This window comes from Panicum hallii, chromosome 3 (genome assembly GCF_002211085.1).
Source record: "Panicum hallii strain FIL2 chromosome 3, PHallii_v3.1, whole genome shotgun sequence".
Classification (NCBI taxonomy): domain Eukaryota; kingdom Viridiplantae; phylum Streptophyta; class Magnoliopsida; order Poales; family Poaceae; genus Panicum; species Panicum hallii.
Genome location: NC_038044.1, coordinates 7811895 through 7882079, shown reverse-complemented (window position 1 = coordinate 7882079; position 70185 = coordinate 7811895). Strand labels below are relative to the sequence as shown.

Below are 70185 nucleotides of genomic sequence, written 5' to 3'. Positions count from 1 at the left end.
CGAGGTGGGGATGAGCGGGCGGCGGCCTTCATGCGGTGCTGCCGCGTATTACCGGGTGCGGGCACGGGCGGCGACGCTGCACGGCGGGGCAGAAGGTGGGGCCAGCAGGGGCGGCCAATATTTCAAGTGCCCGTCTGCACGTAAGGTGCATAGTATTACCGATTTTTTACCAATAGAGATGCTCTCCTCTCTGGTGACCACTAAAAAACCACCGGCCTGCGCCCGCTTCATATTAATTTTATAGTTTTGTGTGTGACGCTGACACCGATGGGCCGTACAAACACGTACGTATACACATGCTGTCCATCTTGACGCCGCCTCGCCGCCGTGGACGAAGCCAGCGGCATCCTGCGCGCCGGAGCAGGCCTGACCTGGTTACGGTGGCGAGGGCGGGGCCCACCCAGTGCTAAGTCGGTTGCCCGGTGAACTGTACGTCGCGGGCTCGCGGCTATAGCTGGCCTAACGGGCTCACGGCGCACTATGGGCCGGGATGTAGGCCCAGGAACGGCCTGTTGCATCGTATAGTACCGGTCCGGGCACTATAGCACTCGTGCTTCGGCCCGCTCGTTTGATGCGGCCCAGATGTACAACTATAGTTGCAGCCTCGCAGGGGACGCCATAAAGAGTACGTTTGTCGTAGAACACTAGAACTAACGGCTCCCTGAACAAGGTAGGTTTCGTGCTGATCAAAGCACAACTAAGATGATACATAATAATTTCATATAGTACGGGAACCTAACCTCGAGTCATAATATATCGAAGCAAAATTTGTATACACGTGACTTCTCTTTGAAAACAAATTTTGCCTTCTTCATCGACACCGGAAAATATATTCTATTTTTCCTTTGTTGGTATTCAACTATATTGTTTCGATACTAAACCTTTTTTGTGTTTGCTCTCCCACTAGGAGGAAAATAGACGAAAAATGGAAGCCGTGAGGCCATGAAGGGGGAGTATATAAAGAACACAGTAAGTTGGGCATTTAGGGGATGGCTGGATGAGAGGGGTCAAAATGACCTCAGGAGATTAAGAGATGCATTAAACAGCTTTGCTTTGTCGACAGGAGATGATCGCCCAAAATGGTTGTGGAACAAGAGTGGCACTTTCTCAGTTAAACCGGTGTACAGTTGTCGGAGGAATTCTCCAGCCGGGTGGCGGAAAGCACCTGCCTAATCCTAGTTAAGGATGGGTTTGGAGGGGGCTTAGGAGCGCTCGATCGGTGGACAGATGAACACAGGAGGGACACGGAGATTTTTGAGTGGTTCGGGCCGCCGGAGCGTAATACCCTACGTCCACTATGGTATTGTATTGACTGTGAGAGCCTTGGATAGAGCTCAGTCTGAACTTGTGCTTGTGAGATACCGGATGTTGGAACCCCTTCTAACGAGTACACCCTCCCTTTTATAGTCCAAGGGGGGTGCTTACACTGAGCCTGACCCCGACATGTGGGTACGGCCAGCCGAAGCTTGTTCTAAGAGAGATATGGAGATCTTCATCTCCAGCTCCTCTCCGTAGTCCTCTCAATCGGGAAGTTGATGTGCGTATCCATAACTTGGATACGGCCCTGTACAGCCTTGTCTTGCACAGTATCCGGCGTCAGCGTTGCATACAGTGAAGCCGTGCTGTCACTGTTAGGATGGGACCTCCTGTCAGGCGGTGAAGCAGCGCTGACCCGGTGCGTGTGCACTGTTACAGCGCACGCCTTGGCTTTGCCTATTACAGACCATCATCACGCGCGCAGCGCCGTGACGGGACTGTACACAGTCCACGCACTGTGCACGGTGATATGACGCGCCGCCTTCAGAACAGGCGGGCTTACCGTGGTGTCAGCTTACCTGCCCCGTGTGTTAGTGGCAGGCCGCACCTTTTTGACTTTGGCGCGCCCGACTCAGCTACCGCATTAAATGCTGGTAGGTGGAGAGGCGACCCGCCAGGGGCCTCCGGCCGCAGGCACGCGGCGGGGCCAGCCCCGCTCCTCCCGCTGGGCAACACATGGCGGCACCGAACCCCTTCCCGGGGGAAGGGGGGCCCGGGGCCCCCGAGATCGGTCGGAGCGGGCTGGCTTGTGATGGTCCGGTCATCACACGTGGCGGCCCCGGACCTCCCAGGGGAGGCCGGGTCCGCAGGGACTACCCGAGAGCTCTCCCGCCCACCTGGGTGTGCAGAGACCGCGGACCTCACGGAGCCCGGGGGAGGGTTCGGAGACCGCGGTCCCAGCTGTCAGGCCCGGAGGCCGTATGCCACGTGACCCAGAGGCGAGGGGGAGCATGGATTATGAGAAGCCAAAGGCCTGGCCACCCTAGCGGGAGGTACCCCTATCTGTATGTACCGACAGAGGCCTCCGGGTCCACCTTGGGAGAGGGATGAACCCGCAGGTGGGGCCAAATCCCAGCATCGCGCCGGGTGGACAGCTCATTCCCGCCGGGTAAGGGCATGGATGTCCTTTCGCCCGTAGCGGGATCCCCGAGGGGCCCGTCCTCCGCGCGCTCCGTGCGCATCAGACGGTTCAGAATCTTGTCTTATTCGAGCCCGTCGCGCGGCTCGGGCGGTTCGGATTCTGCCCTTCCCACGACCCTCCAGCACCCACGCCAATGACTGGTGGGCCCGAGCCCACTGGTCATAGAGTGTGAGGGAAGGGGAAGGCGGCGCTGGCGACCGCTCGACTTCTCCTCGGTCGCTGCAGGACGCTAAGGTGGAAGCAGCCTTTTGCATAAAAGGTATGCGCTGAAGGGAACAACTACCTTTTCGCTCTTGCCAACAACAGACGCCGTAGCGCCCCTTCGTCTCCGCATCCCTTCTCGCGATCGGCTTCCTTGCGCCCGGCTCCTCTCTCTTCCTTGCTCCTTCGCAATCCACCCCAATAACCACCATGGCTTCGCTTCCTTTCCCGCGCCGCTTCCAGAGCCAGGATCAGTTAGACGCGGTGCGACGCCTTCTGGGGTGGACCGCGCCGGCGAACGCCGGGAAGGTCAGGGCCGGCGAGATTCCCCTCCACGACCTTGCCGCAGGGGAGTTCGTGCTCTTCAACTCGTACATTATGTGCGGGTTGGTTCCTCCGATCTCCTCCTTCTTCCTCCTGCTCCTGGAGGAGTTTGGCCTCCAACTTCATCATCTCACCCCCCACTCCGTCCTCCTCGTGGCGGTCTTCGCCCACTTCATGGAGATGTTCGTGGGGGTGCACCCCTGCACCACCATCTTCAAACATTTCTACTCCCTGGTTGGGACCGGAAAGAAGCACGGCGAGATTGGCGCTTATTACTTCCAGCTCCGGCACGGGATGGCGGGCGCCTACATCGCTGCCTTCTCCAGCTCCAAGTGGGAGGACTGGCGTGAAGGTTGGGTCATCGTGGTAACCGACCCCCACGACCGCCTGGAGCTGCCGGCAGAGGGTCCCCAGAGCGATCGGAGCACGTGGAAGGCCAGGCCAACAATACCGGTGGAGCTCGACCCGGTACTGAGCCGGATCAAGAAGCTGGCTAGGAGCGGCCTGACTTCCATGATGGTGCTGGGCGACTTCCTGAAGCGGCGAATCGCCCCCCTGCAGCAGCGGTCCCGGATGGCCTACGTGTACACGGGGCTAAACGACTGCTGCAGGATCGCGCGTGGGCCCGGCGGCGACTTCACCAGGGTGGAGCTGGAGGCGGCGATCCGGGCGATGACCGGCGAGGCGTTCGTTCCAGAGTCCCTGGTCCTCCCGAGCGGGGTGAAGGCCCTGTGCGAGGACCAGGCACTACGGTCATCGGTCCTGGCGTCGATGCCGACCCTGGACGAGGGCGGCCTGGCGGTCCGGCAACTGGGGGGCGATCCCAACTGTGGGCTCCAGATCCTTGGTGCCACACCGGACCGCCAGCAATACGCCGACGAAGGTCCCGGGGAGCCAGGGCCCAGAGGTCCGGCCCCCAGCGGGAGAGGAAAGGAGAAGGCACCGGCGCCAGAGCACCGGCAGAAAGACCACCCGGAGGGGTCGAAATCCCAAAGGCTCCAGCGTGGCGACGGCTCTTTTGTCGGGGAGCCGGCGCCCAAACGCCAGAGGACGGCGGGGGCAGAGGAGCAGAGTGGAGCTCCACCACCTCCGCCACAACGCTGGCAGACGGAGAGGGGACCGGGGGAGGCGCGTCGGTCTCCCCCGAGGCAGCGGTCGCCACCGCCACCACCACCAGGACGGCGGCCGGCGACGCCACCACCACCACCCAAGGCCAAGCCGCAGTCCCCACCACCGCCATCTAAAGCTCCGACGGCCGGGGACTCCCACCAGAGGTCCGGGGGGTCCTCGGCAGGGAGGAAGGTCCCCCCGGCCGCCCGGGGCAGATGGGAGTGGTGTGACTACGCGTAAGCATCCTTCTTATAGTTTTTCATTATCTCTCCTGGCCTCTGGTCCTCAACCATTCAGGTGATACGACAGGCCGCAGTCTTCGGATGCTCCCACCGGGAGGTCCGGCCCCCAGCCAGCGTCGGGACCCTCAGCGCCGACCCCGGCAGGTCCCCTGCCAGAGTTAGCTCCAGAAGTCCCCGAACCCATGGATCCGGAGCCGGGGGCCGCCACACCGCCACGACCCGAAGCCGCCCCCCAGGAGGAGGACACCAGGTCCGCTGCAGCGACCGAGGCGCCGGCGACAGCGCCGGGTGTCGAGGTCGGGCCCTCTCCAGCTGAGCTAGCAGCAGAGGGGGCCGCTGCCACGGTGGAGGCTGCAGCGCCAGAGGCAGCGGAGGCGGTGGAGGTGGCTGTACCATAGGTGGCCGAGGCGGTGGCACCGGAGCCAGCAGAGAGAGCGGCACCGGAGGTCGCCGAAGTTGCCAGCGGCGCCGCCCCACCGGCAGAGGAGGAGGAACCGGAGGTGGTGCTGGGAAGGCGCCTCCTCCCGAGCACAGCGGAGGTCCCTCTCCCCTGGCTCATAGCCAAATGCCAGCAAGCTCAACAGGAGCTAGAGGCTGGCATGCGCCGGGAGTGGGAGAAGCTGGAGTCGGAGCGCCAGCGGCTCTCCGACTGGGAGGTCCGCCTGGGGGACCGCATCAACACCGTCACCGCCCGCTACGCCGAGGAGCGCGCCAAACTCGTGGCAGGGCGCGAGCTCCTGCGGGAGGAGCTGGAGCAGGCGCGCGACCGGGAGGCGGCAGCGCTCCAGTGGGAGATGGCGGCCACACGGCGGGAAGCAGAGGCTCTCCAGGGGCTGATCGCCGTGGAGAGGCTGAAGGAGGCGGCGGCGGACAGGGAGCGGGCCGCCCGGGAGCTGGCAAACGCGGCGAGGGAGGCGTTTGCAACGGCCGAGGCGCAACAGACCGCCCTCGCGGATCAGGCCGCGGCGGCAGCAAAGAAAGAAGAAGAGCTGGCCGCCCGAGAAGCAGAGGAGGTGGTCCGGCTGCAGGAGCTCCAGAAGCGGGAAGAGGCCATGGAGGAGGAGCTGGCAGCCGGGAACCGGAGGCTCCAGGAGCGCGAGGCAGCGCTCCAGGAGAGGGAGGCCATGGTGGAGGGGCTCTTGGCAGAGCAGCGCACCGGCAACAACCGATTAACAAGATGGGTTGGTGCGGTGAACCCTCTGCTAGAAGCGCTCGGGGCCAACCCCATCTGGGTACCGGAGGCTCCTTCACCATTCGGCGCCGCACTCCAGCTACTGGACTCCACCGCCAGGCGGCTACAGGATGCGGAGGCCGGCTTCCAGGACCTCCTGGAGGCAGAGGGTCGAGTAGTTGCCCGGGAGATGGCGGAGTACATCCTCACCAGCTTCCGGAGCCATGATCCCGCCGTCCAGCTGACTCCCGTCCTGGTCGGACCCCTCCGAGCAACGGCAGCCGCTGCGCGGGAAGGAGTCCAGGAGGCAGTGGACCTGGTCGCGACCCGCCTCCGGCGATGTCCCGAACCTGCAGAGAGTGGGAGTGCCTCCGGACCACCAGAGCAGTAGTGCTAGTATCTTTTTGTTATTTCTTTTGTAATATAACTTTTGTTATTGCAAGATAACTTTATATTGTTGTGCATATTTTCAGTAATGTGTTTAAGCATTCCATATGTCTACTTTTTGCGAAAAACTTAGCTATTTTCCTGGTTGTCGATCTGCAAAGTGCTTTTGGGCACACCGAGGTCCCGTGGCCCCCTGGGAGGTAGTCGTGATAGGTCGGGACTAGCTGCCATAGAACCGAGGTCCTGCACATGACTTAGGATCGACGCTTAGTAGACGTCCCCACAGGTTCCCGGTCTGGCCAGCGGAGTCCTCCTAAGCTGCGTAGCAAGTCAGAGCTCTAGGACCCATGTTCGAGGGCCAAAAGGGTCCCAGTCCCTTGGTACATGGTTGGAGGTACAACGGCGCGCACCCTAGGAGGGCAGGGCGTGTAGGCTTAGGGTACAGAACCAGGCTAAGCGGCTACACAACCCTAGACCCCAGCAAAGGGCGAGCGCGTCTCCGTGAAGCCAGTTCACAGGGGTCCGGTTCCTTTTTTCCTATGAAACAGAGGTCCCGGGCAGAGACGTAGCGTAGCAACTTTGGCAGGGCCTTCGAATGGCACAGACATGAAAAACCACGTGGGGGGTTAGGGCAACGGAAAACAGGGATAAGCAGAATTGCATAGATATCAAGGACACACTGAGAAACAAAATTTTTTCCTTAACGAATTGGCACAGAAAAGTTGTGCGATGTACGCCAGGGGCCGGGTTTACAAGGGCGGACCTCCACCGCCCTGGCCCGCATGTTGGGGCTACCAATTACAAAGGAAAAAATTCCTCTCAACTAGGTCCTAGGGGTAGAACTTACGGAGGTGCTCAATGTTCCATGGATTGGGTAGTTGCATTCTATCCTCCGCTGCCAGACGAACAGATCCGGGTCGGCATACCTTTGTCACCTTGAAGGGCCCCTCCCAGCTGGGGGAGAGCTTGTGCATACCCGCCCGGTTCAAGATTCGCCTTAGGACTAGGTCCCCGACCCGGAGCTCCCTACTTCGCACGAACCATTGGTGGTAGCGCTGGAGCGCTTGGTTGTACCGTGCGTTGCGGACTGCTGCTCGCCACTTACGCTCGTCGACGAGGTCCACGTCTTGGCGACGCTCCTGTTCCTGCATTTCCTCATCAAAAGACCGTCGCAGAGAGCCCATGGTGATCTCCGGGGGAAGGCACGCTTCGGCCCCGTAAACCAGGAAGAAAGGGGTTTCCCCTGTTGCGCGGCTGGGTGTGGTCCGATTCCCCCATAACACACTCGGAAGCTCTTCAATCCACCTTGCGCCATGCTTCTCAAGGTCACAGTAGGTTCGGATCTTGAGCCCTCTGAGGATTTCGGCATTGGCCCGCTCAACTTGGCCATTGCTCCTGAGATGTGCCACTGAGGCGAAACAGAGCTGGATGCCCATATCCTCACAGTACTCCTGGAAGTACTGGCTCGTGAACTGGGTCCCATTGTCGGTGATGACCCGGTTCGGGACCCCGAACCGGCACACAATTGACCTGAGGAAAGTAGTTGCCGACGCCTTGGTAATGTTGACCACTGGGGTTGCCTCTGGCCACTTGGTGAACTTGTCAATGGCGACATAGAGGTACCGGTACCCGCCGACGGCCCTAGGGAAAGGTCCCAAGATATTCAACCCCCATACCGCAAAGGGCCAAGAGGGAGGAATCATCTGCAGTGCCTGAGCTGGAGTGTATATCTGCTTTGCGTGGAATGGGCACGCTTTACAGGTCCTTACCAACTCAGCTGCATCCTGAAGTGCTGTCGGCCAGTAAAAACCATGCCGGAAAGCTTTACCAACCAGCGTGCGGGATGAAGAATGACTTCCGCACTCGCCTCCATGGATCTCCGCAAGCAAGTCGCGACCCTCTTCTTGGGTGATGCACCGCATGAGGACGCCGTTGGCGCCACGGCGATAGAGATCCCCTTCTACCACCACGTATCGCTTAGCCATCCGGACAATGCGCTCAGCAGATGCTTGATCTTCAGGAAGGTAATTATCCTTCAGGTAGTCCCGGACCTTAGAGATCCATGCATCGGGACCTTCCTGAGAAACTGGGCGTGGCTCCCTGAGGTCTTCGGGACCCTCAAGGGAGCACATGACCCTTGGCGGGCACCACGGATGGAGCGCCGCCGGGACCGCTAGCTTCGAGGTGCTAGTCCGACCCCCCTCGCCCAGATCGGCAGGCTGGGCGGAAGGCATCAGCAGACGCCTCTGGAAGACGCTCTCAGGCACGGGTGCCTGAGTCGATGCGCTCGCGGAGAGGGCATCAGCTGCTGAATTGCCTTCGCGTGGAATGTGTTGCAGTTCCAGCACATCGAAGTCGTTCACCAGCCTATTCACATGGATGAGGTAGGCTGCGAGCTGGGGGTTGTTGCAGCAACACTCCCCCCGGACTTGCCTGATGATGAGTTGGGAGTCCCCTTTGACCAGGAGCTCCCGGACCCCCAGGGATAGAGCCGCTGTGAGCCCAAAGATTAAGGCCTCATACTCCGCCATGTTGTTGGTGGCCTCAAAATCGAGGTGCACCATATACTTCAATTGTTCGCCTCGTGGGTCGATGAGTACCACGCCAGCCCCGGCCCTCTTGCTGCGGGCGGACCCGTCAAAGAAGAGGGTCCAGTGGGGTCCGGTGAACACCGGGGCCCTGGCTTCCGGACGTGGGGGTTCCGTCCCATGGTCCGGACCCCCAGAGGTGCTTGGCGCTGGTGTCCATTCCGCCACGAAGTCAGCTAGGACCTGACTCTTGACGGCGTGGCGCGGCTGGAAGTCGAGTTGGAATCCTGCGAGCTCAGCTGCCCACTTGGCGATATTGCCTGTGGCGTTGGAGTTGTGGAGGATGGCCCTCAAGGGGTAGGAGGTTACCACCACAATCTTGTGGGCCTGAAAATAATGGCAGAGTTTCCTAGACGCAACGAGTATGGCATAAAGAAGCTTATGCGTCTCGGGATACCTGGCCTTTGCCTTGTGAAGGACCTCGCTGACATAGTAGACCGACTTTTGGATGGTCCTGACTCTGCCAGGTGGATTAGACCCTTCGGCTTCAGCTGGGTACCCGTCGGCCCCCAGGCTGCTTAGCGCTTGTCCGGGTCGGGACCCGGCCGGACCCTCCAAAGTAGGGCCGGTTTCCGGAGTGGTGGAGGCCGGACCTCCTTCTCTTGCAGGGGGATCCGTGGGGGCCCCCTGCGAGAGAGGCTCGGACCTCTCGGTGACCAGCACCATGCTGATCACTTCGATCGTTGCTGCAAGATAAAGGAACAGTGTCTCACCCGGGTCCGGTGCGACCAGGACCGGCAAGGAGGTAAGGTACTGCTTCATCTCTTGGAAGGCACACTCTGCCTCTTCGGTCCATGTGAATGGGCCGGACCCCCTCATCAACTTGAAGAAGGGAAGTGCCCTCTCCGCCGGCCTTGAAATGAAACGGCTGAGAGCTGCCAGGGACCCCGTCAACTTTTGTACATCCTTGAGGCGTGCAGGGGGTCTCATTGCCTCGATTGCCCGGACCTTATCCGGGTTGGCTTCGATTCCCCGGTGGGAGACCAGGAATCCAAGGAGCTTCCCCGCCGATACGCCAAAGACGCACTTCTCGAGGTTAAGCTTGGTGGAGGTCGTCCGTAACTTGTCAAAGACTCGAGCTAAATTTTCTAATAGAGAACACGACTCTCTAGTCTTGACAACGATGTCATCGACATACACCTCTACAATATCTCTAACCAAATCACCTAGAGTGATATTCATTGCACGAGCAAAGCTGGGTAGAGCATTGAGCAATCCATAAGGCATCACTATATAACAATAAAGCCCATCCACTGTTACAAAAACTGTATGCTTCCTATCATTTCTAGCCATTTTGATTTGATGAAAACCAGAAGAGGCATCTATGAAGGACAGCAAATCACACCCGGAGGTGGAGTCTACAATCTGATCTATACGCGGGAGTGGATAAGGGTCTTTTGAACATGCCTTATTAAGATTGGTGTAGTCGATGCACATCCGAAGCTTCCCATTGGCCTTTGGGACCACTACCGGGTTGGCCAACCATACGGGATGGTAGACCTCCTCGATGAAGCTAGCCTGCAGCAGCTTGCGGACCTCTTCACGGATGAAGTTTTGCCGCTCGATGGACTGCTTGCGTGGCTTCTGCCGGACCGGCCTGGCGTCGGGGTGGATCTTCAGATGATGCTCAATCACCTCCCTGGGGATCCCGGGCATTTGTGATGGCTCCCAGGCGAATACATCAATATTTGCCCGGAGGAAGGCGATGAGCGCGCTTTCCTATTTCTCTCCCAGGTTGCCACCGATGCGGGTGGTCTGGGAGGTCTCCGCTCCGACCTGGACGGTCTTCACGGGAACCTTGGCACGCGAGGTTGAGGGGCCGGACCCCAGGGCGCCTGCTACGGGGGCAAGTCCTGTGGCCAGCGCATGGAGCTTTTCGACCGCCACAACAGCAGCGGCCCGATCGCTCTGGACGGTGAGGACGCCTGCCGGAGAAGGCATCTTCAGGACCAGATACTCGTAGTGGGCAACGGCCATGAACCAGTATAGGGCCGGTCTGCCGATGATGGCGTTGAAGGGGAGGTTAACTTCCGCAACCTCGAACTGCACGTTCTCGGTACGGAAGTTGTCCTCTGTCCCGAATGTAACCGGTAGGGTGATGGTCCCTACCGGGTATACGGGATCCGGGCCCACTCCTGAGAATGGGCGTGATGGAGCCAACTTGGACTCCGGGATCTGCAGGTGCTTGAACGCTGCATAGCTGATGACACTGAGGCCGGCACCTCCGTCGATCAGCACATGGTGAAGGCGAACATTGGCGATGGTGGGTGCCGTGATGAGCGGCAGCACTCCCACGCCCGCCATGTTCTCTGGGCAATCGGATGGCCCGAAGGAGACGGTGGTGCCCTTCCACCGCAGGTGGGGCGCCGCCCTCGGCACCCCTGGTTTCACCGAGAGAACCTCTCGGCGCAGGGCCTTGACGTCCTGTTGGGAGACGAGCTCCGAACTGCCGCCGTACATAACGTACAGCTTTTTGCGGCGCTCGTCCCCGCCGGACTCGGAATCGGACTGCTGGAAAAGTCCCTTGAGGTCTTTGTTGGGGGCTTGATACCCCAACTCCCTCTCCGTCGCAGCTGCGTCGGCTTCGGAGGCTTTCTCCTTACCAGACCGGCGCGGTGGGGAGGAGCCCTCCTTGGAGGCTTGATCTCGCCTCTTGCTGAGGCGCTCCGCGAGCTTCTGGATCTCGCGGCACTCGGTGGCGAGCCCCCGGATGAACAGGGCACGACCCGGGGTCGGTGTGCTGCTGTCGCGGGCGCTTGCCACGGGAGTTCTGGCCCCCGGTTGTCGCAGCTGCAACGGCCGGACCCCCAATCTGTGACTTGTCGAAGCCACGGGCCTTCTTGTTCTTCTTCTTGCCGCTGCCGGGGGCAGCGACGCTGGGTCCACTCGTCTGAGCGGGACCTGCCTGGGTTGCAGAGTGCCATGCACGGCCTTCTGCAGCCCGGGCGCATTTGTCCGCCAGAGTGAACAGGGTGGTGACGGCTTCCACTTGGTGGGTCGCCAGTTTCTCTAGCATCTTCTCGTCTCGGACCCCCTGTCGGAAGGCCGTGATAATAGACGGATCAGAGATACGTGGGATAGTTCCACGTACCTTGGTGAAGCGGGAGATGAAGGCCCGAAGGGTTTCTCCGGGTTGTTGCCTCACGGCGTGGAGGTGGGCCTCCATAACATGCTGCTGGTACGCACTGGCGAAGTTTGCCGTGAACTGTGCGCAGAGCTCACCCAGGACTGGATGGTTCCTGGGGTAAGATTCATGAGCCAGGTCCGAGCTGGCCCGGTTAAGGCTACATGAAAGTAACTTGCCATGACGGCTTTGTTACCTCCGGCCGCCGTGATGGCGGTGATGTAAACCTGCAGGAACTCTGACGGGTTGGTGGAGCCGTCATATTTTTTCGGCAGGTGGGGCCGAAACTTGGACGGCCAGGCGACTGCACGGAGGTGGTCTGCGAGCGCTGCGCAGCCCACGCCCGTCAGTGGCGCCTGGGGGAGTCCCTGCGGCCTGGCCGCAGCCGCATCGAGCTCGGGCGCGAGGTTCCGACCCTCAATATTGAGTCGTCGGTTGCGCGCCCGCTCGATGGAGACCCTGGCGTCCTCTCCTGCATGCCTGCGGTTGAGCTCCGCCCGGAGGTCTTCGGTCCGTGCACTCCTCACGGACGGTGAGTGCACGGAACCGGATGCACCGCCCTGGCGACGGCGCTGCCTGGAAACAGACCCCCCCCCCCGCAGAGTCTGGGGAAGCCTGTGCCAGGTTGAGGAGACGGTCGACGTCGTCACGCCATTGTCTGTGCGCGTCTGGCGATGCTGCCTCGCCAGGGGGGTTGCGGAGCAACTCCCTGGCTGCCATGAGGGGCCCGCTCGGTGGGAGCACCGATTGGGCCACAGAGGCCCGCTCCGCTGCACACGGTGGAGCAGCACGCGGGGCCACTCTGGAGGCGGGATGGCGCGAGGCGTGTGGCGCCGTTGACGCCACTTCTTCACCGATCTGGAGGTCATGGTGACCATTTTCCTGCGCCATTGAGGTCGCGAAGGTCGACCGAGCGCAAACCAAACCTAACCCCTACCTGGCGCGCCAAATGTCGGAGGAATTCTCCAGCCGGGTGGCGGAAAGCACCCGCCTAATCCTAGTTAAGGATGGGTTTGGAGGGGGCTTAGGAGCGCTCGATCGGTGGACAGATGAACACAGGAGGGACACGGAGATTTTTGAGTGGTTCGGGCCGCCGGAGCGTAATACCCTACGTCCACTATGGTATTGTATTGACTGTGAGAGCCTTGGATAGAGCTCAGTCTGAACTTGTGCTTGTGAGATACCGGATGTTGGAACCCCTTCTAACGAGTACACCCTCCCTTTTATAGTCCAAGGGGGGTGCTTACACTGAGCCTGACCCTGACATGTGGGTACGGCCAGCCGAAGCTTGTTCTAAGAGAGATATGGAGATCTTCATCTCCAGCTCCTCTCCGTAGTCCTCTCAATCGGGAAGTTGATGTGCGTATCCATAACTTGGATACGGCCCTGTACAGCCTTGTCTTGCACAGTATCCGGCGTCAGCGTTGCATACAGTGAAGCCGTGCTGTCACTGTTAGGATGGGACCTCCTGTCAGGCGGTGAAGCAGCGCTGACCCGGTGCGTGTGCACTGTTACAGCGCACGTCTTGGCTTTGCCTATTACAGACCATCATCACGCGCGCAGCGCCGTGACGGGACTGTACACAGTCCACGCACTGTGCACGGTGATATAACGCGCCGCCTTCAGAACAGGCGGGCTTACCGTGGTGTCAGCTTACCTGCCCCATGTGTCAGTGGCAGGCCGCACCTTTTTGACTTTGGCGCGCCCGACTCAGCTACCGCATTAAATGCTGGTAGGTGGAGAGGCGACCCGCCAGGGGCCTCCGGCCGCAGGCACGCGGCGGGGCCAGCCCCGCTCCTCCCGCTGGGCAACACATGGCGGCACCGGACCCCTTCCCGGGGGAAGGGGGGCCCGGGGCCCCCGAGATCGGTCGGAACGGGCTGGCTTGTGATGGTCCGGTCATCACACGTGGCGGCCCCGGACCTCCCAGGGGAGGCCGGGTCCGCAGGGACTACCCGAGAGCTCTCCCGCCCACCTGGGTGTGCAGAGACCCCGGACCTCACGGAGCCCGGGGGAGGGTCCGGAGACCGCGGTCCCAGCTGTCAGGCCTGGAGGCCGTATGCCACGTGACCCAGAGACGAGAGGGAGCATGGATTATGAGAAGCCAAAGGCCTGGCCACCCTAGCGGGAGGTACCCCTATCTGTATGTACCGACAACAGTCATCACATGTTTGACTCTGACACTAGCTTGCCTTTCAGAAAAATTTGGACTGCAAAAAGTCCGTTTGAAAATCAAAATTCTCATGCGGCTGGTGCACCAAAATGCGATATTGACAAAGGACAACCTGCTAATACGAGAATGGCAGCAGGGACCAGCGAAATGCTGCTACTGTGCTGCCGACGAAACGGTCGATCGATCACTTGTTTTTTGAGGGCTCTATGGCAAAATTCGTGTGGAGTCTTGTGGCTATGGTAGTAGGTGCCAACCGCAGGCCCTGCTCTTTTAGCCGGTTCTGGTTGTGGGTACATATGTTCATGAAAGATGCTGCGAAATACCATATGGTGGGGCTGGCAGCGACCTGCTGGGCCCCATGGAGGGCACGAAACAACATTTGTTTTCAAGAAAAGTTGGTGACGTCTCCTACTGAGATCATCTGTCTAGCTTCGTCTTTTATCTTCTGAGATACATCTTGGCTTAACTTGGCGCTGTGTGCGATCACGTTGTGAGTTTATCAATAAGCTATATATGGTGGGTGATGTGCATGCATGATTGGGATGTTGAGCGAGTCTGCAATAGTGAATTGTTTATTTCTCATGCATGGGAGATAGCTTGTTTGCATGCACACAGACTACGTGCTTTTGCATGCATATGTATAATCACAATGCCGAATTATTTATAAACCTTTCCGAGTAATCTTAAATAAGCCAAACAATACCATGGGTATGCCAAACCCTCATCGTACGGGCGTATTTATCTTGATTACTTTGCCTTCAAAAAAATAGAAGAGCGCAAAAAAAAAGTTGGCTACAGGGAATCTGCTCCTTCCATTCTAAATTATTAGTCGTTTTGTCTTTCTAAATATATAGTTTTTATTATGCATGGCCGAGGTGCTGGCGAAAGCTCGTACGGCGACCTTCGCAGATACCGCTACCTCGTTGGAGGCGTCCTTTTGCACCTCTTCGTCTCTCTGTGCCAGATGTTGCGGGTGAAAACCTAACCCATCTTGGGCTAGTGTCGGCGGCGCCTTCGGTGACGTTAATCTTCTTGAAGGCGATGCTAGGCTAATCCGAATGGCAGTGACGGCCATCGACAGTGTGTGCTACCTCTTCTCTTCCTTTCTTCCTCCTTTGAGGGAAAAAACGTTGCTTGTGTTGGTGCGGCTCACGTCAAAGATCCAATCTGATAGGGCAAAGTGAGTTGAGGCCTGGGTGAATGTCCCAATCCGACATGAGCAGCTGGGTTGACTCATGGTGGTGGCGTGGCGGGTGGTTTTGAGTGGAGTCGAGTTGAATTGCGCAACCGTATTGATGTACCAATCCAACCGGTTGTTATTAAGTCAAGTTGAGAGGAGTTGTGCAGTCGTGCTGGCCAATTGTGGTGTCGTTGTTGGTTGTTGTGGTGCCTAGTCTGGACATTGTTTCTTCTCCTACCAAGTTCATTAAAAAAAATTTATATCTAGAGCTAATAATTTGAGGCGGAGGGAGTACAAGTACTCCAAACAGGTCGATCATCACTGCGTTGGCGTATTCGAAATTTCCGCTTTCTTCAGCGGCTTCTCTTCTCGCCACGGCCCACGGCCCACGGCGCGGCGCAAGCGCAGGCCGGGACGCCGCGCGTGGGGTGGGGGCCCCCACATGGCCGATCTGTGCAGGGGAAGCTTCCCCTTGAAATGCCTCCCCGCCCGGCCGCCGTAACCGTCGCGTAACCAACTTCTTCGGCTCCCTCCTCCTCTTTCCCCTGCTGCCAGCAAGGCCAAGCAAGCCGCCGACCAGCACCGCCGCCGGAGGACCAGAACCCCACCGGGCCGCCGCCATGGACCTGCTCCGCGACGGAGCGCTCGTGCGGCTGCGGAGCCGCGCGCGCGGCACGTACCTCCACGCCGACGAGGACGGGGTCGGCGTCTCCCTGAGCCCGCGCCGCACCTCGCCGAGCGCGGCGTGGGAGGTGCGGCGGGTACAGCGCGACGGCGCCGCCCACTTGCTCCTACGCTGCGCCGCCTGCGGGCGGTATCTGTCGCTCTCGGCGCATCCCCGCGGGCGCCGCATCGTCCAGCGCGACGACGACCACACGCACGAGCACCCAGCGGCGATCTGGAAGGCCGTCGGAATCTGGGCGGGGCGCGGCGGCCGCTACGTCCTCCTGCGCCACGTGTTCGGCCTCGCACTCCGCGCGGACGGCTGGTTCCCCGGCGTGTCCGCCGCCGACGTCAAGCACCATTGCGACACGATGCATTGGGCGGTGGAGGCGCAGAACGCTCCCCTCACACCGGGGCCACCACGTCGTCGTCGAGCTCCAACGCCGGTGAGTTCCCCTTCCCGTCCCGGTCCTTCTTCTCTCTCCTTGCAACTTGGTTGATCAGGAATTGCTGCTGCTGCCTGCTGGAACCCTGAACATGAACTGCTGTTCCAGATTTGGGTTCCTGTGCTGCCCCGACACGGTGCTGCTGGGACGTTCTGGCTTCCGTTGGTGGACACCACAAGATACCTCATCGGCTACATTCCGGCGAACATCGGCGGCGGCGCGATCCTCCGCGATGGATTCGTCGAGCTCGGTGCGGCGGCCGCGCCCCTGTTGGTCTGGGCTTCCCGGGAGCACGCGGGCCAGGACCTGCACGTAGGCGGGATCCTCGCCGTCCTGCGCGGCGAGGCTGCAGGGGTCGTTCTTCTGCCCGTCCGGCTTGCGGGGGGACGAAGGGCCGAGGCCGCTGGTGCTGTTGGTGCGCCTCCCAACGCACCAGCCGCCGACGAACCCCACGGCGCCAACCCCCAAGCCGCCGGTGCGGTTGGTGCGCCCCGCGGCGCAGGAGCCGGCGACCCACACCAGCGCGCCAACGCCGAGGCCGTTGGTGTTGTTGGAGCGCCACGCGGCGACGCAGCAGCCGGTGACTAACCCCACGGCGCCAACGCGAGGTTGCGCCCCGCGGCGTAGCAGCCATCGACCCACACCCGCGGGGTCCTGGCGGTGCTGATCGGGGCGTCGTCGTCCACGGCGGCGCGGAGGAGGCCGACCAGGGCGCCGTAGATGCCGAGCTGGTCCTCGCCAGAAGGCCATCGAGAAGGCAGTGAACGAGTACCATCGCAAGAGCGGCGAGGCACCGGGATTGGTTGGTGAGGCACGGCGTCGCGCCGCCGTCCCCGCCTGCTTCAGCTCGAGAGCACCCTAACAGCCTGCTGCCGAGGCGCCGCGGCTGACGAATCAACATCTGGATGTCGGCGACTAGTGTACTGGAACTGGATTGCTTGCTTGTTGCTGTTGGTGCATGGAAACACGCTGTAGCTTTCTTCTGCTGTGCAACCATTGATCGATCGATCAATCGCATCAAACTTTTTTCTGCTCGTGAAAGTGATCAGCCCATTAATTCGTTCATTTCGTTGGTTTGGACGTGTGATCATCTCTGGTTACCTTGCTTATCCATGCCATACTTGTGCTTGTGATCATCTTTGTTACCTTTCTTATCCATGCCATACTTGTGCTTGATCATCACATAAAAAATAGTAGCAGTAATTCAGGAGATAAAACTCCCAAGTCTTCAGATCCCAATTCCAAAATAGCTGTTTGAAGCTTGTGCTTGTGAGCTGCCATTTCTGTTCTGTGATTTGGAACGCTTTCAGGTCTAAAACTTCCATTTATATATGACAAGATCTTCTATATTCTGTGTTGGCTAACCATGTTATTTTGATGTTTATATTTCTTTTTCTAAAACTAGCAGAGGTCCATATGCGGCACGCACATGTTTCAAAAAATTCAGAAAACAAGAATTTTACCTTTATAGTAATGGGTTGCATTTGACATGTGGCAATGATATATATTTTTTAAAAAAACTAGTAAGAAAAGATACTTTAATTAAGGAACCAACAAAATATAATAAATCGCAATAATATAATTAAAAAGGTAAACCAAAAAATTTTATTGGTCCCTGTAGCAAAAGAACCATAATATAATCAAAATCAGAAATTAACATGCATATTGCGATGGAGAATCACGCCGACAAACGATGTGTTGCCATGATGCCAGCATTAAGAGAGCGTGGTCGTCGATCCCGGCACTGCTAGTGGCAAACAAGACTGGAGAACCACGCTCAGCTTGGATCCCCAGTGGTTTCCTTGCTAGCATTTTTTTTAATTGGCAAGGAACACGTCCAGGAAGACAGGACAATGGAACTTTTGCAAGTGAGGAGGTAATTGGCAAGCGCTGATAAGGGAATCAATTACGGAAAATTAGGTTGCTAGGATTAGGCGGTCAGGATAGGACCCTGTAAGGAAAGAAAATTAAGTAAAAGGACCACGTCCGGGTTTTTGGAAAGTCTGGCTGTTGGAAAGTTTGAGACAATCAAGGCCTTCAATTCTGGAAAGAGAATATGGGGTCGGGGCGTGATAATTGGAATTTTCTTTGGGTACATGCGGCGGGTAAGCTGAACAAGCAGATGAAAAAAGTAGGGGCAAAAAAAAAGTAGGGGCAAAAAGGTAGAAACATTCTAGAAAACGCTATTTTTTTCAACATCCTAGAACTTTTGCATCTTCCAACCTGTCAAGCAGGCCCTTCTGCAAGGGGTAGCTAGGAATTTTTTAGTGGGGAAGATTTTCAATTATTTTAGATCCTTATAGTATAGATATAGTATAGATTTACGCTTCTGTTCCTGAAGTTTAGTTTATTGAAGCAACCAGACGCTATTATAGTTAGACATAAGATGAAACTGTAAACTTCTGCCTCTGAAATTGAACACCTTATAATCTGCCTGCAATATCTTTTGCTAATCTGTTGGCTTCTCTGCAAAATGAAGAATACTGTTGCTTGTAATGGTTTCTGCCTCACCAACAAGCCATGATGACATGGTTATGCCTGTGTTCATGAGATTTAGCATGTCGTGCCTCTGAAATATTCATTTGTAATTGGGAACTGTCAGAACAGTGAGCTTGCTTCCATTACTACTAGTGTCATGCAAGTAGGAAAAGGAGTTGAAGTACCGGAGACTGAGGGCCTGTTTGAATAAGGAACTAAATAGTTCTTGTCATATCGGATGTTTGGACACTAATTAGTAATATTGAATCTAGTCTAATTATAAAACTAATTGCATAAATGAAGGCTAATTCACGAGATGAATCCATTAAGCCTGATTAGTCCATGATTTGATTATGTTGTGCTACAGTAAATATGTGCTAATGATAGATTAATTAGATTTAATAGATTCGTCTTGTGAATTATCCTCCATTTATACAATTGGTTTTATAATTAGCTTTTATTTAATACTTCTAATTGATATCCAAACTTCCCAGTGGATCCAAACAGGCCCCGAGCAATTCAGGGCCTGTTTGGATCCAAGGGCAAATGGCAAAAGGGCAAATGGCAAAATTTTTGTTCCTGTCACATCAGATGTTTGGACGCTAATTAGAAGTATTAAATATAGTTTAATTAAAAAACTAATTACATAGATGAGGACTAAATGACGAGACGAATCTATTAAGCCTAATTAATCCATAATTAGCAAAATTACGGTAGCATTTGTCCTTTTGCACTTTGGGGTGTTTGGATCCAAAAGTGCAAAAAAAGTGCAAAAGAGCAAAAGTTTTGCACTTTCTCTTTCTCTTTCCATTGGATCCAAACAGACCCTCAGTCATCAGACATGCTTGTCTGATTCAGATACAGTCTCCCCAATTCGGATCCAGAACAGAGAACTATATCAGCATCTTGGCCAGTTCGTCTTCAGACTTCGCTGCACAATGACGCCTGATCGAATTCATATTGAGCTGAACTTAATGGTTTCAAGCACAAATCAGCTCTGACGAGTGACGAGTGACGAGCAGCTAAGCTGGCCTCAGCTCAGCATGTGTGTGTTGGTCTGACCACATGCCACCCTGCAGGTGCTCTACCTCGCGAAGGTCCAGAGAAGCAATTTCTATCTCGCCGGACCAGGCACAACCCAACGACCATGGCAGCGGCTACTCCGACGAGGGCTTCCTGAAACCGCTAGCTCCCATGTCAGCCGGTTCTCACCTGCCGCCGCAATTCACCGAGCAGCTTCAGGGCTTCTCGCCTCCAGGCGCCACCGGAGGCCGAGCGAGCGTGGCATGGCATCTCCACGAACACGTCTCGGGTCCGCCACCGCTGGAGCTCGCTCTGCCCGGCCGGAGCGCGCGCCGTCGCGCGGCGGATGGCACGCGCCCGATCGGATGTAGCCGCGGGAGAGTTTGAGTGGGCATCTTTCTGTACCGTTGACCACGGCGGCTGATCGGTGGGTTGGATGGGTGGGCCTTTGCGCTTCCGGTGGGGCGGAGGACGGCGGCGGCAAGCGGGGAGCCGGAAGGAGAAGACGATCGGAATCAGGGGGCTATATGAAAACTGTAGCAACTCAGTCTGTCTCCACCCATATCCTCCAAATCCCATCCTCTACATCCTTTATTTACAGAATTCTCTACAAGATTCTCTCCTCTATATCTCATTTCTCTCCAACAACGTTCTCTAAATCTCGTTCTCTATACATTAAACCCTATATTAGAAACGTATTTTGTTCCAAATTTTTGTACGTACGTATTTATCATACCTCAAACGCTATGGACATATTTTATTTTTATTTAATTTAGTGTTTGAAATGTAAAGAAAAAATAGAGAAGAGGAGAGAGAATCTCTATATATAGAGGAAACCTGTAGCGTTCTCTATTTTAGAGGACCATTTAGAGAACGCTGCTGGAGTAATAGAGAATGGAATCTTCCTCTATATATAGAGTACATGACGTTTTAGGGAACACCGCTGGAGACAGTCTCAGGGGATTATATGAGAAATGTAGGATGTAAATTGCAAATATTCGAATCGCGATTAATAATCCTTTAATCGCGATCTAAATTAGAGGTTATGTGTAAATAACCAGGGTGTATTTAGAAAATATGCGGATAGCGATTACTAATGGCGAACCAATCCAGAGTTGCTTTTGCGAACATACTGATCCCGATCTCCCGTCCTCTGCCGCGGCTCACCGGAGCGCCGCCTCACGCCGGGCGTCGCTTGGTGCCTCTTCTTCCTCTCTCCGGTCTCGCAGAAGCCCTAGACCGCGCCGAGAGTGAGAGAGACAGAGAGAGGTCGAGCACCTGGAGGACCCCGTGTGACCGCGCGCCCGCGGAGCATCACAGGTTGGCACGACCTCCTTTCAGGCGCTGCGCGGCGGAGGTCGAGCTCCGATGACGACGCCGGCGAGGACTGCGACATAGCATAGCAGATAGATTCCACGAGGCAACGCTCAGGGAGCAGCAGCGGGCGACTCGGCCGGCCGGCCATGTTACGTCCAACGACATGCCAGTCACGGGCTCAGCGAGGACGACGGCGTCGGGCGAAGAGACAACAGAAATGACGTAGCGTGCGACGCAGCTGTGTGTGGCGGCGACGACGGCGCGAGCGAAGCTTGGGCGGAAGCTAGTGGTGGCTGCACATCGACGCCTGATCGAATTCATATCGAGCTGAACTTAACGGTTTGATGAAGCACAAATCAGCGTTCCATACATATCAACCTCGCGAAGGTTCAGAGAAGCAAATCTCTATCTAGCTGAACTTAACAGTTAAATTAGATGGGTGGGCTTTTGCACTTCCAGCGGGGGCAGTGGACGGCGACGGCGGCTGCAGGCAGCGCTGGGCGGGCGGGGAGCCGGAAGGAGTTAACATCTGAACCAGGGGGCTATATGAAAACTGTAGGGGTTATTTCCACATCGGATCGTGATTATTAATCGTGATCTCGATCAGAGGGTATATAAAAAATATAGGGGTAAATTGCAAATATTTAGACCGTAATTAATAATCGCGATCCAATTTAGATGTTCTTTTGCAAAAATACCGATCCCGATCTCCCACCCAATGCCGCGGCTCGCCGGAGCGTCGCCTCACGCCGGGAGTCGCTTGGTGATGGATGCGTCTTCTTCCCCTCTCCAATCTTGGAGAAGCCCTAGATTGCGTCGAGCAAAGGATTTCTGGAGCCCCCAGGGACGGGTAGGCGTTCGGGCCGACAGGAAACGCCGCCTCTGGCTCGGACGTCGCGCGCGGGTCGCCGCCGCACTCCGGCCTTTCCTCGCTTTTCCAACCTGCTTGGAATCGCCGGCGGCGTGGTCCACCGCGCTCCAGTAGACGCGTCGGCTGCTAGCCACTCCTGCAGAGTTCGGTTTCGAGCAGGCACTTTCAGGGACCATCGATCACGAGTTGAGAACAAGATGCTGGTAAATGAAGACGAGCATCTGGTTGTTCAGACTTCAGAGCTCTCGAGCTAAAAAGAAAAATCTTTGCAGAATTCTAAGACACACTACCTACCTCTTGAGAACTATCTCTTAGCAGATAAAATTGTAGCGGTAATGCAGGCGATAAAATTCCTATGTCATGATCCAGTTTCAAAAGGAAAAAAAAATCAGTTTCACCCTCCAACTATCATAAAATCCGATTTTCAATCTTCAAAATTAGATAACCGGGACCATCCAACTATCAAAACTGATAAATTTGGCACTTTGGGTGGTTTCAAAGGTGGTTTTTCATTTTATGAAAAATTAAAATATTCAAGTCTAAACTAAAAAAATCATAAGTAATTAATTTTAAATCCAAAAATACAAAAAGGGTGAGAGCATTTTTTCTATCTATTGACACTCCACTTGTTAGTTATTCAGATTTATTTTTTTCATATTTCTAGAATTTATTTGTTTGTAGTTATGCTATTATTTTTGAATAAATAAAATCCAAACAGATCAACAACAGATAGGTTTAAAATGAATTAGTTTTAACTTTTTATATCTAACTAGAATATTTTATTTTTTAAAAAATGCAAAACTATCTTGATATTCGGTTTTATAATTGAAGGTTGAAAATCGAACTTTTGGATAGTTGGAGGGCGGACTTTTGCAATTTCAAAATAGCCATTTTGCTTGCCTCTGTTCTTCGACCGCTGCTGACTTTGCTCATTCACCTGCATTATCAACTTGTCATTTCGCTGGCTTTTGCCTTGTTGGTTGCATTGCCTGGGCTCTCACACGGTGGTGCTGGCCCACGACGGCGTCGATCAGGGGGAGGGCGGCGCGGTGGCAGTTGGCGTCCGTGAGCCCTCACCCGCGCCACGGCTGCGGTGAATGCTGTGGCGCCGCGTCCTGCAGGCTGGATTGAGATCATCTGACGTCGCCCGTAGCGACATATGCCTGCAGTCACTCACATCGGATCGTCCATTCGCATCCAGCGGCGAGATGCTCCGCACTTCCAAATAGCAGGCCATGTGGCTAGTCCAGCCTATCGAAGCCCACCAGTCCACCATCAAAGCACAAGCATTTTTTCTTAAAAAAACAGAGCACACACGCACCTTCCATGGGCGATTACTCCGCCAGAGACTCCTCCTTTTCCTCCGCCGCCGCCTTGGTCGTCGATCGACCCTGAGGTGCCAGTACCTACGAGGTCACGCATCTGCCTTTCTCGCCTCCTCCCCACCTCGACACTCAGGCGGCAGCGTGCCAGGTGCTGCAGGTGAGCTGGTCCCCAGGCAGGTGCTTTCGGGGGAGTTTCCTACCTTGCTCGTCGCCAGCGCGGTCGCCAGCCGTTCGCCTGCCGCCGACGTTGTGCTCAAGCCGCATTGCTTTTCCTATGCGCGCCTCAAGCGCCGTCGAGGTGGAGCCCCTGATTTGCAAGCTTCATCTGCACGTTGTAGCCCCATAGTCAGAGCAATTTTCAGGTTGCAATTAGAGCAACTTTCAGCAGGTTGCAGTCAGAGCAATTTTCAGCACAAGTGTTTGAATTGGGAACAACAAGATGCCATGCATGAGGTAGTCGTGCCTGGATTGTTGAAGACTTGTGTTTTGTAATTGTGTTTGCATTGTGTAGCAACTGTGCAGGACATTAGATAGGAAGCACAGGTCATAGCAATTTGTGCAAACTGTAATTGTGCTCGAATGTTATCATGATACTGGAATATAGAAAAGGCATTGCTGATTTTTGAAAGTTCGAAGGCTGCATAAAGATGTCCTTGTACTCTTGCTTCTAGTATCAAGTGCATATGACATAATTGCTGAAGTCTACACTTGACTTTCATAGATAAATATAAACATGCAGTCTCATATGACGCTGCACGAAATGTGAACTGGTTGAACTTTACAATTCACCCATAAAACCAAAAGCTATGCTCTAAAACAAGCCCTATTACTAGAAATCAAGCTAAGTTTTACAGATTCTGAAATATTATCACATGGTCTTGCTTATCCATGCTGCACATATCTAAAAGGCCATCAATCTGCAAAGCATCACCACCAGACCACAAGTTCCAAAAAACACCGCCATTTACTAGAAATCAGCATTAAGATCACCAGTGCTTGCTCTCTGCAGAATAAAACAACAAAGTATTAAACTCTTTACGCATTTCTGGACATGAAAATCATCACTTAGAAATATTACCATCAATAGTTGAGAGAAAGAATTGATAGTCAGGTATGGTTCAGTCATCCCTTCGTTGGGCCATGAAGTGCTAGGAGGAATATTGAAATGAACCGGATTCCCGTATCGAGGAATCCGACTCCCTGTATCGTCGTGATAGTCCCTGGATCAAGCGCTATCACATACAGAACTCACTTCAGGCATAATATCACAGTCATACTCATTAAGAGGTCAATCACGGGTTTAATTATTACATAAATCCAGAGGATCTGTAGTACGGAATTTATTACAAGCCTTTCGGCTAAATCGAACAAGCAGAAGGCGCATAGCGGTAGCTAGGTCTTCGGCCGTCCTCCATCTTCGGGATCCACCTCCACAGACGACTTGAGCGTAGCTCGCGCCTCAGTCGTACCATCCGTCGTCGTTGGGGTCGAATTCCGGGTCGGATCCTGCATCGTACCAGGCTATCCCCAAGGAATGGGATAGGTTCACGTCACCATCCGTATGCAAGCTTTAGGTGGTCTATACTACGGATATAACAGAGTTCAAGGGTAAAGCTGGGGGTTTCCCTATGCATGCAAAATAATATATATAAGAATACACATCTCCTTTCATTCCTGACTCGGGCCCTTCCGGCATTCCGGACTCCCGGTCACACACACCTTCCAACACCACCAAGTCGATGCGAGGACTCCCTCTCCTCGCATCTCAACTGCCCCCTGGCAGGATAAAATTCTAGAGGGAGGTAGAGATCATAAGTAATACTAACTAATAAGAGCAACAGAGGAGTAGGGATGTCCATAACCGAGGACGCGGCTATACGTATAGTTTTTACCCTGCAGGGGTTGCACACCTGGACCCACTCGAATCGACACTAGCCGGAGATCAGCCGACTAGCATACGAAACACCGGTCTACGAAACGGAAATAGGAGCCACGGCACCATCCGGCTTTCCCGGGTCTTGGGCGCATCCTCCCGCGAGAGGTCGCCCCGGGACTGTGAAGCCTCCCATGCGTCTCGGGGAACGTGAGGTCAGCACCTCCTTCCCCTGCACCGATACTCGATCCTCCTACCGGCTTGGTACCGCGCTTGCTAAGTCCGGACCGGGCCCACCCTCATAATGGGTAAGTGGTGTGCACGCTTACAAAGTCCCACAAGTCATGGTTACTCTCACCCGGTCCTTATCTGCCGGAGCGGGCATCTTCGTCACATGCGTATCCACCACGGTGGTCCGCAACTGCACCCGCAACGGGTGCCTCACACACCTCAGTCACATAGCCAAAACTGTACCCGCCACAGGTACGTCGTAGGGTGTGCCAAGATACACACCCCAAGCCCTCGATCCACGATCGAGTTGGGTCGCCCACTCCCGGCTAAGCTCTAATCACCAACTCCTGATGGGAACCTCTTCACACACGCCAAGACTATCCATCCATATCCCACACATACACTTTCAAGGATTTACAAGGCATATCATATAATAAACAATTCAAAATGGGTTGACAAGGAGTATGGATCGTAAAGAGGCCATGCAGGTTTATCTCGATATATATATATATACACATACAGCAATAGCATATCTACAAGCAAATGCCTAATAGGAGTTCAATTCGTAGATGGGCGTGAACCTGGCGTCTCCTCGAAGTCCTCCTGAGTCTCCGGGTAGTCCTGGTCGTCGGTCAGCTCCTCGCGGACGGGTCCTATTCGTAAATATGAGTAAGAGTAGGGTCCAAAATGCAAAAGTGCACAAAAGGTTGCAAATAAGATCCAAATCATCACAAAACCTACTCTATCAGGTGGCTCATGATTTTAGAAGAATTATGAAACTGGTTTCATAATTTTCGGAGGTCCGGATAATTTATTATGAATTTTCTAAGGAAAAACCTATTTCTGAAATTAATAAAAGGGTTTCAGAAAAGAAAAGCCTGAACAGGGACACGTGGCAGCACCAGGGCGTGCCACGTGGCATGCTGATGTCAGCATGATGTCAGCATGACGTCAGCAGAGGGGGTCCTGGATGATGACGTCAGCAGTGGGCCCTGCTGACGTCATCGTTGACCGGTCAACGTTGACCGGTCAACGGTCAACGGGTCAACGGTCGGTCAGCGGCGTCGGGCCCCACTGGTCAGCCTCAGCACGAGGCTGATAGGTGGGTCCCTCGGGTTAGGTTGTAAACAAAAGGAAAAGGGGTCATGATTCGGTTTGGGCCAAAAGAGGTGATGGGCCGGCTCGAGGCCCATCGGCTCGGCTTAGGCTCACAGGGGCAGCTCGGCCTGCGGCTCAGCAGGCCGGCTCGGGCGAACGGGCTGGCTGGGCACGCGGTCTGGCTCGGCTTGATTCCTCCGCGGGCCTGGTTCCTTCCCCTCCGTGGGCTGGCGGCCCACTCTTCTTCTTCTCCCCGCTGGGCTGGCCTTCTCCCTTCTCCTCCACGCTGGGCTGGCTGCGCCTGTTCCTCTCCCCCTCTCACTGTCTGCTTGGGCCCAGGCGTCAGCGTCCGCGGGATCCGGTGTGGCGGCCCGGATCCGGTGCAGCAGACGCGAGTGCGTGTGTGCGTGTGTGTGGCGCCCGAAGGCGCGTGCGGTGTGAGCGCCCAAGGGGTGCTCGGGGAAAGGCCCCAAAGACCCGGCCGCGACGCGAACGCGACGTCGCGGTCGTGTCGCGGGGTTGACGCGCACGGCGAGACCGTGGCGAGGCTGGGCGTGTTGCGGATGAGTGCGGCCGTGGCCTTGCGGTGTGGGTGCGCACGCACGCGCGCGGAGCCTGGCTGCCCAGGGCCGCGGCGTGGCCGTGCCGTGCGCGGGGCACCGGCATCCCGGGCCCGCGGCACGACGCGGCGGCGGTAGGGCGACGGCGGTAGCGGTGGGGATCGCGGCGCGATGGGCTCCTGCAGAAAACGGCACAGAGGCCGGATGGGTAGGGTACCTAGGGTTTCTACGGACGGCTCATCGGCAACGCCGGCAGCAGAGGGAAAGGGAGACGGTGGCGGCAGCGCTCACCGTCGGGGCTGAGGAAGAAAGCGGTCGGTGCGGCGGAGGGTCGGTGCCGGGACGAGGCGAGGCAGAGCCGTGCAGCACGGGGTCGGTGATGTAGTCGATCGGGGCGCCGGCTCGGTGAAGCTCCGGGGCGTCGGCCTTCTCCTCCTTGCGCTGCTCCGGCTCCTCCTCCTCCTCTTCTCTTCGTGTGGCGACGGCGGAAAGGCGGCTGGGGCTTCTAGGGTTTGGGGGCGAAGCGGCCTCGGGTTTATAGGGGGCGCTAGGGTTCGGGGGCGGCTGCGGCCGAGGGTCCTCAGCGGCCGGGCCGGGACGCGTGGCGCCATTGCGGTGGCTGCGGCGTGGGGGTAGGGTCTCGGGCTCGCGGCGCGGGCTGTCGGGAAAAAGGGCGTGCGGCGGTTGCGTTGCTCTGTCGTGGAGCGGAGACAAGAGCGCGCGGGGGTGACGCTGGCGAGCGCGGGCGCGGGGAAAAAGAGGGCGGCCGTTTCGCTATCCTGTCGCGAGGCGGGCGACGCGGCGGAGGCGAGCGGGAGCCGGGAGCGGGGTCGCGGGCGTCGGGAGGAAGGGGAAAGCTGACGGGTGGGTCCCGCCCGTCAGCTGCCCCGAGAGGAAGGGAGTGAGGCGTCGCGACGGTTCGCGGCGGTGGGCTGGGCCGGCTCACGTGGGCTGGTTCGCGCGCGGGGGAGAGAAAGAGAAGGGAAGGGGGCGGTTGGGCTGGTGGCCCACTAGGGGTTTTAGAAGTTAAAGATTGGATTTGAATTTGTTTGGCCTAATCAAATTCAAATCCCACATATTTGTAACAGCAAATGGAAAATTCCAATCAAGAAAAACCCAACAGCAATTCCAAAACATGTTTATCCGCAAAAGTTTTTGAAATTCACAAATTTGCTAATCAAACCCCCTAAGCTTAATATGAAATGTTACAGACTCCCCCCCTCACAAGAATCTCGTCCCCGAGATTAGAGGTTTACCTGGTCCACGAAAAGGTGTGGGTATTTCTCTTTCAGATCGGACTCCTTCTCCCAAGTGGCTTCCCGTTCGGTGTGATTACTCCAAAGTACCTTGCAGTAGGGGATGGAGGTCCTTCTAGTCTCTTTATCCGCCCGGGCTAGAATCTTCACGGGGTACTCTACATACTCGAGCGTTTCTTGCAAGTCCACTGCCTCCGGGGGTATTGTCTCATCCGGTACTCGTAAGCATTTGCGTAACTGAGATACGTGGAAAACTGGGTGTACCCCAGCAAGTTCTTCTGGTAGCTTTAGTTTGTACGCCAATCCTCCGATCCTTTGAATGATCGGATACGGTCCAACGAACCTCGGGGCTAGCTTCCCGTTGACATGGAATCTCTTGGTGCCTCTGAGTGGTGACACCTTCAAGTACACGTGGTCTCCGACCTCGAACGAGAGGTCTCTCCTCCTCTTGTCGGCGTAACTCTTCTGTCTGCTCTGCGCTATCTTCAGGTTCTCCCTGATCTTGGCGACATTCTCCTCAGCCTCTAATATAGAGTCCGGACCAAAATATGATCTCTCTCCGGTTTCTGACCACATCAGCGGTGTTCTGCATTTTCTGCCATAAAGTGCCTCGAAAGGTGACATTCGCAAACTGGCCTGATGGCTGTTGTTGTACGTGAACTCAGCATTGGACAAACTCTTCTCCCAATCACTCCCGTAGGCTAGCACACATGCTCTAAGCAAATCCTCGAGTATCTGGTTCACTCTCTCGGTCTGCCCATCGGTTTGGGGGTGAAAGGCGGTGCTGTAATCTAGCTGAGTCCCTAGGGATTTGTGCAAGTTCTGCCAGAATTTCGCGGTGAACTGAGGGCCTCGATCTGATACTATGCTTCGTGGTGCCCCGTGGAGTTTCAGAATATTCTCTATGTACAGCTCGGATAGTCGGCTCACGGGGTACGTGGTCTTGACCGGGAGGAAATGTGCCACTTTGGTTAGACGATCAACGATTACCCAAATGGAATCATTGCCCTTCAAGGTCCGGGGTAACCCTGTTATGAAGTCCATGCAAATGTCGTCCCACTTCCATACGGGAATATCAAGTGGTTTCAGCAGACCGGCAGGGCGCTGGTGTTCTGCCTTGATCCTTCTACAAATGTCACACTTAGCCACGAACTCGGCTATGTCCGTTCTCATGTCGTTCCACCAGAAACGGTCCTTCAGGTCTTGGTACATCTTCGTACATCCTGGGTGTATGGCGTACTTGGAGTTATGCGCTTCATCCAGAATCTCAGCACGGATCCCTTGATCCTGGGGTACACATATGCGATCTTTCAGCCATATGGTCCCTTGGTCGTCGACCCGGCAGTCGGTCGCTTTCCCGTCTCGCATTGCTCGCTTGAGCTTCTGAATTTCTGGGCATCGTCGCTGTGCTTGCCTGATTCGATCTTCCATATCGTACTTGACTGTCATTGTGTTCAGGTGCCCTTGTTCTACTATTTCTAACTTCAGTCTCTCGAGTTCATCGCACAGAGCAGGCTGTTCCTCTCGAACCAGCAGATTGCTGCAATAGTGCTTCCTACTCAAGGCGTCCGCTACGACGTTAGCCTTGCCGGGGTGATACTGAATGTTCAGGTCGTAGTCCTTGATCAGCTCTAACCATCTCCTCTGCCTCATATTCAGCTCTGCCTGAGTAAAGAAATACTTTAGGCTCTTGTGGTCGGTATAGATGTCGCACTTGTTGCCAATGAGGTAGTGCCTCCAAATCTTCAAGGCGTGCACAACAGCTGCCAGTTCGAGGTCGTGGGTAGGATAGTTTTCTTCATGTTTCCTCAGCTGCCGGGAGGCGTACGCAACAACTTTGCCATCTTGCATTAGCACGCAACCCAGGCCTTGACGAGAAGCGTCACAATAGACGACGAAGTCCTTTCGGATGTCCGGAAGGGTGAGGACTGGAGTGGTAGTAAGTCGGGACTTGAGCTCTTGAAAGCTGGCTTCGCACTTGGGTGACCATACGAACGGCACGTTGTTCTTGAGTAGCTCGGTCATAGGTTTGGCAATCTTGGAAAAGTTCTCGATGAATCGCCGGTAGTAACCTGCCAAACCCAGGAAGCTTCGGATGTCGGTAACGCTCTTCGGTTGTTGCCATTCGGACACTGCTTCGATCTTCTCGGATCTACGGCAACCCCTTCGGCAGTCAACACGTGGCCTAGGAAGGCAACCTTCTCTAGCCAAAACTCGCACTTGCTGAACTTAGCATACAGCTGGTTCTGTCTTAACCTCTCGAGTACTACCCTCAGGTGCTCAGCGTGTTCTTCGGCTGTCTCGGAGTAGACCAAGATGTCGTCGATGAAGACTACGACGAACTTGTCCAGTTCTTCCATGAACACCTTGTTCATCATGTTCATAAAGTAGGCGGGTGCGTTGGTCAGTCCGAAAGGTACTACGGTGAATTCGTACTGGCCATATCTGGTCACGAACGCTGTCTTCGGGATATCGCTTTCCCGGATCTTCATCTGATGGTATCCGGATCTCAGATCGATCTTGCTGAAGAATTTGGCCTTCCTCAACTGGTCAAGCAGATCATCGATTCTGGGCAACGGGTACTTGTTCTTGATGGTCACGGCGTTCAGCGATCGGTAGTCGATGCATAACCTCATGGTTCCGTCCTTCTTCCTCACGAACAACACGGGTGATCCCCATGGTGATGCACTGGGTCTGATGTACTGTTTATCTAGCAGGTCCTTCAGCTGATTCTTCAACTCGGTGAGTTCTTCTGCGGACATGTGGTAGGGTCGCTTCGCGATCGGTGCCGTCCCTGGCACAAGGTCAATCACGAACTCGACATCCCTGTCCGGTGGTAGGCCAGGCAGCTCCTCGGGAAACACATCAGGATACTCGCAAATCACTGGTACATCCCTGAGTGTCCTCTTCTCCAAGCTGTTCAAGTTGTACACCTGAGGTACATCTCGGGACTTCAACGGTTCCACCTCGATCTTCTTCCCGCTAGGGTGTTCCAGGGTCACCAACCTGGGCGAGCAAGATATGACACCCTTATGTGCTGTCAACCAATCCATCCCCAAAATAACATCTATCCCTTCTGACGGCAGCACTGTCAGATCAGCTATGAATGGTAGTCCCTGAATCATGATCCTCACTCCTTTACATGCTAATGTGCACCTATGATCCCCCAGTGGGGAGCTAGTGATGATAGGGTGGCTTCTCGGGGTCATCGGAAGGGATTTTTGTGCAACACACTTGGAAGAGATGTAGGAGCAAGTGGCTCCAGAGTCAAACAACACCAAGGCTTTAGAGCCGTTGATAAGATACTCACCTGTCACGACGTCGGGGGCATCCCGGGCTTCCTCCTCTGTCAGGTGGGTGAGGCGGCCACGGTCTGCGGAGCGCGGAGCTTGAGCGGGCCTGCCGGTGGAGCCAGGCGCGCGGGCTAGAGTCGAGGTCTTCTTCTCGGGGCACTCATAGGACTTGTGGCCCGGTTTGTTGCAGGTGAAGCAAACAAACGGCGTCGGGCCACTGTTGGTCCTCTGTGCCGGCTGCTGGCGGTGGTAGTTGCCTCCTCCTTGGTTCTGTCCTCCGTGAGTCCTGTTGCCGGAGTAGTGGTTGCCTCCTCCACCGAAGTTCCTGCTAGGCTGACTGGAGCCGGATCGGAAACCGCTCCTCGGTGGCAGAGGTGGCGCGTTCCTTGTCTTCTGGAAGGGCCGGTCTCGAACCTGGTGGTCGGTCTGGCGCTTCTTGTTGCGCTGACGGTCTTCCCATCCTAGTCTCTCCCTCTCCACAGCAATGGCACGGTTGACCAAGCTGCGGAGGGATGGGTACTCGCATCCCGTCACGATCTGACGGATGCCGTGGTGTAGTCCTTGCAGAAACCAGAACTGCTTCTTCTCCTCGGTGTTGGTGTCGTCTGCAGCGTACCTCATCATCTTGGTGAAGTGACGCTCGTACTCCTCCACCCTCATCGTACCCTGGGTCATGGTACGAAATTCCTGAGCCTTCTGGATCATCACTTGCCGGGGCACGTGCTGCTCACGGAATGCCCTGGCAAACTCCTCCCACGAGATGTGTGCTGGGTCATGGTGGGAGTCGCAGTAACTGTCCCACCACGACTTGGCGGTACCCTCAAGCTGGTGGACGGCGAGTGCGACGCACTCCTCGTCGGTGCAGTTGGTGAGGTCCAACTTGGTCTCGATCACCCTCAGCCAGTCATCGGCTTCCAAGGGGTCCTCGGCGTAGCTGAAGGTCGGGGCCTTTAGGCGGATGAACCTCTCGATCTTGCGCTGGAGGTCCTCTTCAGGCGGGCCATGGCGGTTGGCCCCATGGTTCCTCTGGTCGACTGACTCGGCCAGACGCTGAAGAAGCTGCGTCTGCCTGTCCATGATCTCTGCGAGTGTCGGCGGTGGTGGTGGCGGCTGCTGTGCGGGCTCAGCGTCGATCTCCTCATCAACCTCCTCCTCATCGGCTTCGTCTCCACGGCGTGCCTCCCAAAGGCGTGGGGTGCGGCACCCGCGGCAGGTCCTCTGCCTCTTCCACGCCCTGCTGCCGGGGCACGTGCTGGGGCAGCACGTCCGCGCCCACGGCCAAACGGGCGACCTCGTCCGCGTGCTTCGGCTGCGGCTTCCTCCTGGGCGGCTTGCTCGAAACGAGCCATCAGGCGGTCGGATCTCCGGATCGACATTTCCTGTGTAGGGTGAAGGGGGGAGTTCTCTCTTGTAAACGCCGGCACTCACCACCCAAAGTAAAAGAATACACACATGGGCAAACATGCCAATTATTCAAGAAAAAGGCAAGAATAAAGGCAATAATATTTTAAAATGAAAGCAATTGTCGAACAAAATAATGTGAGAATAAGGAGTCATAACATTCATCCGTTCAGACATCAATCAGGCAGTACAAGGAATCACCGGTGTTATCTCGAGGTCAACACAAAAGCCTTCAAGATAACACCCCCAACTCACACTCTAAGAATACATCGTGAATGTTTACAAAAGAGTGGTGACTCCTATCGTGTCTACCTAGACTCGTGACATCATAGGACGCTAGCCGGAAACATGTCATCGGCTCAAAACACGACTCATGAGAATCTCTCGCCGGAATGGACCATCGGCGGCTACCTACCCTACATCTACTCCTACCTAAGACACCAACTCACGCCCTAATAGAAGGTGACGCGTGGCTTCTTGTAGGTCAACACGCGCTTGTACGCCTCTGGGTAGTCCTCCGGGAAGATGGCGTCGATGGCGGCGACGGCCTCCACCACCTCCTCGGTCTCGATCGCGGGCGGCATCTCCTCGTGGGGGCACAGGTGTAGGCGAAGCTCCGTGGGGATGAGTTTGAAGTCCTCCTTCCTCACCAGGGGCTGACTCTCCTCATACAGCGCGAGGTCGTGGGTCACGCTCTCCATCGTAGTTGCCATCGCGGTTGCTACCCTGCGTAGGAACGCGAGAATTGAGTCAGCGTAGGTAAGAGAGTAACTCAAGAGTGGAGGAAAACTGAGTCAAGGTGTCGACGGAAAATAGTCCAAGGTGTTATAATAAGTGGATGGAATCGTACAGATTTCCCTAGGTCTACCGACCATGTCTAAGGCTCGTGCTACGGTCAAGCATGGCTCTGATACCAACTGAAATGAACCGGATTCCCGTATCGAGGAATCCGACTCCCTGTATCGTCGTGATAGTCCCTGGATCAAGCGCTATCACATACAGAACTCACTTCAGGCATAATATCACAGTCATACTCATTAAGAGGTCAATCACGGGTTTAATTATTACATAAATCCAGAGGATCTGTAGTACGGAATTTATTACAAGCCTTTCGGCTAAATCGAACAAGCAGAAGGCGCATAGCGGTAGCTAGGTCTTCGGCCGTCCTCCATCTTCGGGATCCACCTCCACAGGTGTGACATCCCAAAAATCCAACCCGGGGTTTACGCGCTAAATCTTCGTTTCGCCAAAACCCTAAAACCCCCCTGAAACCCTAATTTTTCCGAGACCCGAAACCGGCAACCGAATCCAACCGCAGTCACGCCATTTTTTTTTCCCTCGTTCCGCGCGCGAACGCCGCGCGCGCGTGGCCGACCAGCCGCGGTCACCACCGCGAGTTCCGCCGCGCGGTCGCCGCCGCGAATCCCGCCGGCGCGCGTCAATCCCTCCCTTTTTCATTATTTCCTTCCCCTTTTTCTTTTCTTTTTTTTCCTTTCTCCTTTTTCCTATTTTCCCTTTTTCCTTCTCCACCTTTTTCCCCTTTTCTTTTCTCTTCTTTTTCCCCTTTTCTCCCTTCTCCCTCCTTCTTTCTTCCTCCCTGTTCCCCGCTCCCGAGCCCTGCTCCCGCGCGCGTGCCTGGCCGCACCCGCCGCGCCGGCCACCGGCCCCCTCTCCTCGCGCGTGCGCGCGCGCCTGTGCCCGGCCCTGTACTCGCGCGTGCACCACGTGCCGCGCCGCCCGCCGTGCCGCCCGTCGCTGACGCACGCGCGCGGCCGCACGGCCGCCGTGGCGCACACGCCGCCGCCCTGCCCGCCCGCACTCGCCGCCCCCCGCCCGCTGTGCCGCCTCGCCGCCCGCGCCTCCCCTGTGCCGCACACCGCCGCCCGGCCCCCCACGTGCGCGGCCGCGCCCCGCCGCACGCCACGGGCGCCATTAATGGCCGCCCGTGGAGCCGCCGGCCGTCCCTCCTATTCCCCCACCGTCGGCCGCCTATAAATTGGCCACCGCGCAGCCCTCACCCCCCACAGCTGCCCCGCCGCCTCCTGCTCCTCCCCGCACTCCCACCGCCGCCGCCCGTGCCGCACCACCGGCCGCCGCCGCCCCCTCCGCCGCGCCGCCGCTACGCGCCGCCCCCGCCCAAGGAGAGGGTAGGAACGGGACCCCCTCGCTCCCCTCTCCCTTTTCCCCCATGTGCCCGAGCCGCCCGAGCCCCTAGGCCGCCGGATTTGGGGCCGGCCCGAGCTCCCCCTCCCTCCTCTGTTTCACGGGTGTGGGGAGGAAGAAGAAGGGGCAATTTTGCCCTTAGCCCCTCCCCTTTTTCCCATTTTGTTAAGAGCCCTCCCACCTTTGTAAAACTCGCAGAAAAGCCCCTGGTTACTATTTCTTTTCAAATCTAATCCCTCCACCCTATATTATTATTTCCAAATAGACCCCTCACACTTTTCACTGCCCCCTAATATTTCTAGGATTTACAAATAAGCCCTCCCTCTTTACAGAAACTTGCAAATGAGCCCCCGGTAACCCTGTTTAACCCATAGACCTTCCTTTACCTCGTCATTTTATGTGCGAAACGACCTCTGATTGACCTGAAACTTTACCACGCCCTTTCTAGTACAGTTCTAAGCACGCTATACAGAAATTACCCAAAAATATTGCCCCTACCTCCGTAACTAAATTATTTCCGATTCAAGCCTATCGGTAAAAGCTTTTAGTTCGTTCGCTTGATCGTGTGCCTGTTTGTTTACGTCTTAGGAGACGGAGTGAACGAGGAAGGTCCCGACTGCGATCAAGTGAATGAGGACCAGTTCTGCGACCCCGAACCCGAAGGACAGTGCTTCGATCAGGACTTCCCGCAAGGACTTGACGATGGCCAGTTCAACTCCACCCTTTGATGCATGTTTCTGTCCTAGTTTTCATAAACACAACCCAGAGGCCTGTTTTATAAAATCGCATGGTTTTGCGTGCCGAAAACATGGTAGGATAGCCACCTTACTTATTATAACCATACCTTGACCATTTGATTTTGCAAAGAAAGTGTGTGTGCGTGTGGGAAGGGATAAAGCGTGGTTTTTGAAAAGCGAGTTAGACGAGATGGATGGCATTTCTGTGTGAATTGCCGTTGGTGTGCTCGTACCTGTGTGATTGAGCGTGGATGGGAGATATCCATCTTGTCACCCCTAAGGACCGAGTTTATGTGTCATCTCACCTAGCTTCCTGTCGTGCAAACCACTTGACCGTTGTATGGGCAACGGCTTGGCCTAACCCCACTGGCTGGTCTGATAGCCATCAGGAGGGCTGGGAGCAACGGGTGATCAAGGAGACGGGATAAGCTCTGTGTGACTTATGCCCCGGTTAAACCTCGGTGACAGGTCGAATGACCCCTTGATGGAACCCGTGGTGGCTAGTCAGGTCTAGCTAAGGTGGGGAAGGGCTTCGATGGGATCTGCACCGGCACTAAGGTGTTCGTGCTGTGGTACCCCACCTGTGGGTAAAGTTGCACACCTCTGCAGAGTTAAAATCTATTCGAATAGCCGTGCCCACGGTACTGGGCAAGTTACGGTGTGGTCACATAACTAGTGTTTCTCTCTGGGAAATGGTTGAGCTGGTGTAAGTTGTTTGGAAAGTATCCGGCGATTGTGCCGTGTGCTACGGCGGACGGGGAGTCCGGTAGCGGTTTGGAACTTGGGTCCGTGTGGATTAACATCGCGTGCCCCTTGGTACTGGAAAACTGGTTTTGAAAAATGCTTTTAAAACAAACCCCTGCATACAATTGTGTTTCCGCAAAAGAACCGTAACTTTATCCTTGGATTATCCTGTGCATTTAATCCTGTTATGTCCCCCTCCGTGGGTGTGATTGGACTTGCTGAGTACGTTCGTACTCACCCCATTCTTACTTTTACAGTGGAAGATCCCGACTATATTCCCGAAGACGTCGAGTAGGGTTCCGTCCTGCACCCAGTCTTGCCTGTGGGTGAGGTCACCATTGGAGCTCCGCATGGCGCAAGACTCTGATGATCCCCTGTTTGTAGTTAGTGTAGTAGTATGGGCTTTTGTTGTAATCCTCGCGATAGTGGCGCTTCACTGCCCATTACCGTGAAGGGTTGTACGATAATGTACCATCTGATGTAATAAAAGTGTTATCAGCCTCCTGGGACTGATAAAGTAACACTTTTAGGTCTTCCCTGATGAGGGGGACGCTTCAACAGGCGACTTGAGCGTAGCTCGGGCCTCAGTCGTACCATCCGTCGTCGTTGGGGTCGAATTCCGGGTCGGATCCTGCATCGTACCAGGCTATCCCCAAGGAATGGGATAGGTTCACGTCACCATCCGTATGCAAGCTTTAGGTGGTCTATACTACGGATATAACAGAGTTCAAGGGTAAAGCTGGGGGTTTCCCTATGCATGCAAAATAATATATATAAGAATACACATCTTCTTTCATTCCTGACTCGGGCCCTTCCGGCATTCCGGACTCCCGGTCACACACACCTTCCAACACCACCAAGTCGATGCGAGGACTCCCTCTCCTCGCATCTCAACTGCCCCCTGGCAGGATAAAATTCTAGAGGGAGGTAGAGATCATAAGTAACACTAACTAATAAGAGCAACAGAGGAGTAGGGATGTCCATAACCGAGGACGCGGCTATACGTATAGTTTTCACCCTGCAGGGGTTGTACACCTGGACCCACTCGAATCGACACTAGCCGGAGATCAGCCGACTAGCATACGAAACACCGGTCTACGAAACGGAAATAGGAGCCACGGCACCATCCGGCTTTCCCGGGTCTTGGGCGCATCCTCCCGCGAGAGGTCGCCCCGGGACTGTGAAGCCTCCCATGCGTCTCGGGGAACGTGAGGTCAGCACCTCCTTCCCCTGCACCGATACTCGATCCTCCTACCGGCTTGGTACCGCGCTTGCTAAGTCCGGACCGGGCCCACCCTCATAATGGGTAAGGGGTGTGCACGCTTACAAAGTCCCACAAGTCATGGTTACTCTCACCCGGTCCTTATCTGCCGGAGCGGGCATCTTCGTCACATGCGTATCCACCACGGTGGTCCGCAACTGCACCCGCAACGGGTGCCTCACACACCTCAGTCACATAGCCAAAACTGTACCCGCCACAGGTACGCCGTAGGGTGTGCCAAGATACACACCCCAAGCCCTCGATCCACGATCGAGTTGGGTCGCCCACTCCCGGCTAAGCCCTAATCACCAACTCCTGATGGGAACCTCTTCACACACGCCAAGACTATCCATCCATATCCCACACATACACTTTCAAGGATTTACAAGGCATATCATATAATAAACAATTCAAAATGGGTTGACAAGGAGTATGGATCGTAAAGAGGCCATGCAGGTTTATCTCGATATATATATATATATATACACATACAGCAATAGCATATCTACAAGCAAATGCCTAATAGGAGTTCAATTCGTAGATGGGCGTGAACCTGGCGTCTCCTCGAAGTCCTCCTGAGTCTCCGGGTAGTCCTGGTCGTCGGTCAGCTCCTCGCGGACGGGTCCTATTCGTAAATATGAGTAAGAGTAGGGTCCAAAGTGCAAAAGTGCACAAAAGGTTGCAAATAAGATCCAAATCATCACAAAACCTACTGTATCAGGTGGCTCATGATTTTAGAAGAATTATGAAACTGGTTTCATAATTTTCGGAGGTCCGGATAATTTATTATGTATTTTCTAAGGAAAAACCTATTTCTGAAATTAATAAAAGGGTTTCAGAAAAGAAAAGCCTGAACAGGGACACGTGGCAGCACCAGGGCGTGCCACGTGGCATGCTGACGCCAGCATGACGTCAGCAGAGGGGGTCCTGGATGATGACGTCAGCAGTGGGCCCTGCTGACGTCATCGTTGACCGGTCAACGGGTCAACGGTCGGTCAGCGGCGTCGGGCCCCACTGGTCAGCCTCAGCACGAGGCTGATAGGTGGGTCCCTCGGGTTAGGTTGTAAACAAAAGGAAAAGGGGTCATGATTCGGTTTGGGCCAAAAGAGGTGATGGGCCGGCTCGAGGCCCATCGGCTCGGCTTAGGCTCACAGGGGCAGCTCGGCCTGCGGCTCAGCAGGCCGGCTCGGGCGAACGGGCTGGCTGGGCACGCGGTCTGGCTCGGCTTGATTCCTCCGCGGGCCTGGTTCCTTCCCCTCCGTGGGCTGGCGGCCCACTCTTCTTCTTCTCCCCGCTGGGCTGGCCTTCTCCCTTCTCCTCCACGCTGGGCTGGCTGCGCCTGTTCCTCTCCCCCTCTCACTGTCTGCTTGGGCCCAGGCGTCAGCGTCCGCGGGATCCGATGTGGCGGCCCGGATCCGGTGCAGCAGACGCGAGTGCGTGTGTGCGTGTGTGTGGCGCCCGAAGGCGCGTGCGGTGTGAGCGCCCAAGGGGTGCTCGGGGAAAGGCCCCAAAGACCCGGCCGCGACGCGAACGCGACGTCGCGGTCGTGTCGCGGGGTTGACGCGCACGGCGAGACCGTGGCGAGGCTGGGCGTGTTGCGGATGAGTGCGGCCGTGGCCTTGCGGTGTGGGTGCGCACGCACGCGCGCGGAGCCTGGCTGCCCAGGGCCGCGGCGTGGCCGTGCCGTGCGCGGGGCACCGGCATCCCGGGCCCGCGGCACGACGCGGCGGCGGTAGGGCGACGGCGGTAGCGGTGGGGATCGCGGCGCGACGGGCTCCTGCAGAAAACGGCACAGAGGCCGGATGGGTAGGGTACCTAGGGTTTCTACGGACGGCTCATCGGCAACGCCGGCAGCAGAGGGAAAGGGAGACAGTGGCGGCAGCGCTCACCGTCGGGGCTGAGGAAGAAAGCGGTCGGTGCGGCGGAGGGTCGGTGCCGGGACGAGGCGAGGCAGAGCCGTGCAGCACGGGGTCGGTGATGTAGTCGATCGGGGCGCCGGCTCGGTGAAGCTCCGGGGCGTCGGCCTTCTCCTCCTTGCGCTGCTCCGGCTCCTCCTCCTCCTCTTCTCTTCGTGTGGCGACGGCGGAAAGGCGGCTGGGGCTTCTAGGGTTTGGGGGCGAAGCGGCCTCGGGTTTATAGGGGGCGCTAGGGTTCGGGGGCGGCTGCGGCCGAGGGTCCTCGGCGGCCGGGCCGGGACGCGTGGCGCCATTGCGGTGGCTGCGGCGTGGGGGTAGGGTCTCGGGCTCGCGGCGCGGGCTGTCGGGAAAAAGGGCGCGCGGCGGTTGCGTTGCTCTGTCGTGGAGCGGAGACAGGAGCGCGCGGGGGTGACGCTGGCGAGCGCGGGCGCGGGGAAAAAGAGGGCGGCCGTTTCGCTATCCTGTCGCGAGGCGGGCGACGCGGCGGAGGCGAGCGGGAGCCGGGAGCGGGGTCGCGGGCGTCGGGAGGAAGGGGAAAGCTGACGGGTGGGTCCCGCCCGTCAGCTGCCCCGAGAGGAAGGGAGTGAGGCGTCGCGACGGTTCGCGGCGGTGGGCTGGGCCGGCTCACGTGGGCTGGTTCGCGCGCGGGGGAGAGAAAGAGAAGGGAAGGGGGCGGTTGGGCTGGTGGCCCACTAGGGGTTTTAGAAGTTAAAGATTGGATTTGAATTTGTTTGGCCTAATCAAATTCAAATCCCACATATTTGTAACAGCAAATGGAAAATTCCAATCAAGAAAAACCCAACAGCAATTCCAAAACATGTTTATCCGCAAAAGTTTTTGAAATTCACAAATTTGCTAATCAAACCCCCTAAGCTTAATATGGAATGTTACAAATATCCTGTACTGCTATTGTTTCTTGTGCCAATTCTGTATTTTCTCGTGCCTTCCGATAAAAGAGAATAAAAAATTACGTACAGATGAACTAGGGAGGGGGTGGCACTCCACGTTCTTTGGATAGGAGATCCCGATAGCTAGGCAGGCCAGGGTAGCAGTAGTCGTGGGAAATCGAAACTGTTGTGCGCCGCCGGGATCGGAGGAGATCGCGATGAACGGCGGCTGCGCAGCTGGCAGTAGCTCGGCGGCCGCGGAGGCGACGACGAAGAGACCGGAGCTAGACGTGACGGAGGAGGCGAGGAAGAAGTCGCACGTAGACGCGACGGGATCGTCGCGGAAGTGGCCGTACGAGTATAGCGAGCGCGAGATGGACGTGACGATGGAGAAGCTCTACAAGTGCAACTACTGGGAGGACCCAGCACACGCCGCCAGGGTGCGGTACTACGGCCTCAAGCTTGCTCGCGCGGCCGCGCTCGACAACTTCATCGAGCGCCTGCACAGGGAGTTTGAAGCATACATGGCCGGACAACCCTTCAAACCGTAGCCAGCAGCTACTCCCTCCTTTCCAAATTAAATTGTAGATCGTTTTAGCAAATCTTAGATGCATAACTTTGCTATGCATCTAGAGCAACACGATCTGTGTATCTAAATTTGCCAAAACAATCTACAATTTAGAATACAATTTAGAATGAAGGGAGTAGTCTTTATGTCTTCCCCTCTTTTTTTTATTTATATATGAAAGGTTGCCAGATCATTAGAACTTACGTACTACTTCCTCCATTTGTTATTGCAAAGCATATTTCATTAGGACAAGGCTTGTACACTGTTTTCATGCGCTAAAATTGCTTCAAATTGCACGTTACTAGCTCCCACCGACGAACTTGGCAAGTTCCTTTTCACAACTTGAGTTGGCTTTCGCAACTTTGTTTGTTGGGGACGAAGTACTGCTGCTTGAATCTGTAGGCGCCACAAGGGTACTATGGTGCAGCAACATCGCTAGCGGTTAGTACTAGTAGGCCGAGGTCCATGGCGGCAGGGGTCGCGGAAGAAGCAACGGTCGGCCACGCCCCAGTAGCACTTGTAGGCCCCGTTTGGGAGCGCTCCGCGCGAGGGCGGAGCTGGAGCTGGAGCATGCGAAGCTACAAAACCGTTTTGTGGCTCCATCCATGCGCCGTGCGAAAGGACTCCAGCTCCCTCAACCGGGGGGCATGGGGGAGCTGAAGCGCTCCACCGATATGGGCGTTTGGTGCAGCTCCGGCACCAAACGGGCTCGTAGTGTGACACCGATAATGGGCCGTTCAAATACGAACGTAGACACATGTTATCCATCGTATAGTACAACTGTACGGGGTTTAATTTGAAGGCACACGATTGCAGATGCATACACAATGTCCATATCATCTTACGACGCCATCACCGTCGCCGAGCTGTGCCATTGGAGAGCACGTGCACAGCCTGCGACGCATGCAGGGAGGCGGGGAAGAGCCGCCGTGCCACCGCGGTAGGTGTCGACGTCGAGGACGAGGAGCGGCTCTTGGGCGACGGGGTTGGTGGTGAGGCTGTCAATGCTGCAGCTGGTGAGCGCTCCCTGGCAAACCTTCCTGCAGAGGCGGAGCCGAATGCCCTCCTCGCCGCCATCGGTTGCTGCTGCTGGTGCTCCGGTGTGGTTGGCTCCGACGATACACCAAGCCTCCTCGGCGACGGCCTGCGCATGCTTCTGTCCGGTGTCTGCAACCCAAGCAGCCGAAAAAGACAGTCTGAATATCAGGACAGTCATTTGACACAATGCAATGTAATGTAGTATTTACTAGATGTTCATCTGCAGTTATAAAACCCTGTTCCAAAACACAGGATCTGGTGATTCTGGTAGAGATTTTCTGCAAAATTCCGCAGAATCAAACAGAGCAAAAGGGCAGGTTGACTGTCTGATTAGAATGTAGGAATTTTATTGAACCAGTTCAATTCCCTTGTTCTAAATGAGGTCAAGTGAATTAGTACTCGATAAAACAGGCCTAACCTCTAATTTTGGTGACAACCCTTTCAGGAGCGCCAGCTTCCTCTCGAATGAGTTACCTACCATCTGCATGTACAAGAACACAAACCAGACGAGTTAGTCAATGTCTCAATGAGTTCATGCACTGGTAAACTGGAGAGCTGTGCTCTATGATATTCCACAATGTTTGTGGCTATGTGCCCAGAACTTACAGATGATTGCTTTGAACTGTCCCACTTGAAGAAGTCGGTAAAAAATGCTGGCTCATCCCCTTCCGTGATAATATACACCGTTGTCTCAATCGATCTTCTGTCGTGAAGAATGCCATCCTGAAGGAACATCTGCAGAAATGTAGAAACAAACAGAAAACTGAGATTCCACAGGCAGGGTATTGTGCTTGAATGCAAAATAAATCAAATTCTGAACCGCTACTAACCTTGCCAATATTGAGTGCTTGCTCCTTGGATGTAACATCTGAGTGGAGTCCAACCCAAACGTAGATTTCACTGTTGCAGTCCAGTACCAATGTCTCTTCAGTTGCCAGGTCATCCTGACAGAAGCTGAATACCTCCTTGACCTTGAAGATACGAACAAAAAGAAATTACTTGACATTTTCTTTGGATTCTGCAAGCTACTAGTTAGCTGTATGTTTCAGCGACTCAAGTGTTTGTTTCAGGTAGCACTCACCTTGAGCAAACCTGCAGAGAGATCATACAGGCTTAGAGACGCAACTATACAAGTATAAAACAATACTGTCTAAAACATATTATATGATATGTGCAAACCTTGTTCAAATCTGCAAGAATACAGATGTGGATCTGCAGGCCAACCCTTGACACGTTTTTCTTTGGAGTATTCTGATCGTCCACATAACGCTTTCCAGAAGTCATCCGGTTCAGAGCCTTCTCTGACTAGCAGGGACTGTTTGAATGGCTGCAGAAATAATGCTAGTATAGTTCAAAAGAGGATATACTACATAATTTTCAATATTCATCACAATGAGAAGAACAGAAAGGATTTGCTCGTAGTATTCTCCTTACACACAACTTGTTCATCATCCTGTCAAGCATATTATGGTCGCTTGGCGAAGAGAGGCTTCCTAACCAGGTAAAGAAAGAACCGCCATCTTGCAAAATATAACAGTGCGAAGAATTAAGTGAACTCGCAACCTGCAGTTTAATCATGCAATCCATGCACAGGAAAAAGATTTAGAGCAGCACCAAAGCAATATATGTACGATTCAGGCTATGAAGCTAATGCTCCTTATTTTTGTCAAACTCACCAGATCAACTTGAATGGTTTGCACACAATCATGTCTGAGTGCTTGAACACGGAATAGGGCGACCTCATCCTTCTGAGGACATCCATTTCTATCACTTTTCTGTACGACATGATTCTTATATGCAGCACTCCTGCCCCCCTAGAATGGAAACGAGATAACAAACACAAATATTAATAGCCAAACTATGCATCCACTTCACTTCTTACATTATACTCAAGTACTTGGAATGCAGAACAAAAACTTATGCATGTCTGTGTGTACCATGGTACCTTGAATATGATCAGCGACTTGAAGATTGAGAAGAACAATTCTGGTTCTCTGCTGTCAAACACTTGTGCCTGCGATTACATTTTGCAAATGAAGTGACAATGCTGTGAAGGGAAGTGTGGTGACATGTGAAATTTTTCAGTGGTGTAGGGCTGAAGCAGCTGACCACAACTGGATGCCCTTTGACTGAATTGGCCAGGCTAGACATCAGTGATGCTGTGGCCACACTATCTTCCTGCAGGTAATGCACAGGCTAAGTTAAGAAACTTGCAAAACACTGAAAAATTGCACATGTATGTGCAAACAGAGCCAAGCAATAGCTCTAGACCATACAGCTACTAACAAGGTTGCTAACAGCCTTTCCTCTGATATATGAATAGGTTCCTTGCACAGAATTACAAAGAACGTACCTTTACACTGTTCTTACCATACCAAGCTAAGAACAAATGGTATTCTTTTCCATCTTCAACATAGCTGTACTGTACAATATAACAGTCTCCGGTGTACAGCTTCTCCTGCTCCTCAGTGCTAAGGAGGGTTGTACAACCACAGTCCACCAGCCAAACCTGCAATGCATTTTATTCGTTTTAAGATGCTGCAGACAGCTGTATATATATCAACACATAGGCAGAGAATTTTACTTTCAGAGTGCCATTACAACTGATGAGCTGCTGAGGTCTATCCTCTGGAATTTCTGTGACATCGTAGCCCTGATGCTTGAAAATAGCTGCACAATGATTCGGCATAAGACCTTGTCAAGGTTTCTACCAAGTTCTAGATGGAATCAGTTTATGGATAAAATCACCGTGGTCCTGGTCCTCACACCTGCCACTTTCTCTCGCCCAGCATCATATAACTTCATCTCAACAATTTTGGGCCAATGCTGAAAATGAAGCTTAAAGTCGACAGTTTCGTGACCTTCTGTCATTATAACTGCACGAACGTTCGATGATCTGCCTTGGGAATGCACATAATCCTAACCAAAATTAAATAGAAATTGGTTTCAGATCTACACAAGTATGTGTGCTGAATAACAGAAAGGAAAGTTATCATATTCCATATGGCTCACTTCTAAGGCAGTAACAGACGTTTTCCTCTCTGAAACCAGTGTTGTCATCCCCATCCATAGGAATATTTCAGTGCCGCAGTCCAGTATATAACTTCTGTCTGAGTTTAGTATTTCTCTATCCAACAAATGTGCCTCCATGGGAACAAGGATTCTCTTGTTAATCCTGCAGGCAGCAAAACGTGCCAAATGTATCACTACCTGCAACTGAAGACTAGTTATGTCTGAAATAAGCAAGGCTACTCACCAAAAAAGTTTCTCTGCTGGCATATTCATCGACTCCTCCCTGACTGCTTCTGGTAAGTCGCGAGGTATAGGCGCATAACCTCCAAATAGGTTCCAAAATTCGCCAGCATCAGAGTCACCAACAAGCTTCCCATCCTCTGCAATCATTGACAAGTAAAAAGAACAGGAGTTATCACCTTTCCACCCACTCTTATGCAAGAAGCAACTGTATATAGCTCTACCTATCGCTGCAATTTCACATCTGCCAGAGTGTCGGTTTTCCTTCAGATGTCTAACAACATCCAATGCTTTAGCCCTTGTCTGCACACTTGAGTTACAGCCACTAAAAATAAAGATCTTTGACGCCGTGTCCACTATAAACACCCCTTTGTGATCGAGAGAGGAGCGTGAAAATGCCACCTGAGACAGCATCAGAAACGCAGCAGGTTGTCTTACATAAGCATTCATCAGAAACTGAGAAATGGAGGGAAATCATGAGATAGCAGCCCTTCTTACTTCAGTGACACGAGCAACATGCTCTCCTTCACACCTAAACATCGTTGTCTGGCTGGATTTACTCCTGGATCCTTCCATGTGTGAAGGGGGGTGGGAGTGTACCGGGATAATGCACGGTCTGAAGTACGACAAGAACTTGTCAGATTCTTCACCCTGTGTTTCCCTGTACTGGACCGTGTTGGAGCCCAGTACCGCATCCAACTCAACAGCCTTGTCTGAGGCCAGGAGACAATCTTCCTAGGTGACCACAACCACAATATGCAGAGCAGAGGACACAAACGAAGCCATAAGCAAAAAAGCCACATCCAAGCAATAATCATGATTTGAGGGACCATTGTGGAATGTGGATGCAGCAGAGCAGAGATCACACCTCTTTCGCCTCCTCCCCAACCCAGTAATGGACGTCATGGCGGCGAACCCCGGTTTTCAGCTCAGTTGTCTGAGAAATTGCAGAACGCGTGAAATCAAGCAGAGTAAATTGAGTATGAGGTGCATAATTTCACATCACACCTGGTGAGGACAATTGGTGGGGAGATGCTTACATTCAGAATGATGTAGCAATTCCTGGCGTAGAACTTGCCGTGCTGGGATTTTGCAAGTGGGACCAGACTGCTCCCCACAATGCACCAAATGTCCAACCCTCTGGAATCAGAGATTCAGAGCAACAATTTTTGCAGCAATGTGGCAGAAATTGAATGGTCAGATACAAAGTAATATCAGCATAATCCCAGATTCATTTTACAACTATATAAGCAACCATACTTTTTTCCTCATCTCCATTGTCTTAAAAAAAAGCAACCATATTTCTTAACAAAAAGGGGAAACCATGCTGAGAAAAGCATAGTAAATTTGCAGTTGCATTATTGTTTGGGGCCCTTGTTGATTGCTAAGCAAAAGTCATCATCTCTTAAGGAAAAAGAGAATAAATAAAGGCAGTAATAGAATGTGTGAGGCATATTCAAGTGCAGCAGACCAAATCTGGATTTCTGTCCTAGAGAACAATACAACCGAACAGCGAACAGGACAGCGAAAAACCGAAAGGACAAGAAAGGAAGCTAGAGAGATGGGGGAGGGTGGAGAGAGCAGGAGGGGACGCACGGCTTGTCGCCGACGCCGAGGAACGCGTCGTCGACGCCCTTCATGGCCGCCACAGCGGGCGGCGGCGCTGGAACGGGTGCAGCTGCACTGTAGCAGGAGCTCGCCGGCAATGGGAGCTCACTCCACTCGCGGCTGCGGCGCTAGTGCTGCTCAGCTCAGCTTACCGAGTTTTCCTTTATTGCTGATAAAAACTGGCGAGCTACTACTAACTTTTATCCGAGAACTCTTTAGGGGGAGAAAATGGCGAGCTAACCGAGAAAGGGAAAGGCGAGCAGGCGGCTGGTAAATTGCTGGTAGAACAAGCTCTTCACTGCACTGGCCGACTGGCCCCCTTCAGAGTTCAGAGAGCAGAGGAGAGGAGGAAGGTGGAGGGGAAAGGCGAGGACCCGGGCCCCACCACCCAACGAGCTCACCTCTCTCATTGAGTACTAGAGGACAGAAAGGCCCTTGCTTTGCATTCAAGTCTTGAGCGTGCTGGCTTTTAATACTGTGTGTGTGGTGTGTGCCCTTTGACTCGTGTCGCCGACGAGCCAACCGATGTCCGTACGACACGCGCCGCCGCTCCATTGGCGGGGGGAAGGTCTCGTGTTGCCGTCGCCATGCACCACGCGGCTACCGAAACAAAACTTTTTTTTTAGCAGCTAGCGCGCCTACAAAAACTCGGGACAAAATTCGAACCGTGTTCGTCAGAATGCGAGTTCGGATCGTTCCGTTTCAGAAAAGATTGTCCGTTGGAAAGGATACCATAGCGAAGAATGAAGGGGCATAGGCGTACACACTTTGGTCGCTCGAAGCATCTCGTTCGAGCTAGGACACGTCAAACGATTTCGTTTGCATTTGCTTCTGCTAGCGGAGCTACTGTAGTACGACCACAATTTGGATTCTGAATTGTTGTACTCTAAAGGTGGTACTTGTGCGTATAGCAGTACTCCTTGCATCCTCGAGGCTGAAGTATTTTTGCTATAAAGCGTTAGTTAGCTCCAAATCACTGAAGAATCAGTATCAAGTAGAAAGAAAAATAAACAAGACTTTGCACCAAGATAACTGAATAGTCTAACAAAATTATAGAAGTTTCTCTAAAAAAATATGTATAAAGGTCTAACATGCTATTAACAAAGAAAAAGAAAAAGATGGAGAGAATGAACAAAAGGAGGTTATATTAGTCCTCCACATAATAACACCGCAAACCGCTAGATCAAACTCTATTTGCTCACAATGTACTCTGTTGTCACTAAAGTCTATATATCACCCACTCTCACTATCCCACTACCTACCCCTTCTAACCTTCTACATTCTGTCGCTCACCTCTTGCAACCCACCCTCCTTCCCTACTTTCTAGCGAGCATTATTTATTTACACGGTCGTCTAGTTCATTTACACATCATGTAAACGTTACACGGTGGCTAGCCGTATCTATTTAATCATCTGTTTAGTCTGTATTAGTGACTATTTAACCTATTTAAAAATGTCTTGATCCAAATAGTAAAGAGCTAAACAATAGTTGACCGAGTCTTTAACGTTTAGCGTTTATGATAGCATGCTAGCAAGTGGTCACCTGGTGCTCACTTTCGACCACTATATATCGTTTGAACTTTACATCGTCATAAAAAATTATCAGAGAACCAAAAATTACGAGTTCTCTTTTAATAACGGGAAAATGATATACTTTTTTGAGAGGGAAAATGTAAGGAAAAAATGATATACTTAGTGAAACTGGAAAATTTGAAACATTCCAAACATTGTATTGAAGCAATGAACAAATTTGAGGAAGTTTGTTTAACTGCCCTGTGAACTGTGATTCCATTGGCTCATGTAGTAAAAGAGAACTATCTATTTTATATTTGTAGGGAGTAAGAGAGAGCCTTTCTTTTTGCGAGTAACAAAAAAGAACTATTTAAAGAAACACTACCAGCAAGCAGTGACGACTAGAGCAAACCTAGCTAGAATTAAAGCCCAAATAAACTTTGACCCAGACAAAATTATTCACCGACACTTGGGCCAGTCTCAGTGTATAGTTTCAGGACACAGTTTACTGGGAACTAGATAACTGTGACAGATGAGTTTCATAGTGATGAAATCCCATAAAAAATCCCTCCTCTCTTCTTACCGTATTAGCAAAGTTGATAATGTGGCATAGAATTTAATGTTATAAAACTCTACATGAAACCCCAATTGAGACTCTGCATGTCTGCGAGACGATCGATCTGCTTGGTTACGATGAATTGATCGAGATAACAACATTGACGTGAACAGCAGCCTCGTCGTGTCCACGAACACTCTTAGGGACGAAGAACTGGAAGGAGGTGCTGGGATCCGGCAGCGCGTCCGAGGGATCCATGGATGGGACCTCGAACCGGGATACCAGGCAGTGCTCGCGTAGGATGCCCTTGTAGCGCCAGTAGTGGAGCTCGAGCTCGCATTTCGCGCCACTCGCCGCCGGCGCCGCCGCCGACGAGCTGCCCGTGGAGGCCACCTGAGGGAGGACCTGTACCGCGGAGATGGCGCGGCCGAACGGCGTGCTCCCGTTCAGCAGGAGCAGGTGCTGAGCGCCGCCGCGGACGGCGGTGAGGAGGTTGAAGCCGTCGCGGAGGTCGACGCCGAAGGAGCAGCCGGCGATGGCCTCGGCGGTGCACGGCCAACCGTGCGCGGCGGCGGCGTGCTCGGCGAGCGCCGGCGCGGGGCCGACGAAGCCGCAGTCGCGGCCGGGGCAACGGCAGGGCGCGTGCGCGCACTCACGGGCGTGGCGTCCCCGGTCGTGGTACGCGGACCTGTCGGCGCAGCCGTGCGCGGCGTGCGGGCACGCGACGCGGACGGAGTCCACCATCTGCTCCATGGCGTGGCACCGCCGCCAGCTTGTCGCGGCACGGCGAGCACACCACGTGCCCCACGTCGCACTGCATGCTTGCGTAGCAAATAATGTTTAGGTCAGATGGATGAATTAATCAAGAGTTCAAGATCCACCAAGGATCCAAGGTCCATGGCGAAGATCGATGGATCCGACGAGTTCAAGAACAGAATTAGGGGAAGAAAATCTAGTAATCTCGTTGATGCATGGATCAGATTTCAGAGACGTGCATGTACCTGGAAGATGGGAGGCTTCAACGGGAGGAAGCAGATGCCGCAGTCGAGCGCATGGGTGCGGTCCACCGTCATTTCCCCGACGACGACGACCGATGAGCTCTCCGAGCGCAACGACGGTGCGGGCGATGACGGCGGCGGCGGCGCCGCGAGGTCCCCAGCAACAGCGACGGCGTCGTCCACGCCATGTGCCTGCGGCGCCTCTTCTTCTTCTTGTTGTTCTTCTCCTACCTGCTGCTCGTCCTCCACGCCATTATCACCATCGGATTCATCACTTCGCTGCTGCTCCTCCTCGTGCGGCTGCGGCAGCTCTTCTTCGTCGTCTTCTTGAAGATCATGTGCCTGCTGTTCATCTTCCTCAGATCCATCCGAGAACTCCTGTTCTCTCTCGCTTTCACTCCGGTCCTCATCCTCCTGCTCATCTTTCTCTCCACCGTAACCATCAGATCCATCGGAGAACTCCTGTTCCCTCTCGCTTCCGTTTCGCTGCTACTGCTCCTCCTCGTCGTCGTGGTTCTCATCGTCCTGACCGTCCGAACCGGGCTCCTCTCCGATCACATCCTCGTCATATCGCGGCTCCGGCGAAGGGAGCGGCGACGTCGGGGAGTACGACGGGGAAGTCGGGGAGTACGACGGTGAAGTCGGAGAGTACGACGGGGAAGTCGGCGAGTACGACGGTGACGATTGGACTGGAGACAGCGACGAGTATTGTTGGGCCACACTCTTGGGCTCTTGGCCCACGTAGCCACCCATTAATGTACCCATTTGCAGTCCAAATATGAAATACTCCCAGGCATTTAAGCTGGTGCCATTAGAAAGGAGTATTCTACTTCAAATTTGAAAATGTTTTATGCGTAACTGCCCTGTTTCGGTCTAACTTTCTAGTATGGCACGTTTGATTTCGCAAAAAAAAAGAGAGAAAAGAATGGCACATTTGATCACGCCTTAGCACAGATCAGTCTCAACAAATGCAATCAGACTACTCCAGGGAAATGTTTTTTTATATGGAATCGTCAGGGTTCACTGAAGTGAAATTCAAATTTTAAGACGATTAATTGGTGCGAACTGAAATTGGACTTCAAACATCAACCTTATCATCACATGTTTTAGCTTTTAACCAAAACACCATGTGATCTGTTCCGCAATTAGAACTTAACCATACAAGTTTTAGCTTTAAATTGAGTCACATGATGGACATAATTCAGTTAAACACCCCCGCGGTGAACCCTAAATAAAACCAAAATGATCATAGTTCAACCATGAAGCCAGGAATCATGGCGGCAGCAAAAGTTAGAATGTATTGACTGTTACTTCCCTTTAAACTCTGCACTTCAGTATAATAACAAATAATCTAAAATATCAAATGAAACGCTTGCAACAACAAATCAGTTAGCATACCTTTTTATGTGCCAAAACTAGGTAGTTCCAAACATAATGATGATTATATATATTTGGGGAATTTATTAGTATGTATTCTAAAAGTTCTTCACAAGAGAACCAAGAGAGTGTAGTAAAAGAGTCTGTCAAGCTAGGTACCGACCGGTTTCAAAAATGCATTATAATTCATCCATAGATGGAGAGTACCATAGTCAAACTTAACTAAACTGAGAAATTAGCACATCGTAATAAATACTCCATATGACTAAATTGCGGATGGTCTACTGGACGGTTGTTCGAGTGATAACAACTTTGACCTTGATAAACTCTTCGTCATCTCTGCAGGCAGATCTCGGCACGATGAACAGGAAGCACTCACTGGGATTGGGCAGCCCATTCGAGAGATCTGTGCAGGCCACCTTGAATTCCGATGACTGGTGATGCGTGCTGCACATGCCAAAGCTCCTGTAGCACCCATAGGTAAGCCTGAGCACGGCGCCCGCTCCATGTTCAGCAGGAACAGGTGCTGTTTCGTGGTGACTTGGTTCGTAACAGCACGGACAGCGGTGATGAAATTGAAACCATCACGGAGTTCAATGCCGAAGCCAACACCAGCCTCAACCTCGGTTGTGCAGGGCCATCTGTGCACGGCGGCGAAATGGAGCCAACAAAGCCGCAGGCCTGGCCAGGGCAGCGGCACGGCATGTGGGGGCACACCCGGGCGGTGGCCTTCACGGTTGTGATACACCGGCCTATCGGTGCAGCCATGGCCAGCGTGCGGGCACGGAACACGGATGGAGTCCACCAGCTGCTCCATGGCATGGCACCTGTGGTAGCCACCGGGGGTCCGGGCACGGCACACATGGCAGCTGCTCGGCACCCCCAGCTTGTCATGGCATGAAGAGCACACCACATGGCCGACGTTGCACTACATATATGCATGTACATATTTAGCTCAATGAATTATTAACCTAACGCAGATCTGAGTTTAAGATGAAAAGAGAAAGATAAATATGACATGGATGGATCGAAGCATGAGCTGAGAGGTGGGGGTGTACCTGGAAGATGGGAGGCTTCAGCGGTAGGAAGCAGATGCCACAATCAAGGGCACTGGAGTTCACCGTCACATCCCTGACCACTGAGCTTTCTGAGCACGATGATGATGACAGCAGTGGAGGCACTGGAGCAGGTGCAGTGGAGTCTCGAGCGACAGTGCATGGAAAATTAATGGGCCTGTCGTCATCGTCGTTATTGTCAATCACCACCACCACCCGTGGTTGCGGCGGTTGATCTTCTTCTCCTCCTCCGCCTCCTTGCTGTGATTGCTGTTCATTGTGCTGATCCTCTGCAATATCGTCACCATCAGATCCATCCGAGGACTCATATTCGCCTTCGCTTTCGGAACACCCGTCGTCCCCATGGTCGAGATGATTAGGCGCGCGCGGAGTTCGAGCGGTCCATGTGCGTCGCCGACGTCCGCACCACCGTCGACGTGCTGTGGCAGGACGGCACGCGGCAGCGCGGCGTGCCCTCGGCGTCGCTGGAGCCATTCGCGGCGATCAAAGACCACGACTTCTTCCCGGGAGAGCGTGTCGTTGCCGATGCCGGCTCCCATGGCGACGAAGCAGACAACGTCGACGGCGGCGAGGCGTGCGTACGTCGTGAGGAGCCACGACTGCTGTGACCACACCGTGCGCGTGTCGTGGCTCAAGCCTTGGTCGTCTCCGGGGCCGGGCGAGGAGCCCGCCAGCTGCGAGATCGAGTGCGATGAAACCGTGAGCGCATACGATCTGAGGACGGATTGCGATATTTTCTACGGATGTGCTGTCGTACGCCTCCCGTCGCCGCCGGGGATCATCAGCCGGCGGCGGCAGTGGCGACGGTGGTGCACCGGCACAGGACGGCAAGGGAGTTGCTGCCCCCGCCACCGCCGCCATTGCCGATGATATTTCATGGGTTGGACATGTTAGTGATCTATGTGACGATGGACACGTCCAAGTCAGATGGTTCGATGGCAACACGTCCAAGGTATCACCATATCTCCCAATTAACCAAAAAAAAATTACTCTAGCAACAAAGGAAACTCTGTTTCAAATTGCTAAAATTATATACGTTCTTATATCAGATTTAAAGTTGTTATTCAATCCTTGGATGTTGAATCTGGGATGTTGTTACACTGTTCCATTATACAAAAACTAAAAACTGAAACGGCCTATTCTGGAGTCTGAACAAAATCCAAACTACGCTTAACTCACTCCAAAATTGCTTTCAAATTTGATATCTGTCAACTTCAGGTTCTGCCTCTCGAAAGAGAGGAATAAAACATTTTGCTTAACTGTCATCCGATGGCAAAGTGTCGACGAACTCTATGACGAACTGAATCAGCAACGGCTCAATTGGGAAAAGGCACAAGGGAAGGGGGATCAAGAACTTGCCGCCACCGATGGCGGCGCCACTACTACTGTTCTCATTGAGCGCCAAAGTGACGGGGAAGGAGACCACGATTCTGCTGATGGAATCGAAGGACAAGACGACGATGGAGGCGGTGGCGGTGACTCTGCTGAGGAGGTAAAGGTGGCTGTTGATGCTGCCGGTGCCGGTGCCGAGGACCTGCTTCGCTTCCTACAGTTCGACGTCGTGCAAAGCCCTTCGGATCACCATTACCTAAGTGATATGGAGCAGGTGCGTGGTTAATTTGATACTTTTTCTATGAAACATAATATAGAGCCTAGCGCTCACATATATACATGCACGCCCACCACTGTAAATAATGCACACGATACGCAGACCCTATCTTCATGAACATATGTTATTTGGCAAATTAACAGTGATGCAGTCATGTTCATTCATACTTTATGCAGGATGCTGATTTTTGAAAACTAGGTAGCTACTACTACATCTAGTTAGAATAGTGCCTTGGTTTAAAACTCATCAAAATGCAATCCGACAGTTACAATTTACTGCAATATGTTTGACACAAATTTATAAAAGTGGATGCAGATATCATGAAGAATATAATCTTCTCTGTGCATCTTATATGGATATCAAAACAAAAGGTTTAACTTCATAGCTATTTGGGGAGCATATATAACGGCTTGATTGATGTTTTCTTTGTTTTAAATCGATCAACTGCAGGGTGCTGCCGTCGGTAGAAAGTGGACAGGAGAGTGCAAAATGAGTGGAAAATTCTGCAGAACAACTTACCAGGTACAGTACAACATGATAGAAAAAATTTCTACCACGATTCCCACCTGCTTAGGTTTTTTTAGTACAAAAAAAAGTGGCCGGTGCATTAAGCTGGATACCTGCTACATATAGGAGAAGGTCCAAACTGAACTTTTCATGTGTATATTCAGAAACTATCTACGTTCGGGCATTCGAGGACCGCATGGACCTCCTCCGGGCGGCAATGGTGGGCGCCGCGGGGACGCCATACCAGGACGGCCTCTTCTTCTTCGACCTGCAGCTGCCGCCGTCGTACCCCGCGGCGCCACCCCAGGTGTGCTACCGCTCCTTCGGCCTCTGCGTGAACCCCAACTTGGACAAGTCCGGCACCGTGTGCCTGAGCCTGCTCGGCACCTTCGACGGCGAGGGCCCCGAGGTCCCTGGTCGCCGGCCAACTGCAGCGTCCTCCAGGTGGTCGTCTCCATCCAGGGCCTGGTGCTCACGGAGCAGCCCTACTTCAACGAGGCCGGCTACGAGGAGCTGCTCGGCACGCCCGCGGGCGCGCGCAACGCGCTCCCGCCCCCTACGCCGAGAACGCCTACCTCACGCTCCGGAGCATGCTGCAGCTGCTCCGGCGCCCACCGGCGGGGTTCGAGGCGCTCGTCGAGGGGCACTTCCGCCGCCGCGGGAGGCTCGTGCTCCGGGCCTGCGCGGCGTACATGCAGACAGGGTGCCCCGTCGGCTCGCTGGACGCCGAGGCGCGCGCCCCGCCGGAGCGGCGGTGCTCGAAGGTGTTCGGGCTCGCGCTCGCCAGCACCATGCCGCAGCTCGTCGAGGCGTTCGTCAACATCGGCGCCGAGGAGTGCGAGCAGTTCAGACAGCTTCGCCGTCCCGTCGCTGAGCACTTCCGGCCCTTGATCCGCAACCTTCTAGTAGCTCAGTAATTCGTACTAATTGGCTCTTGAATAACAGTAACATGGTTACAACTCACAAGTTTAATTAGGAATCAGAGTACTGCACTGCGATAATGGTTTCTTGTGATATGTTTTCGTTCTTGGAAACTAATCCTCCGTTCCAAAAAAAAAGAGTTCCCGGCTCCACGTACATGAGCCGCAGTGCCGCACGCACGAAAGGCTCACATGGGCCTCCATTACAGCTACGGCGCGGCCCACAAGCCACTCCCAAATCCCAGCTGTCGAGACGGCCCTCTCAAAAAAAAAACGCAGCTCTCGAGACGGCCTCTCACTTCCCGCCTTCTGCTTCTCTTGGCGCCTCCGCCGACGCCCAACAGAACCCCTCGCCTTGGGGTTTTCCTCCCCACTCGCCGCGGAAACCACAAGGACGGAGGACGGGAGGAGGGGGGAGAGAGAGAAATAGTAGCCAGCCACGGATGGCGGCGTCTGGGGATTCGCCTGCGGTCCAGGGGAGCCAGAAGCGGGCGAGGCCCCTCGCCGGCGGAGGAGGAGAGGCGGCTTCGAGGAGCGCCGCCTTCAACGATGAGATGACGGCGTCCTCCGGCCCGCCGTCGTCCGCGACGGTAGTCGATGGCGTGACGGTGGTGGACCCCGACGCCCTGGACTGCGTCATGTGCCGCCTCCCATTAAAGCCCCCCATCTTCCAGGTACGCGCGCGCTCTCACGGTCGTCTCACCCGTCTTTCGGATGCTCCTGGAGCTTCCCCTGCAAATCTACAGTAGCGTTTCTTCTAAAAGACAGATTTGTGTATGCGACTGGTTCGCATGTGCTCCTGAAAATAGTTCGTGGGTGGCCGTTTTAAAATGTCAGCCTCCAGTCAAATTAATTCACGAGAATCTAACATTTTGGAACAATCCCTTGGCCACCATCTGAAGAACCAACTTATTTTAAAGAATCAACCTTCTGTTCCATGATTTAGAGTCTCGCGGTCGACGGGGTAAGTAGACATATATTGTTTCCGAATTTCTGTCATTTGTTTATATTGCTTCTAATTGATTACTGTACGAGTGTCTATTACAAACCCTGCATTTCTGAGTTGTGCAAATTAATACCCAATTCTCTAGATTGTTCCAAGTTTTGTTTCCAATCTCTTAGCCATCACTTCATCCAGTCGCTCTGTCCTAAGGCATACTGTACCCATGTGATAAATCAATTGGTCTAGAGATAATTTCCCATATTTTCACTGTAATAAAAGTACTATGGTTCGCATTGTTTCCTAGGGAGGAGTTGTCACATAAAAAAGAAACCCATTTTTTTACCAGCAAATAGTATCTGGCACATATGGCATAGAGTGATTTATGTATGCGATTGGCTCGCATGACATTAGGAACCGTCCTATGATGATTATGAACTACTAAAAAACTGTTCATGGATTTACAACAATCTAACATTTTGCGCAATCCCTTGCTGGAAATTTCTACTCCAATCCCATGAACTTGTTTCAAAGAACCAGTCTTCTGTTTCCACAATTTAGAGTCTCGCACTGGATGCGGTACCTGAACATAATACTGTTTCCAAAACTGAGGCATTTGTTTACATTGCTTCTAATTTATTACGGTAAGTATGAGTTCATTACAAACTTTGTCCTGACCATTGTTTGACATCTAACCTGCTGTTTCTGCGTTGTATTTACTTGCAAGCCCTGTATTTCTGAGTTGTGCAAATTAACACCCAATTCTCTAAATTGTTCCAGGTTTTGTTTCCATTTTCTTAACCATCTGTTCACCAGTCTTGTACAAACACTACTAGAATCCTAACAATCTCCGAGCGTTCTTGTACAGTCGGTCATTACCTAATCCTGGGAAATAGCAATAGCCTACAGTTGACCGTCGGGAACTTCCCCTCGGCGACTCTTGGTCGGCCATTCGACCAATTGCCAAGGGTCTGTTGGCCACTTCGTTAGCGACGGTGAATGTCCGACAGTTCACCATCGGCGATGTGCTGACCACATTACGGAAGGAGATGGTCATCCATCCAGTGGCCGACGGGTGATTACTCTTGGCCCATGGCCATTTTAATTGAAATTATTTTCATTTCCCTCTTTATTCCAATATTCAACTAAAATTATATTTTATTCTGTCAATCCTAGTTCTGACGTTGCTTCATGTAAAGTTCTGCGAACATGCGACAAACAAATTGCATTCATATATTGTATTTTATCTTCATCATTTCATATTGGTCCAAAGTTTAAAGCAGAAATTAAAAGGAGTCAAATTAATGTTAGTTGTATAGCGTCTCGTATTAATTAGATTACACCTCACTGGAAAGCTGCATACATTGAACGAGAAAACAAAACAACGAAAGTTACATAGATTAACCTATCATACATTTTTCTCAGGGACTCAGGCCAGCTACAAAGTTCACATAAAAGGTTAAAAATGGTGAATCCATCTTTTGTCTTCTTCTTTCCAACCTCCTCCACGCATTGTCAGAAACCTTGACGCATAAAATCTATCAGAAAAAATCAAACAGATTAGAACCCCAGGATAAAAAATTGTTTGTAGTTGATATAATAATAAAGGATTTTAACTGGGAATACCTCTGGCGTGCAGTGATCTCTCTGGGAAGATGACGAATTCTGAAAAAGAATAAGCATAAGAACAGATTAGTTCAGAATGGATTGAGGATTTCAGGCTAAACATTAGTCTATTCCTATACCTGGATGGATGTAACACGCTGGCCATTAGGGGCAAGAGCTAGGACGGTTGTCAATAATGGTGCTCGTCATATCAGAGATGCCTGGTAGTCCTGATTTACTAACCTTTTGACGATCCCTCGCGACGCTGCGCGGCATGGCGTCCCCTTGCGACGGTGAGGACGACATCACAGCCGCCGACGGCTTAAGGCGGCGGCAATCGGCTCCTACGTGCAGGCATCTTGGTGGGCCGCTTCAGATTTCGCAAGAGTCGTCAGGATCTGCACGAACCTTCCATGGATGAGGGAAGAGAGGCTTTGACGCCAAGGGTTGGTATATGGACTCGATCATCCAATCATGAATGGTTGTGATATGGTTGGTTACCCGATCTTACGGTCTTGAGTGCTTTAATCACAACGTGGGAGGGACTCTAAAAAAATCGTGCGATGAAAAATCAAGAAAAGGTAAGCGATGACGGTTATCAAATATTCAATCCGCCTCATTTCTCTGGTTGACGTGTTTTGCCGATGGTGTTTCTTTAGACCCGTCGGCCACTTCCATAGGTTGCCTACTGTACCGAGAAAACTGTCACGTATTTCCATAGTTTGCCGACTGCCACAAGAATACAATCAGGCATTAGAATAACTGTTGGCCATTTGTATTATACCCGAAGGTGATTAGCTGCACTGTTGGGAATATAACAGCAGTTGGCCATTCCTAACATTACCAACCGGGGGTTGGTGAATTCTAGTAACTCTTGGGTAAAGTTAGGATTGTAGTAGTGAAACTACATAAAACTATAACACTTACATCATATCAATGGGGTATTGGCTGAAGTGTAAGCCCCCTGTGTAGCTTAATATCCTTAGAACTTGTAATTGAGCAACCTTGGACTCATTCTGACAATGCACCACAAACACCATTTCATCCAGTTTTTCTACCTTTCATCCATCTCCTATGGCATGCTGTACCCATGTGATAAATCAATTGATTTAGAGATAATTTCCCACATTATCACTGTAATAAAAGTACCATTCTCCATATTGTTTACTAGGGAGCAGTTGTCACGTAAAGAAGAAACCCATTTTATTACCAGCAAAATACATCATGGCATGGTATGCAACTGCATGCGACTTGCAGCGTAGAGATGAGGATTTACAAGGTATGAAATAACCATGTCAAATCATACCATTTAGATTGTTAACGAGACATGTTCTACACAATCTGGTGTAGACTTCACATCGATGCACATATGGCTCTGATAACCTTATGATGCAAATATTGCTTCATCGGCTCAAACTGAATCAAGGATTACGTAGATTAGAACTGGTGGAATTGCATGAATCTAAACTGATCAGATGGGTTAACACCCAGCTGTCTTAGTACGATTTGTTGCAAACCAGGAGAAGGGGCGAAGCCAGGCCAAAAGAGAACCGGGGTCTGAAGAGGATGGGGTCGTAATGAATCATTAACAACTAGATACAGTGATTTGCCACTGTTTTGTTTTTCAAAATTCATCGGGGTCAGCAGACCCCGATGACAAGCCTTGCTCCCCGCCCCTGGCCAGGAGCAGCATAACCGTGGCATAGGATAATTTCACATAGGGACACTCGCCATGAATTCCTTTTCAATTGGAGTTCTGGCGAGCTAATAATGAGCTATACTCTTGAGTCACAAAGAAGCACGTGGATTTCTGTTTTGCTTTAGTAGTTACCAATGATAGGATCTGTAGTATATATGACAAGCAAGCATATGTAGCTCTGTTTCTTAGCTTGGTATTCACTATTCATATTTTTTTGTAATCTCTCTAGTGTAGGTGTTTGAGCAATTTCTTATCTACATATCTAGTTGAGGAATTATACACATTTCTCGTATCCAATTTGAATGTGTTGAAGCTTAAATGGTTACAGGTGTGGGTTACCCGTGGTTTTACATGAATATAAATGATTTTTATAACATTGTCCCATTTTTCACTTATCTATTTTAATGTGCATTCTAATTGCATATGCGTGCAGTGCAAAGCAGGACATGTGAGGTGCTCATTGTGCCACGAGAAGCTTAAAGCCACCGGAAGCTGCCATATGTGTGGTGGTGTTGCCAACAGTTCTTACACACAGAGCCGCGCCACGGAGCGCGTGGTTGAGGCCATCCGCGTCCAGTGCCCAAATGCTGGTCGCGGCTGCACCACCAGGCCGGCCTACTATGACCAGGAGAGACACCGTCAGACATGTCTGCATGCGCCCTGCCGCTGTCCCATTGTGGGCTGCAACTTCGTCGGCTCGACAAAGGCCCTCCTGGACCACTTTGACGACTTCCACGGCTGGCCTTGCTTTGCCAGGTCAGGACTGGCCAGATGTGCAACTTATACCTCAAGGATGGCCTCAACACCGTCATCCTCCCTGATGAAAAGCAAGGCACCACCGCCCGCAGGCTGTGCCTGTTCCTGCTGGACGTGGTGCGCCAGCTGCTTGGCTGCACGATCTCCGTGCTCCTTATCCACCCACATGCTGCCGATGAGCACCAGGGTTCGTGCTCCATGAAGATGAAATGCGAGCTCACGCACTCATGGAACCTTTCATTGAGTTGCGGTGATCAGGTGGAGCATAGCCAGGAGTCCAAGTTCACCGCGACATGCACTGATCGATCCACTGGACTGCCCAACCCTGACGAGGACTTCCAGTTTGTTGTGCCTAATTCCGTTCTTGCAGACGATGACAAGGAGAACGCTATCAAGGTTGGGTTCCGTATTGCCAACAACTCATAGATCCCTTGAGGTTGAGGCCTTTACTACCTGAGCCATTTGATTTCAACTTCAGCTAAAATTCTGCTATAGGAATGTCATAGTCGGCAGGGCCTACTCTTGGAGCAAGGTGTCATCTAGGAGTTAAGGCTGCTTGGGAGGACGTTGGAAAGTTTGGTTGTAATTTGACTGGATTCTATCTATATAAAGAACCAATGTATTCTGAGTATTTGGGAACAAGTTAACTCCTCTATGTAATTGGAGGAGGTTTAGGCGAATGGAGGATTAAGCAGAGTTTGGGGTTTCCCCTCAGCCCTAAACTTCCCTCGCCTCACACCAATACGCATGGCACACAGTCATAAGTTTGTAGTTCCAAGTTCTTCCTTTTGAGTAAGCCCCTTGTTCTCAATCTGTCTTTGAGCAGAGTTTGGCGAGCCTGAGCTCAGTCCTGCTGGCAGGACGCAGTGGTGGCACGGCCAAATGCCTTGATCGGCGTCTTCCTGCAGGCGGGCGGTGGTGATGAGGAAGTTGAAGCCATTATGCGGAGGTTTTGTTAGGGCTGGGACGCCCATTGGACAGACCAGTGCGAATTGCTTCTAACACTGGCTGTGCAAATGAATTTCAGTAAGAGTCCTAGATATCTGTATTTGTTTACTGATTACATGGGGAAAATATGAAACAGGACACCTAGAAAAATAGAGGAAGTCATGAATCGGGACTATGTATGTTGCTTGCCTGCCAGACTCTTTCTAGGTGCCTGCTTCGAACAGACAGTAATTAACAAGCTAGAACACAAATGCAAAAGCAGAATTTTACAGTACAGTAGGAGTTGGAAGTGAAACCATATGAATTGAAAAGGTTAAATATTCCACGAGCTTGAGGTCAGCTTCGTATTTAATCATCATCACCCAGCAAACATTGTGGAAAATAGAATCGCAGATCATCCATCCTCCCGAAATGATCAGGTTTCAGTGATGCACTACCTTACTAGTGTGTTTAAGCTAGGTTACAGTGAAGTTTAACCTGCTGAGATCCTACTCATTTCTACCCAATTTCCAACACACTGCTGAGATCCTACTCATTTGTACCCTTTTTTTTTGAGGAATATATCTACCCAAAATTAAACAAAAGGACCATGATGTCGAAACAAGTTCGAGAAGAACTTGCGGATCGGACGGAGGCATTTTGATCGACTGATGGTCGTTTTTGGTGGCAAATCTGTAAAGAATGGAACCGGAGGAGCTTCCAAAATTTAGACACGGAACCATCGAGATCGAGAGCTGCCCATCCATTTGATGCGGGGTGGTATATATTGCTCGGTACGGATTGGCCTCCATGGCGTGGCACCTGATCGAGGAGGGCCCTTGGCGCCCGTTCCGACGCGGCCGGGGCGCTCCGGTGGCCTTGTTGAGCTTGTCGTGGCAGCAGCAGGTCGAGCACACCGCTGTCTACTCATGGCGTTGGGTAGAGTAATACTCCTAGTTCATGTTCCAGCAAGACCCAGAACAATCTTCCTAGCTCTTGAGCCTCCATCCTAGGCACTAGGACCTTAAACCTTGTTCTATCATTTGTAGATGCATACCAAGTCACTGATGAATTTTTGGTAGACGATATGATCATATGATGGTGCTGCAATGAACGGGTAATACATACTGGTCATCATCACTGATTAATCAAAGAAGATGCATGCCAGGGACGATCGGATGAATGGCCAATAAGCATACTGCGTACACACTAAAAGTCTGACATTCACATACATACCGTGTCAAAAACAGAGATGCTTAATTCAGAGCAACAAAACACATACTACTACGCTTTGCCATTTGCAGTTTGTTCGACCCTAGCATAGCAGGCACGTCCATAAACTGCTAAACCAGTGATGAGCTGTGAGCCGGTGACATGGACAAACAGAGCAGGTTCTAGTTTACATCACTACACACACCGGCCGGTGTACTTATAAATACCAACTCTGACCTCGATACCATCCCTGTCATAGGCTCCAATAACTGAGTTTGTCAGGACAAACTGGAAGCAGCCATCGGGGTTAGGCATCCCATCGGAGAGGTCCGTGCATGCTACTCTGAAGTTGGATTGCTGGTAATGGTCCCATACCTGATGACCTCCATGATGATTGTTGTCGTTGAAGTCCCAGGGCCGATAATATGTAAGCCTGCATTCCATTTGCTTTGAGGCCGCTGGTCCATCACCACCATTGGCGGCGGCGGCGGCATGAGGGTCAATGCAGAGCACAGAGATGGTGCGGCCAACCGGTTGCCGTGCCATAGTCAGCAGGAGCAGGCACTGAACGGTAGCGGTGGCGCCTTGCTTCATGTTGGCTGTGGGGCAATCAGCAAGGAGGAAGTCGAAGCCGTCATGGAGGTGGACAGCAAATTCGCCGTACTTTTCGGCCTCGAGGTTGGTGATGCACGGCCAGCTGTGCACCTCGCTGATGTGGTCCAGGAGCGCGCTAGTCGAGCCAAGAAAGCTGCATGCCTCACCAGGGCAGTGGCATGGCGCGTGCGGGCACGCCGAGCGGTGGCCTTCTCGATCATGGTAGGCCGGCCTCGCGGTGCAGCCATGGGCGGCGTGCGGGCATGGGACGCGGATGGACTCCACCAGTCGCTCCATGGCATGGCACAGGCGGTAGCTGCCGGTGGCGACACCACACACATGGTGGCACTTGCCCGTGGCCTTGAGCTTGCCCGGGTATTGAACTATTTGTTTCTGTTTAGAACTAAAATTACAGTAGTAATTTTGAGGCAAGAAGTCCATCTTTATTCATTGATCACTGTTATTTATACATGTATGAAGGGGTGGAGGGGTGGAGGAGATGTCTGTCCATCTTTATTCATTGATCACTGTTATTTATACATGTATGAAGGGGTGGAGGGGTGGAGGAGATGTCTGTTCAATGAAGATCGTGACCATTGATTAGGCAACCACCGTAATCAACATCTGTGCTTCTCTCCTATTCTACTCCTAATGATCAACTGATCATATACTGTAACACTCCCCCTTGAGCAGTTGTCCATCATGTATAATCTCTTAGAGATCCTGTGAAATAAAGGCTTGCAATAATATATATATATACTGCGTAAAACTCCAGAAAAACCCAGTGGGAAAATTTGGAGAAAATGAACAGTATATATTCTTAGTATCTCTATCGAAAAACCCGGAGGGAAAACAAGAGATAGACATTTACTTGCGTTGACATTGCCTCATTAAAAACCTAATATGAGAAAATTTATGTAGAAAAACTCATATAGGAAAAGAGTACAATGTGATGTGTATAAGAATAGTTAAATCAAAGAGATGCTCCCCCTGATGCAAGCAAATCTCTAAGTCGGCGCATACCAATGCCCTTAACACATTTGTTAAATGTAGAATAAGGTAGCGACTTAGTGAATAAGTCTGCGAGGTTATCATAAGACTTAGCTTGCATGACATTTATCTCACCACTTTGTTGGAGTTGGTGAGGGTAACATAGCTTAGGAGAGATATGCTTCGTAGCATCACTCTTGATATAACCTTGTTGCATCTGTGCAACACAAGCTGCATTATCTTCGTAGATAATGGTGGGTAACTCAATGGGTTGAATTCCACAAGATGATTGAATATGATTAATCACCCTTCTTAGCCATACACATTCACGTGAGGCTTCATATAGTGCAATGATCTCTGAGTGATTTGTGGACGTTGCTACCAGAGTCTGTTTAGAGGACTTCCATGACATAGCAGTTCCACTGTGTAGAAATACATATCCTGTTTGTGATCTTGCATTATGAGGATCTGAAAGATATCCTGCATCTGTATATCCCACGAGGCTAGGATCCTGATTTCTTTCGTAAAATAGACCAAGATCTGCCGTGCCTTGGAGATATTGGAGAATATTCTTAATCCCATTCCAATGGCGTTTAGTAGGAGCGGCACTGTGTCTAGCAAGTAGATTTACTGCAAATGCAATATCGGGTCTAGTATTGTTTGCTAGATACATAAGTGCTCCAATTGCACTGAGGTATGGGTATTTAGGACCTAAAACCTCTTCTCCATCTTCACGTGGTCGGAAAGGATCTTTATCCTTCTCAAGGGACCGAACGATCATTGGAGTTTTGGATGGATATGCATTGACCATATTGAATTTACTCAATACTTTCTAGACATATGCAGATTGGTGAACGAGAATTCCCGTTGGAAGGTGCTCAAGTTGCAAGCCCAAGCAAAATTTGGTTTTACCCAAATCCTTCATTTCAAATTCTATTTTTAGAAGATTACATGCTTCATCAATATCACGTTTATGACCAATGATATTTAAATCATCTACATAAACTGATATAATACAGAAGCCTGTAGAAGATTTCCTAATGAATACACACGGGCAATCATCACTGTTAGAATAACCCTTATCCATAAGGAATTCTTTAAGTCGGTTGTACCACATTCTCCTAGACTGTTTTAAGCCGTAGAGAGATTTGTTGAGTTTAACACAAAACAAGTTACGGTTTTTGCCATTATTCGGTACAGATATTCCATCAGGAACTTTCATGTAGATATCCGAATCTAATGACCCATAAAGATATGCGGTCACGACGTCCATCAATTGTCAAAATAGACGCTTTTGTACTGCCAATGATATTAAATATCGGAAAGTTATTCCATTCATAACGGGAGAGTATGTCTCATTGTAATCAATGCCGGGTCTTTGAGTAAATCCTTGCGCAACTAATCTCGCTTTATACCTCACAACCTCGTTATTTTCATTTCGTTTCCGAGTGAAAACCCATTTGAATCCAACAGGATGAACTTTATGAGGTATAGGTATCACTGAGGTGAATACCTGTCTTTTCGCTAGTGAGGATAATTCGGAGTCAATTGCTTTCTTCCATTTGTTCCAGTCCGAGCGTTGTTGACACTCTACCATGGATTTAGGATCTGGATCAGATAGGAGGTTATTGGCTATGATCGATGAGAAACATGCGTTGACGACCGTATTCTTACGATCATACAGTTCTCCAGAACTAGTATAATTAATGGAAATTTCTTGTACCCCGTGTAATTCTTCTTGATTCATAGGAAGAATGGGTTCAGGGTGTTCCGATGTGCCAGCAACATCTGAATCGTGCACTATAGTGCTGGTTTGTGGATGTATTGTATCCACTCGGTGTCCATCAACCGGAAGTTGACTTTCGTTTACTGATTTAGAGGATCGTGTGTTCCTCCCTTTCCTTTGTCGCTTATTAGAAGCATTATCCCGCTTAGCAGCCCTCCCCCTAATCGGTTGAGAAGGGGGTTAAATGGTTTTTCGAGGTACCTCCACTCGGCTGGGCGTATTGACAGCAGGATTCAAGGATTTTGTGACACCATTATAGTCAGTAAACGCATCAGGCAGATTGTTAGCAAAGTGTTGCAATTCTATAATTTTCTGAACTTGAAGTTCAGTTTCCTGAGTACGAGGGTCTGAGTATAGGATGGATTTGTCATCCCAATTGATTTCCTGGCATTCGTTAGGATACTTAAATTCTCCCCCTAATGCCGGGAAATGGTCTTCATTAAAGATGCAATCAGCGAACCGGGCTGTGAATAAATCACCGGTTAGGGGCTCTAGGTATTTGATTATCGATGGGGATTGGTATCCCACATAGATACCCAATTTCCTATGAGGTCCCATAGCTGTTCGTTGAGGCGGTGAAACAGGGGTATACACCGCACATCCAAATTTCCGAAGATGGGAAATACTTGGGGGGTTTCCTCGCACTAGGTGCAACGGTGAAGTGCTATGATATGCAGTTGGGCAAAGTTGAATGAGATCAGCAGCATGTAAAACTGCGTGACCCCAACCAGAAGTAGGTAAATTGCATTCATGAAGTAAAGGTCTTGCAATGAGTTTAATTCTCTTAATAAGAGATTCAGCTAAACCATTTTGAGTATGTACATAAGGTACTGAATGTTCAACGTGTATTCCTTGGGCCATACAATAATCATTGAATGCTCGAGAAGCAAATTCAGCCGCATTATCCAGGCGGATCTTCTGGATTTGATGTTCAGGATAAGATGCTTTCAATCGAATGACTTGCGTCATGATTTTAGCGAAGGCATGGTTGCGTGTGGATAAGAGACACACGTGTGACCATCGTGTAGATGCGTCAATCAAAACCATGAAATATCTGAACGGTCCAGACAATGGTTGTATGGGGCCACAAATGTCGCCTTGAATGCGTTCAAGGAACTTAAGTGGCTCAGCATGAATCTTAAGCGGAGATGGTTTTAAGATTAGCTTTCCCGTTGCACAAGATGTACATATAAAATCAGAAGGTTTAGGAAATTTAGCAGACTTTAAATCATGACCAATGCAATTACCTGTGATTTTCCGCATCATTCCTATTCCAGGATGGCCAAGGCGTGCATGCCAAGTCTTGAATGCGTCAACATTCTGAAAAATCACCTTGTACGTAACATGAGGTACAGGTTTTATGTATGTGTAGTACAATCCATACGGAAGCGAAAGTATTCTTTCCAGAATGTTAGAGCCATATTCAGAAGGTTTGGTAATGAGAAGAAATTCCTCATTATTTTCTATATGTGTAGAAATATGTAAACCACATTTCCGAATATCTCGGAAACTCAATAAGGTACGAGTTGAATCGGGATACAATAAAGCATCCTCAATTGTAACTTGTGTACCCATAGGGAGCGTAATAGTGGCTCGTCCAGAACCAACTATTGTTGCATCGCGTCAAGCGATTGTCAAAACATTTCCTGTTCTCTTAGTGAGAGTTTGGAAATATTTTGTTTCCCTAAGAATAGAGTTAGTGGTACAACTATCTACTAGGCACAATTCTTCCTCCATCGGATTGACTCCCGCAAATCTAGATAATTAAAGAATTATAAGAACTCAATTAATTATACATAGAATTACATACATAATAATACGATAGAGTATGAAGTGTACACACACTTATAGTCGATGTCTCGAGACTTATTACAATACATATGTCCCATACACACACAGAGATAATAGAGAGCTGATTTCTTATGGATCCTAGTTGAGGTCTCCAAAGACGTCATCCAAACTATAGTCGACGATGACGTTGTCTATGTCCATAGGCTCAGTGTAGGTCTGGAGTGGAAGGTTGGAAGTGCATGGTTCCTTTTGACTCATGCTTGGACTTCCAATATCAGCCTTCAAGTTGGATGGAGTGGCGAAGTGAGCTTCGTATTCCTGTCCTTCTGCAGCCTTGCCTTTGAGAGCTTGCTGGTACAGAGCCACTAAGTGGCGAGGAGTGCGACACTTGTTGGTGGGATGGTTGTAGCATCCACACTTCTTACACTTCTCATCCTTGGAAGTAGTAGTGTCTTTCCTCGGAGCCTTTGTGTTTTTCTTACCCTTACGCTTGTTGCGTCTGCGCTTCTTTGAATTATCAGAAAACTTGGAATGGTTTTTGAAGCCATTCCCTTTCTTCTCATCTTTCATAGCATGATGTATTTCAGGCATAGGGGCAGCCCCAACACGACGTTGCTTATGATTTTTCATCGTAAGCTCATCGTGCTTTTCTGCCTGAAGCAGATCATGTATGAGTTTAGAGTAAGTCTGATAATTGCGAGCACGGTATTGATGTTGCAAGACCCTATCAGATGGGAGCATAGTTTGGAGTGTCTTTTCAATCTTATTCGCATCTGAAGGTTCCTTGCCACAAAAACGCAAACGAGCACAGATTTTATGAATAGCATGGTTGTAATCACCTATGGACTTGTAGTCTTGGAGACGAATATGAGTCCAGTCATGATTCGCCTCAGGTAAGATTACAGCCTTCTGTTGCTCGTACCTGTCTTTAAGGGATAACCATAGTACATTTGGCTCTTCTTCCATCACGTATTCTGCTTTCAGATCAGGATGGAGGTGATGCCTGAGAATGTACAATGCGTTATACTTGTAGGCATCATGCAGTGGCTCAGTCCTCTCTGCAGGAGGTAGCAATGCACTCAGAATGTTCTTTGAGGCAAGGCTGATCTTGATATCCAGCGCCCAAGTAGGATAGTTATGTCCATCGAGAGCGAGTTCTTCAAACTCTTTGGCCATTGATCCTACACAAACAACCAGAGATTTTCTGTTTAGGAAATCATCATGCGTGTTGTAGTATGTGTAGTAGCACAACATATTGTATGCTTGCTCGTATTGAGTTGTAAGAAATAACCCAATTGAGATGAATAATATGCCATTTTGCATGAAATAACGATAATTTAAGATCTCAATTGCAAATAATGCAAGAGGTCAAAAATTGTCATGGCAAGGTTAATGATGCAGCTTATATAGTATTCAGAAAAATTAAGAACACATGGTAACTTAATTTTATGAATAATGTGGCATCAATTGTGTAAGGACTAAATAAATGTATATTCTTGCTCGTATTAAATCACTTGGATTTAATTAAGATGAACTAAATTTGTGAATATACATTTGAAGGAATGCAAAGAAAACATATGTCAATATATGGAGTATTGTAGAAAATATTCATTGACATATTTTCCAAGTTATAAAAACCTTGGAAAATTCCTAACACAAGATGCTACTTGAAAAGTCATAAGCTGAGGATTAAAATTAACATTTAAATCCTTAAACATCATCAACTCTAATTGCTAGAAATTAGAAAAATTAAATAACAAATGTAGCTAGGTTCTGCTATGCAGCCCATGCGCGAATGTCGGCCCAGCACGCGCGGCGACCCAACGCCCCGTGGCGTACGGCGGGAGGGCGGCCCAGCGCGCACGGTGGCCTGCCCTGCGCGCGCGGCCCATAGGCGCGCGCGGCCAGCGGCGGCCCGCAGGCGCGCGGCCCATAGGCGCGCGCGGCCAGCGGCGGCCCGCAGGCGCGCGCGGCCAGCGCGGCTAGCGGCGGTGGCCCATGCGGTGAAAAACCGCCGTATAAGAACCGAGCAGTTAGGATTGGGAACCCTAACCGCCCACCCCATCCACCACCAGCCGCCGCACCGGTTGGGCATGTGCTGCCGCGCCGCCGAGCATTCGCCGCCGCGCCGGCCGGGGGCCGTGCCGCCCAGGGGTGGCGCGCTGCGCCGCTGCGCCGCGCGGGGCCGCGCCGCCCGGGGGCCGCGTGCAGCGCCGCCGCGCCATGCGGGGCCGCGCCGCCCGGGGGCTGTTCCGCCCGGGGGGGTCAGAGGCGGCGACGAGGGGGTGAGCGCGAGCGCTCGCGACCGGCATCCACCTCGGGTGGATGTGCTGTCTTGGCCCACGAGCCCGTCTGGTGAGGGC

The 70185-nt window shown here is 52.2% G+C and overlaps 4 protein-coding genes and 1 pseudogene across 7 annotated transcripts; 2 read left to right on the top strand and 3 right to left on the bottom strand.

Annotated features, from left to right (window-relative positions):
- Positions 1 to 41798: 41798 nt before the first annotated feature.
- On the bottom strand, positions 41799 to 47272 carry LOC112886335 (villin-1-like). 3 transcript variants are annotated; one of them, XM_025952207.1, is made up of 20 exons: positions 46956 to 46999; positions 46400 to 46499; positions 46228 to 46296; positions 45858 to 46094; positions 45584 to 45761; positions 45364 to 45499; positions 45120 to 45282; positions 44876 to 45026; positions 44692 to 44777; positions 44461 to 44616; positions 44217 to 44285; positions 44053 to 44121; positions 43784 to 43921; positions 43542 to 43670; positions 43287 to 43434; positions 43189 to 43199; positions 42938 to 43078; positions 42714 to 42842; positions 42526 to 42588; positions 41799 to 42236 (listed from the first exon to the last, which is right to left on the bottom strand). In XM_025952207.1, exons 1-20 carry the CDS (start codon positions 46997 to 46999, stop codon positions 41922 to 41924), a joined length of 2532 nt encoding a protein of 843 aa, XP_025807992.1. In that variant the 3' UTR covers positions 41799 to 41921. The 3 variants fall into 3 exon arrangements, with proteins under 3 accessions (XP_025807992.1, XP_025807991.1, XP_025807993.1); XM_025952206.1 differs by lacking the exon at positions 43189 to 43199 and having other exon boundaries at positions 42938 to 43083; positions 43281 to 43434; positions 46956 to 47272; XM_025952208.1 differs by lacking the exons at positions 43189 to 43199; positions 46956 to 46999 and having other exon boundaries at positions 42938 to 43083; positions 43281 to 43434; positions 45858 to 46090; positions 46400 to 46904.
- Positions 47273 to 49167: 1895 nt separating this feature from the next.
- On the bottom strand, positions 49168 to 49788 carry LOC112885110. The gene has a single exon (XM_025950784.1). It carries the CDS (start codon positions 49786 to 49788, stop codon positions 49168 to 49170), a length of 621 nt encoding a protein of 206 aa, XP_025806569.1.
- A 3081-nt stretch (positions 49789 to 52869) lies between these two features.
- Positions 52870 to 55519, top strand: LOC112885109 (annotated as a pseudogene).
- Positions 55520 to 55891: 372 nt separating this feature from the next.
- On the top strand, positions 55892 to 61153 carry LOC112887184 (E3 ubiquitin-protein ligase SINA-like 10). 2 transcript variants are annotated; one of them, XM_025953293.1, is made up of 3 exons: positions 55892 to 56196; positions 60200 to 60413; positions 60523 to 61153. In XM_025953293.1, the coding sequence occupies exons 1-3, from the start codon at positions 55966 to 55968 to the stop codon at positions 60585 to 60587; spliced, it is 510 nt and encodes a 169-aa protein (XP_025809078.1). In that variant the 5' UTR covers positions 55892 to 55965; the 3' UTR covers positions 60588 to 61153. The 2 variants fall into 2 exon arrangements, with proteins under 2 accessions (XP_025809078.1, XP_025809077.1); XM_025953292.1 differs by having other exon boundaries at positions 60200 to 61153.
- A 1703-nt stretch (positions 61154 to 62856) lies between these two features.
- On the bottom strand, positions 62857 to 63696 carry LOC112885108 (putative E3 ubiquitin-protein ligase SINA-like 6). The gene has a single exon (XM_025950783.1). It carries the CDS (start codon positions 63694 to 63696, stop codon positions 62857 to 62859), a length of 840 nt encoding a protein of 279 aa, XP_025806568.1.
- Between the last annotated feature and the right edge of the window lie 6489 nt (positions 63697 to 70185).

Excerpts from the sequence above, each read along its gene's own strand:
- LOC112885110 (XM_025950784.1), bottom strand. The coding sequence starts at position 49,788 with ATGGAGCAGATGGTGGACTCCGTCCGCGTCGCGTGCCCGCACGCCGCG.
- LOC112887184 (XM_025953292.1), top strand. The coding sequence starts at position 55,966 with ATGGCGGCGTCTGGGGATTCGCCTGCGGTCCAGGGGAGCCAGAAGCGG. Across the intron at positions 56,197-60,199 it reads TAAAGCCCCCCATCTTCCAG|TGCAAAGCAGGACATGTGAG; the intron begins GTACGCGCGCGC and ends ATATGCGTGCAG.
- LOC112885108 (XM_025950783.1), bottom strand. The coding sequence starts at position 63,696 with ATGGACTTCTTGCCTCAAAATTACTACTGTAATTTTAGTTCTAAACAG.
- LOC112886335 (XM_025952206.1), bottom strand. The coding sequence starts at position 46,999 with ATGAAGGGCGTCGACGACGCGTTCCTCGGCGTCGGCGACAAGCC. Across the intron at positions 45,027-45,119 it reads CGTCTGTTACTGCCTTAGAA|GATTATGTGCATTCCCAAGG; the intron begins GTGAGCCATATG and ends AATTTTGGTTAG. Across the intron at positions 43,084-43,280 it reads CAGATTTGAACAAGGTTTGC|TCAAGGTCAAGGAGGTATTC; the intron begins ACATATCATATA and ends TTGTTCGTATCT.